The sequence below is a fragment of the Hibiscus syriacus genome, unplaced genomic scaffold (genome assembly GCF_006381635.1).
Source record: "Hibiscus syriacus cultivar Baekdansim isolate YM2019G1 unplaced genomic scaffold, ASM638163v2 tig00111402_pilon, whole genome shotgun sequence".
NCBI classification, from domain to species: Eukaryota; Viridiplantae; Streptophyta; class Magnoliopsida; order Malvales; family Malvaceae; genus Hibiscus; species Hibiscus syriacus.
In genome coordinates, this window is record NW_024063082.1 from 118272 (window position 1) to 190360 (window position 72089).

At 36.0% G+C, this 72089-nt stretch overlaps 5 protein-coding genes, 1 long non-coding RNA gene and 5 pseudogenes across 7 annotated transcripts in view; 6 read left to right on the forward strand and 5 right to left on the reverse strand.

The window, feature by feature from the left end:
* Positions 1-12880: 12880 nt before the first annotated feature.
* LOC120161602 lies at positions 12881-14456 on the forward strand (annotated as a pseudogene).
* Positions 14457-26533: 12077 nt separating this feature from the next.
* On the forward strand, positions 26534-32264 carry LOC120162142 (annotated as a pseudogene).
* A 942-nt stretch (positions 32265-33206) lies between these two features.
* On the reverse strand, positions 33207-34298 carry LOC120162148 (probable pectinesterase 29). The gene is made up of 4 exons (XM_039172324.1): positions 34069-34298; positions 33821-33932; positions 33557-33737; positions 33207-33436 (listed from the first exon to the last, which is right to left on the reverse strand). The coding sequence occupies exons 1-4, from the start codon at positions 34296-34298 to the stop codon at positions 33207-33209; spliced, it is 753 nt and encodes a 250-aa protein (XP_039028255.1).
* Positions 34299-51318: 17020 nt separating this feature from the next.
* Positions 51319-51885, forward strand: LOC120162149. The gene has a single exon (XM_039172325.1). The coding sequence runs from the start codon at positions 51358-51360 to the stop codon at positions 51883-51885; it is 528 nt and encodes a 175-aa protein (XP_039028256.1). The 5' UTR covers positions 51319-51357.
* A 1068-nt stretch (positions 51886-52953) lies between these two features.
* LOC120162150 (protein AGENET DOMAIN (AGD)-CONTAINING P1-like) lies at positions 52954-55130 on the reverse strand. Its single transcript, XM_039172326.1, is given in 5 exon segments — positions 52954-53260; positions 53760-54314; positions 54747-54910; positions 54913-55018; positions 55107-55130. Coding segments are annotated over 5 exon segments (864 nt in total). The 3' UTR covers positions 52954-53245.
* A 55-nt stretch (positions 55131-55185) lies between these two features.
* LOC120162439 lies at positions 55186-66240 on the forward strand. Its single transcript, XR_005519549.1, has 3 exons — positions 55186-55322; positions 65961-65964; positions 66225-66240. It is a non-coding gene; the product is annotated as an uncharacterized LOC120162439 (long non-coding RNA).
* LOC120162437 lies at positions 57726-58873 on the forward strand (annotated as a pseudogene).
* Positions 59033-72089, reverse strand: part of LOC120162434 (AP-3 complex subunit mu-like) — a 14575-nt gene continuing 1518 nt past the window's right edge. The window contains 9 exon segments of the mRNA XM_039172588.1: positions 59033-59528; positions 59662-59869; positions 59953-60162; positions 60299-60546; positions 60844-60933; positions 61008-61082; positions 61084-61119; positions 61325-61424; positions 61562-61649. Coding sequence (XP_039028519.1) covers positions 59283-59528; positions 59662-59869; positions 59953-60162; positions 60299-60546; positions 60844-60933; positions 61008-61082; positions 61084-61119; positions 61325-61424; positions 61562-61596 — 1248 coding nt within the window. The 5' untranslated portion in view covers positions 61597-61649 and the 3' untranslated portion in view covers positions 59033-59282.
* Positions 64801-65963, forward strand: LOC120162436 (annotated as a pseudogene).
* Positions 66132-69461, reverse strand: LOC120162438 (ADP-ribosylation factor 2-B-like). Of its 2 annotated transcripts, XM_039172591.1 has the most exons (7): positions 69362-69461; positions 68677-68837; positions 68504-68574; positions 66940-67059; positions 66625-66743; positions 66443-66524; positions 66132-66340 (listed from the first exon to the last, which is right to left on the reverse strand). In XM_039172591.1, the coding sequence occupies exons 2-7, from the start codon at positions 68822-68824 to the stop codon at positions 66335-66337; spliced, it is 546 nt and encodes a 181-aa protein (XP_039028522.1). In that variant the 5' UTR covers positions 68825-68837; positions 69362-69461; the 3' UTR covers positions 66132-66334. The 2 variants fall into 2 exon arrangements, with proteins under 2 accessions (XP_039028522.1, XP_039028521.1); XM_039172590.1 differs by lacking the exon at positions 66132-66340 and having other exon boundaries at positions 66434-66524.
* The window catches only part of LOC120162435, a 2698-nt pseudogene continuing 1099 nt past the window's right edge, over positions 70491-72089 (reverse strand).

A 72089-nucleotide genomic window follows, 5' to 3' on the forward strand; every position in this document is an offset into this window, starting at 1 on the left:
AAGGAATAAAGTTAGCCTAGCCACTACAATTGCTTCGAAGCTTTCACATGCACAAAGAAAATTGTTTGAAGAAACCTGCTTCGGGCCATGGCTGAGAGTACAACATCCGGGTGGAGATGCTAGTTTGACCCATTTGTGGCTTCAGACCATGACTAGCGATCTACCCGACAGTATACAACGTGGTGAGGAAGAGATATGGTTTCATTTTCCACCGGCGTATACTTGTTTTGGGCGGAAGGAGTTTTGCTTAATCACTGGTCTACGATTCGGACACGATGATGTAGGCCGGTACACTCGTCATATCACCCGCCCATCATGGTTATCCAGGGTTTTTCCTGATGAGTCAATAGAGAAGCCGAACTTACACGTCGACGACATGAAGAAATTGTTTAATAAGAAAGATGGTTTTACTCGGATGAATGACGTCGATGTTGTCCGAGTATGCCTTCTACTACTTTTGTATGCCGGCTTTCTAGGCAGAGAGGCCAGACAACCTATTCCTCAGGAGCTAATATTATTGGTAGAGGACCTAAATGCATGGAATCTGTTTCCGTGGGGTTCGTATATATGGAAAGCTACTTGGACTAAGTTGTCGTCTGCCTTTGATGACCGCAAAAGTTTGCGGGGCGATGAGTCGAAATACACATTGTCAGGCTTTGTTTGGGCCTTTAAGGTAAGAATTTCTATATAATGTTTTCAAAATTATAATTAATTATTTAACAATTACTAATGTTTGTTATTATATTGTTTGTAGATTTGGATATTCGAGGCTTTCCCCAGCATGCGGACATATGCATTAAAATCCTCAGATGATATTCCTAGGGCTATTTCCTGGAAGAGGAAACGTATGTTGGATTGGGAAGACTTAATACCATATGTGACAATAAATAATGTAAGTTAACACAAATACTATCATATATAAACAAGTTATTAATAGTAGACGTTTAACTTTGTTTAGTTTTTATTATATTTTTAGGAGGCCAACACTCCATTAATGAGACTGACACCCACGGAGGCTGAGCTTGCCACTGATTGGTGGCAAGCTAGTCAGCATTTTTTTGATGGCACGAATGATGAGCAGCCTCCACTTCCTCCACTTCGAGAGCCATCACCTCACCCAGAGCCATCACCTGATCGACCCGACTATACACCTCTACAACGAGAGCCATCACCTATCCCGTCACATCATCGAGTCTCTTCTCCACCATCACCTCATGATAGGCGACCGACAAAGATGCCACGACTTCTATCTCCCTGTTCTCCACCTCCACGGGATGAGTCAAGGGAGTTACGTGATGAGGTCAATGCCTTGCGTGAGGAGATCGGTACTCTACGCGATAACGATGGTGCATGGCGTGTGGAGGTATATACTTTACGTGGTGAGGTTACCGCTCTACGTGAGATGGTAGTATCGTTGCAGAATGAGGTTCATACTCTACGCAACGAGGTAAGTTTAAGATTTTCCATATTTAACTTGATGATAAATTTACTCGTAATTTCACTTAAATTAACCATTTCACTTAGATTGCTTAGTAAATTTATTCGGTTGCTGCCAAAACTGCTAAACTTTTTACTTTAACACTGTGAAGTTAGTATTTGTCTTTGTTTTGTCTTTTGGTTGAAAGTTTGAAATATATTTATCTTTGTTTTTACTGTTTAAATATCATGTCTGTTTATTTACTGATATTTGTATTTTTATTTAGCAGACCGATAAGGTGGATGCTTTACGTCGGGTTTTTCTTGCACGACAGAGTTCACACATCAGACGGCGTGCACGTGCTATTAAGTCTCCGTATACCCCAATAGTGCGAAGACACCGCAAGAAGAAGCCCGACTCGCCTATCATTCCTCAATAGTCCACTCCTATCGTTGAAGAGGCCCCTATCATTCCTCGAGAGTCCACTCCCACCGTTCAAGAGGCCACTGTCATCGTTGAAGAGGTCCCTCCCACCATTCAAGAGCCCGATTCACATGGCGTCATATATAGGATTCTTGAGAAACCCTCTGACATGCCGGACATGATGGATTCAAGTTGGCTCTCGTATGAGTTACCGGCCAGTACCATACCGGTATCTGAAGAGGAGAGGAAACAACTACCGGACACAATTCTGGATAACACCCTTTGGGCTAAGACCGCAGTTGATTTTTATCTACATGAGCGAAGCCAGGGGTGTTTCACTGACATATGCAAGCTCAATGATGATATCTATTTATTGCTTGATCGGTCTTGGTGGGGCGTATTATTAGGGGTCGAAGACAATGGCTATTTCGATGGAGGGGTAAGTCTTATATTTTTCTTATATTTTCATTTGATTAATTTGTTTAAAAATTAATGTAATTCACTAATATATGTATTTTTTTGTAAAACAGCATATCGATGCGTGGGTTTCACGTCTACTAATAATTAGGAAACTTAAGGAAAATAAAAGAAATACACGGTATACAATAATGACGACGACTTTTAACGCAGTTCACTTGAAGAATCAACGAGATGAATCATTTGCGTTGGGCAATGGACAAGCTAAACTTTATCCTGCATGGTGGGAGGTCGATAAGGTTAGTGTTTATTTTAGATTGAGTTTAAAGGTATTCATAAATAAGTGCGCAAATGAATGAATTATTACTTATGATTGCAGGTATTTATCCCTGTTTTGAAACGTAACCATTGGCTTCTCGTCGAGCTTCAGATCCCATCCCTTAAGGCAATAGTATATGACAGCATGATAAATTACATATCATTGGCTGATTTAAGAGATATTATTAAGGGATGGAGCTCTTATTTGGCTAAATACTTGGATGCGATAAATTATTGGACTCGTTCTGGAAACAAGAAGCCAAAGAAGCTCAATATTACAGTTAGCAGAGACGAGACCGCACCACAACAAACGAAAGGACCCAGAGGGGATTGTGGTCCTCTCGTATGCTTGGCGTTGGACCGTTTGATCACAGGAAGTATAAAGTATCTACCTCCCACCGATATAGATAGAGCTGCAGTAGGCTTGTGGTTTCGACATTATATGGCTAGATCGATATATACGAGACGCTGCCTACCTGCATCCGCGTTATAAAAATGTCCATAAACAATTGGTATGTTTATAGGCTTGTGGTTTGAAATGTTTGGTTAAGTACCTAGAATTCAATAATTTGCTGTTTGTAGGTTTTAGATGTGTAGAAAGTGTTGTTTGAGCAAATGTTTGATTTATGCAGGTTAATCTCAGAAGTGAGCTGCGTGAAAATGATGTATGGCTGCAAAAGTTGATTCAATAGTATAAGTGTTATTTTCTCTAATAATGATTGCTTATTTTTTTTGTTTAATTGATTTGTAAAAGGTGATTTGTAAAAGTTGATTTGTTTAATTGATGTTAACATAATTCTTATTTGTGCTTGTTTAATTGATTGAAATGTAATGGTTGATTTTGTTGATTTAAATCTGCATTATGTTTGAAGGCAAAAAGTACTATCGCAATGCGAAATGAAAATCGCAACGAGAGAATCGCAACGCGAAAATGAAAATCGCAACGCGAAATTAAATTCGCGTTGCGATTTTCATTTCGCATTGCGATTCACTCGTTGCGATTTTCATTTCGCATTGCGAAATTAGCATTGCGATTTTCATTTCGCATTGCGATTCTCTCGTTGCGATTTTCATTTCGCATTGCGATAGTAATTTCCGCGTTGCGATGGACATTAAGATGATTGCCTATTAAGTGATAACAAGGAACAGATCATAGCAATTTTCAAACTCAAGTTACTAATACATGCCTAACTGAAAATGTTAAAAGTTCACACATAAAATCTACATAATACAACGTTTGCATTTAAAAATCACCTAAGTTAACAGTCCCAAAAGGTGAAGCCAGTTGTGATTGGGATTTTAAAGATGATTGTGATTTTGATTGCCTTTTTCTTGACACCATATGAGCTTTGGATTTTGATGATGATCCATATTTTGGTAGAGGAAAAGACGATTGTGATGGCACTGGTGATCTACATGTCAACCATGTATCACCACTTTCCTTGCATCGACTACATGTCGATCTCTTCTTCTCTTCACCCTTAGACGGTATACGATCGTGACTTTTTGGTCGGCCAGGTAGCCTTCTGTCCATGGCTGGTGGCAAAACTGTTTGTAAGTCATCTGGTATGTCCCACTCAGAAGGATGTGAAATAGGGTAGACAATCTCGGCATAAGTCTGTCGATATACTTCTGTAGTGTAGCAATCCATAGCGTATGTGCTTGAATCATCTTGGTTTAGATGAAGAGCAACTTTTATAACATGGCCACATGGATAACCAGATGTTTGCCATTTCATACAACTACACGTCCTTGCATTTAGATCGACAAGCCCATTTAAGTTATTATCCAGTACTTCAAACAAAGTGTTTGAAAATGGTTCAACTCTCCATGACGTTGACTTCAAAACACGTTTCGTTATCTTTTTTTCAGTCCATGGTGTAACACGATGTTCCAATGTTCCTGTAAATTTAAATAAATAATACTTAGTAAAATATATGATAAGTTACGAATTCAAAGAAATAATACCTGCATGGTTTCTTTTCTTGTAGTACCACTGTTGAATAGAGGCTCGAAAAAACTCTATTAACATAGTAATGGGTAATTTCCGGGAATGACGACTTAGAGCGTTAATTGATTCTGCACTATTAGATGTCATGAAACCATATCTTGCTCCAAATTGATGTACTCTTGACCATCTTTCAAACCCGACATCTTCTAGTGTTTGAGCACACTGAGGCAAAACACGTCTTAAACAGTTTATATGCTTATTGAAATCCACTTCCCGATAAGCCTTTACAGCCTTCCAGTATGTCCATTTGTGCTTTTTTATACCAGCAGACCTTGATTTTAGATTTCTATACAAATGAACACCACAAAGTCCATGAAAAGCATCTGGGAAACACCTTCTAACAGCGTTGTCAATTGAGTTTGCCCTATCGGATATGATTGTCAGATTGCTAATAGGACCTATGCAATCCCTAAGATGCCCCATAAACCATGTCCATGAATCAGAGGTTTCAGATTTGCCAACCCCGTAAGCTATTGGAAATATCCCATTGTTAGCATCCATGGCTACTGCTAATAAGTTTACTCCAAGGTATCGACCTTTCAAATATGCTCCGTCAACTATAATAACTGGGCGCATGCAAGTAATAAACGAACGAATCTACAAAATAATATACACAAGAAATATAATCATTTAAATGTGAAATGCATGTAACTAACAGAAATGAGTCAACATAATTATATTGATTTACTAATCGCAGCACCAATGGCGATAAACAGCAACTCAAAACGTCTTTAATGACAGTTTTAGTTGAAGATTCATGGGTAAAGGCATATATTGTAAAACACCATGAACATTCTCCCATGACCCTTCAAAACACAAATCTATCCAAACATGATCAACATTAGATGATTTCATGGTTGTAACTAAACAAACGAGATGCGAAACTAAGACCTGTTGCCGGATGGGGAAGGATGTCGTTGGATATTTGAACGAATGTCGCCGGAGAGAGTGATAGATGGAGATGGAATGAGTTGCGATTTAGGGATTTAGGTTATGAGTTGTTGCTGCTGCGTATATATATACACTCAAAATTTGGCTTGTGAAACTAAAACCTGTTGCGAACTTTGAAACTCGCATTGCGAGTCAGAATCGCGTTGCGAAAGGTAATCATTTGACCATCGCAATGCGAAATGCAAATCGCAACGATAGAATCGCAATGCGAAATGAAAAAGGCAACGAGGATTAACATGCATAAACTTTTAACAATTATTATTGAATTCTAGGTACTTAACCAAACATTTTCAAACCAAAAGGAGTATATATGTTAACAAAACTTGCATTATGTGTATTTTACGTGTGCACTTTTAACATTTTCAGTTAGGCATGTATTAGTAACTTGAGTTTGAACATTGCTATGATCTGTTCAGTTGTCATCACTTATTAGACATTCATTTGACTATCGCAACGCGAAAATGGCTATCGCAACGCGAAAATGGTTATCGCAACGAGAAAATCGCAATGCGAAATGAAAATCGCATTGCGATTTTCTCGTTGCGATTTTCATTTCGCATTGCGATTTTCTCGTTGCGATTTTCATTTCGCATTGCGATTTTCATTTCGCATTGCGATTTTTATTTCGCATTGCGATTTCCATTTCGCGTTGCGATAGTCTGTTTTGCCTTCAACATAAAGCAGATTGAAAATCAACAAATCAACTATTACATTTAAACACAAATTATGTACACATCAATTAAACAAATCAAGATTTACAAATCATCTTTTACAAATCAATTAAACAATCAAAAAATAATTATTCTTATTTCTTCATCAATTATTGAATCAATGAATCAACAACTTTGTGACCCCGTACATCCATTTCACGCAGCTCACTTAAGGATTAACCTGCAGAAACCAAACATTTGCTCAAACAAGACTTCCTACACATCTAAAACCTACAAACAACAAATTATTGAATTCTAGGTACTTAACCAAACATTTTCAAACCAAAAGGAGTATATATGTTAACAAAACTTGCATTTGACTTACCAATTAACAATGGACACTTTCATAACGCGGATGCAGGTAGGCAGCGTCTCGAATATATTGCTCTAGCCATATAATGCCGAAACCACAAGCCTACTGCAGCTTTATCTCTATCGGTGGGAGGTAAAAAACTCTGTGCTTCCCGTCGTCAAACGCGCCAAGCAAAGGCATACGAGAGGACCACAATCCCCTCTGGCTCCCGGCGATTGCTGTGGCGCGATCTCGTCTCTGACAACTGTGACATTGAACTTCTTTGGCTTCTTGTGTCCAGAATGACTCCAATACTTAATCCCATCCAAGAATTTAGCCAAATGAGAGCTTCATCCCTTGAAAATATCTCTCAAATCAGACAGTGATATGTAATTGATCATGCTGTCATACAATATTATCTTCAGGGATGGGAGCTGAAGTTGGACGAGAAGCCAGTGACGACGTTCCAAAACAGGGATAAACACCTGCGATCATAAGTAATAATTCATTTATTTGCGCACTTATTTATTAACACCTTTAAAAAAATTTAAAAAATAAACACTAACCTTATCGACCTCCCACCATGCAGGATAAAGTTTAGCTTGTCCATTGCCCAACAAAACTGATTCATCTCGTTGATTCTTCAAGTGAACTGCGTGAAAAGCCGTCGGCATTATTGTATATAGCGAAATTTTTTTATTTTTCCTAAGCTTCCTTATTATTAGTAGACGTGACACCCACGCATCGATATGCTGTTTTACAAAAAAATACATATATTAGTGAATTACATTAATTTTTAAACAAATTAATCAAAATCATATATAAGACAAATATAGTCTTACCTCCCCATCCAAATAGCCACTGTCTTCAACCCCTAATAGCACACCCCACCAAGACCGATCAAGCAACAAAAACATTTCATCGTTGAGTTTGCTGATGTCAGTGTAACACCCTTGGCTCCGCTCATGTAGATAAAAATCAACTGCGGTCTTAGCCCAAAGGGTATTATCCACAATTGTTTCCGGTAGTTGTCTCCTCTCCACTTCAGATACCGGAAGGGTACTAGCCGGTAACTCATACGAGAGCCAACTCTCATCCATCATGTCCGGAACCGGTGGGGGTTTCTCAATACTTCGATATATTACCCCATGTGAATCGGGCTCTGGAATGGTGGGAGGGACCTCTTCAACGATGACAGTGGCCTCTTGAACGGTGGGGGGGAATCTTGAGTGAGAATAGGGGCCTCTTGAACGATTGGAGGGGACTCTTGAGGGATGACCGATGAGTCGGGCTTCTTCTTGCGGAGTCTTCGCACCATTGGGGTGAACGGAGACGTAATAGCACGTCCACGCCGTCTGATGCGTGAACTCCGTCGTGCAAGGAAAACCCGACGTAAAGCATCCACCTTATCGGGCCGCTAAAAAAAATTAATACATAAATCAGTAAATAAACATACATGATATTAAACAAAGATAAATATGTTTCAAACTTGCATTGTATTCACCCAAATCATTATTCTATCATAGTTCACAAAATGCTCAGATAACATTCCAGAAGTAAGCACTTATATAAACATTTAAAAGGACAACATATATAAACATTCCAGAAGAAGAATAGTTTACTTTCGCAACACGAATCTTAAAATTGCAACGCGAAATGACTATCGCAACGCGGAAATGGCTATCGCAATGCGAAATGAAAATCGCAACGACAAAATCGCAACGCGAAATGAAATCGCAACGACAAAATCGCAACGCGAAACACAAATCGCAACGCGAAACACAAATCGCATTGCGATTTTCATTTCGCGTTGCGATTTTGTCGTTGCGATTTCATTTCGCGTTGCGATTTTGTCGTTGCGATTTTCATTTCGCATTGTGATAGCCATTTCCGCGTTGCGATAGTCATTTCGTGTTGCGAAAGTAAACTATTCTTCTTCTGCAAATTGAAACTTGAATGGATTGCATTACTTCAACCAAAAGACAAAAACAAAACCAAAAACAAATACTAACAAAAACAGATTGGCAGCAACCGAATGAATTACGAGTATGAAAAATCTTAAACTTACCTCGTTGCGTAGAGTATGAACCTCATTCTGCAACGATGCTACCATCTCACGTAGAGCGGCTACCTCACCGCGTAATGTAGACACCTCAACACGCCATGCACCATCGTCTTTGCGTAAAGTACCGACCTCCTTACGCAAGGCAGTGACCTCATCACGTAACTCCCCTAACTCATCCCGTTGAGGTGGAGGTGGAGAACAGGGAGATAAACGTCGTGGCATCTTTGCCGGTCGCCTATCTTGCGGTGATGGTGGAGAAGAGGCTCGATGATGTGACAGAATAGGTGATGGCTGTCGTTGTGGAGGTGTATAGCCGGGTCGATCAGATGATGGCTCTGGGTTGGGTGATAGCTCTGGGCGAGGTGATGGCTCCCGAAGTGGAGGCTGCTCATCAACCGTTCCATCAAAAAAACGCTTACTAGCTTGCCACCAATCAGTGGCAAGCTCAGCTTCCGTGGGTGTCAGCCTCTGTAGAGGAGTGTTGGCCTCCTAACAATATAAAAGCTCAAACAAAGTTAAATGTGTACTAGTAATAACTTGTTTATAAACATATGGTAGTATTTATGTTAACTTACATTATTTATTGTCGTATACCGTAGTAAATCTTCCCATTGCAAGGTTCGTTTCCTCTTCTAGGAAATAGCCCTGGGAATATTATTTGAAGTTTTTATTGCATATGTCTTCATGGCGGGAAAGGCCTCAAATATCCAAATCTACAAACAATATAATAACAAACATTAGTAATTGTTAAATAATTACTTATAATTTTGGAAACATTATATAAAAATTCTTACCTTAAAGGCCCAAATAAAGCCTGTCAAAGTGTATTTGGAACAATCGCCATGCAAACTTTTTCGATCATCCAAGGCAGACGATAACTTATTCCATGTAGCTTTCCATAAATACGAGCCCCACGGAAACAGGTTCCACGCATTTAGGTCTTCTACCAATTTGATTAGATCATTTGGAATAGGTTGTCTGGCCTCTCTGCCTAAAAAGCCGGCATGCAAAAGAATTAGAAGGCATACTCGGACAACTTCGACGTCATCCATCCGAGTAAAACCATCTTTATTATTCAAAAATCTTGTCAGGTCTTCTACGTATAGACTCGGCCTCTCCAGCTCAGGAAAAACCCGGGATAGCCATGATGGGCGGGTAATGTGTCTAGTGTACCGACCTACATCATCGTGTCCGAAGCGTAGACCGGTGATTAAGCAAAACTCCTCCCGCCCAAAACACGTATACGCCGGTGGAAAATCAACCATATCTCTTCATCACGACGTTGTATAGTCTCTGGTAGATCTCTAGTCATGGTTTGAAGAAACAGGTGTGTCAACATCGCATCTCCACCGGGATGTTGTACTTTCAGCCATGGCCCGAAGCATGTATCCTCAAACATTTTTCTTTGTGCAGGTGAAAGCTTCGACGCAATTGTTTTAGCCAGGCTGACTTTATTTCTCAAGGTCAATTGAGCCGAATAAAAGTTCTACAAAAACAATAAACATACTAAATTAGATATACCAAAAACTACACTGTGAAGATATACCAAAAACAATAATAAACATAAATAGTAGTAGTTTATTCTTCAAACTTAAATATGCAACACTGTGAAGTAATCGCAACACGAAAATGACTATCGCAACGAGAGAATCGCAACGCGAAACTAAAATCGCGTTGCGATTTGCATTTCGTGTTGCGATTCTTGGTTGATTTAATAAGCAATCTAAGTGAAATGGTTAATCTATTATTGAAATTACCAGTAAACTTATCATCAATTTCAATATGAAAAACCTAATAATAATGCAAAAATTTCAAAAAGAAAATAATTAAAAAAACTAACCCTCGTTGGTTGATTTGGTTGATTTTCCATTTCTGATTGTGAGGGTGGCTCTGAGAGATTTAGATAGACGGATTTCGCCGGAGATGGGGACGGATTTCGTCGGAGATGGGTGAGAGAGTGAGAGATGGAGATGGGACTGAGTTGTGATTTTAGGTTTTAGGTTATGAGTTGCGATTACGGGATATACTGTGGACAGTTCAGTGTTCCAATATATTAATATTCATGTTTGGAATTTAAAAATAAAATACTTGGCCAGGATACTAATGGCGCTTTGAAAATCGCATTGCGATTATGTAAATCGCGTTGTGAAAGTCAGTATCGCGTTACGAAAGTAAGTATCTCGTTGCGATTTTGTATTATCGCATTGCGATAGTAAGTATCGCATTGCGATTTTCCCAATTCGCGTTGCGATTTACTTATTCGCATTGCGATTTTCCCAATTCGCGTTGCGATTTACTTATTCGCATTGCGAATTGGGAAAATCGCAACGATACTGTAGACCATCGCAACGCGATTTTCAACTATCGCATTGCGAAAATACAACGCGAATTTGCGATAATGGAGATCGCGTTGCGAATTAGCGATCGCATTGCGATTTTGTTGGTCATTTTGGCAAATCCGAAAAAAGTTGGTTAAAATCGTATATTATATGGGATTTTTGGTCACTGAGGTTATTTTCTCTTTTTTTAATACTATCCTATATATTAATAAACTTGTCTAATTGTCCACTAACACTTTATTAGTCTAGATTTTCTTAAAATTTATTTAAAATACATAAATATATATCACTTTTGGTGTTCGGGGATTTTCTCAATTTTAAAGAATTTTCGAGTACTTGTTAACAAATTCAAAAAATATGAGAAACATTAATTCGAAAATGCAAACAACATACATCAAAGTTAACCTCAATAAAGGTGCGTTTGGTTCACGGAATATAAGATTACCAGTGTGAATAAAAGATTACTAGGGAATAGGATTACTGGGAATGTTGTATTTTGTGTTTGGTTGGTTTAGTAGGAATGTAAGATTACCGTGTTTGGTTAAAGGAATAAAAGATTATTGGAATGTATATTTGACCAAATTGTCTTTATTATATATTTGTATAATATTATAAATTGTAAAATATTTATATATTTTCTTTAAAAAATTAAATTCATAATATTTATATAATTTTTTTTACAAAATTAAAAATATAAAAAATGTTTAATGAAAGGGTAAATTTTTTTTAACCCCTGAACTTTATATAAAATTTTAATTATAGATATTTTTTTGTAAATCTAAAATAATTTAAAGATAAATTTGTAATTTAATCTTCGTAGAATTTTTATTATTCAATGACAGAAGAATGATATTTTTGAAAAAAAAATAAAAATTTAAGGGCATTTTAGTCCAAAACGTCGGTAATGTTACAATACCTAAGGGAAGGGAGGTAATGACATTCCCAATAATATACCCCAAAAAATCTACTATTGGTAATAAAACATTACCGGGAATGATATTCCCGGCCAACCAAACATGGGAATATGGGATTCTCATCCCATGAGAATCCCACAATCCTTGAACCAAACACCCCCTAAATGATCATCAAAAGAATTTGAAGATTTAAAACGATAAATCTTTAGATGTATTTTAATCAATTTAAATAAATTTTGTAAAAAATAATCTTATTAGAAAAATGAAATATAAGCATTTGATATCAATGTTTTTGTGAATGAGGATTGGTTATTGAAAACGGGTTGATCGGCAATGATAACATTGATGATTTTCCATAGAAAGTATTGAATAAACAACAATGTCATCTTCATGTCGAAAATAATTTAATAATTCATTGTTAAAAAAATAACCAATATTAAAAGTTTATTGTTAAAATTGAAGGTTCAAAAGTTTGACTAATTTAAAATTACTTTTCAAAATCTATTTTTAAAAGTACTTTTCAATTACAATTTTCAAAAGAAATACTAAATTGACAGATAATAGGATAATTTACCAAAAATGGTAAACTACACAGTTAATCAGTATATTATTACATTTCTTCTTATTTTATCACCATACTATCTTTTCTACATAATTAATCATTAACATTATGTTTTTTCTATTTTAATCACTTATTATTAAATATTTAATAAATAACGTGACATGTTATAGTATATTAACATTTTTAGTTTCTAAAATATATGTATTTTATCAATTTTATCAGAATTTAATAAATTATCAATATATTAAAATAAAATAAATTTGTTCATCATTTTAATTTTAAATAATTTATCTGTCTTGGACAAACAATTAATGACCAAAATAGAAGAAAAAAACATAATATTAGTGATTAAGTATGCAGAAAAAATAACACGGTGACCAAAATAAGAGATAGGTAATAGTATGTACCTACTTGTGTCCGGGGGAAAAACTATTGACTCACTTTTCATCGCACGTTTTGCGACATTCTATGCCCTTCTCCCTTCCTTAAGCTCTACTCAAAAGAATAATCTGTTTGAACTGTGATCCCATCTCATCGTCTCCTCTGTTTTAATCCGAAATTAAGACTAAACCTTTTTAGGGTTAGCTCAATATTTCAATCTCCTCCTCCAACAGTTTCCAATGGATTTCCAGGTGAAAAGAGTTCAGCTTTTGGGCTTCATCGCAGGAGTCATCCTCAGTTTTACCGGTAAGAAAAACCCCAAAAACGTCCTCGTTTTGCACTCATGCTTCATTTACCTTTTTCCTTTCTGCTTTAATTCCTTCCCATATTCGTGAAATTATTTCTATATGCGGTGTACTAGAAATTAGTACTTTAACGGTTTAATTGATTACATCTGTGTGTTATATTTAAAGTTTGACCTTTATTGCATGAACAAATCTTGACTTTGTGGGATTTAAGTTATTTTGTTCTTTCTTATGGACTGATTTGTCGTTTTTTCTTCTTAGGGTTTTATGTTTCTTGTAGGTTATAATAAGATTATGCCATTATCTGTATTTCCATGCTTTTAAATGCATTTTTTTGCTCACGGTGTGACAGAAACTCGTGACTTTAAATTTGTTTTATTTTTTGTTGTAGCTGAAAAATGTAGGCAGCTGGTTGGAGAGGAGGCATCATCTCGAAGTGGGCAATTTACTTTGTTAAATTGCTTCGATATGGGCTCTGGTTCCGTAGCCTGTGCGGTGAAAGAGGGTGTGAAGCTTTATTTCTACAACATTAGATCTGCTCATGTTGAAAGAGCAAGGAATCTTGCGATCGAGAAGGCGATAGAGGATGCGGTGTCGCAAGGCATGACTGCTAAACAAGCAGCGAAACAAGCTCAAGTAGAAGGGAAAAAAGCGGCAAAGTTGGCAACACGGCAAGCAAAGCGCATTATAGGTCCCATTATTGCCTCTGGATGGGACTTTTTGAAGCTATATACTATGGCGGTACTATTGCTGAAGGATTTCTAAGGGGTACGGGCACACTGTTCTGTGCCTATGGTGGCGGTTTTCTCGGCGAGCAAAGTCTCGGGAGGGTGGGTTATCTTGTGGGAAGTCATCTGGGGAGTTGGGTTGGTGGTAGGATCGGATTGATGGTATATGATGTGGTTAACGGAGTGCATTACTTGCTTCAGTTTGTTCAAACCGAAGAAAGTCCAGTCTATGAAAAATCTGAAGTTTCAGAGGATTCCTATGTTTATGGAAATTCAGATGCATATGGATCTACACTGGATGAGAGCTCTGAATCACAAGAAAATGAAGATAATGAGTCTTCTGTTTATGAAAAAACAGAAGTTTCGGAGGGTTCCTATGTTAAAGAAAATCCAGATGAATACGAATCTCCACCGGACGAGAGCTCTGAATCGCAAGAAAGTTCTAGTTTCTGGTGAACCAATTGTAAGCTCATGTTGTTACTTGATTTTTAATTCAGATGAACATGTATAGGTTCAAAAGAAACTGAAATTGAGTTGCTGAATTCCCACGTATAGATACTCGAAATCATTTGGTATCTTGTTGCTTTTTCTTTTTCAGTGTTGGATAGACAGTTGTTTGATCCCCCTTGTGGCCCCGAGAAAAATGAAGAAATCCATCGCTAGAGATCCGTTGCGTACTGGTTAATAGATAGATAGCTAACATCTGGCTGAGTTTGGATCAGATTAGTTCGAGTCATTACGAATTATTTAGGTTCAATTTGGATTAGTATATACTGTACCACAGAGCAAATTTAAATATCATATCAGGAGTTGGTGAAGATCTTCATTGTTTACTGAATTATTGAATTTTATGGGCTAAAGCTTTGTACATTAATTTTTGGGTAAAGTATATAAATGGTCACTAAACTTTTTAGATGCTTGCATTTAGGTCCATCAACTTTTAAAATTTGTAATACAATCACCAAACATGTAGTTCGTTTGCAATATGGTCCCGACGTAATGGTTGTTTCACTGTCGTTAGGGTAAATTATATAAATGGTCACGAACTTTTCAGGCGCTTGCATTTAGATCCCCCAACTTTTAAAACTTGCAACAAAGCCATTAATTATATTTTAAACCCCAATATCTAAAATATTTCAATTACATTCTAAACCTCAAATTCATAATTCATTATCAAAATATGGCATAACAAACTGAACTTGAAGTAACAACCCTAAACCCTCAAAACATAACCATTTCGAAAAAATTTAACCAACTATAAGTGAACAATAAATGATTATGTTGGATCTAAATACTCAATTCAATTTATAAAATAGTTGAGTAAAAAAAATTCGATTTGAGTTTATAAAATTTAAATCAAGTCGAATTGAATTGAATTTTCGAGTTTCTGTTTAAATTTAATTATAAATATTTATAATATTATAATATTTTTTGATTCTAATTTAAATAGTTTTAACCACATATAATACATATATTTTTTCATATGTGATATACATATATCATACAGAGTCAAGAGACTTGACTCAAACTTAAAAATTAATCCACTAATTACTAAAAATTTTGAGATATTTGAGTTGTATTTTACAACTCGATTTTAACTTGAAATTTTTTAAGTTGAGTTTATGCAATTACATGTAACACCCCAATTTAGGAGCTAAATTTTAAGAATTATAAAGTGGTGGATTTAATTGGTATTTTGGGAGGAAATTGAGGATTAAATTGTAAAATTTTAAAGTTGGTAGACCGTTTTATAAAGTGCAAGAAACTCAGTGGCTAAACTATTAATTTAGCCAATTTTATATATGAGAGAATTATAAACTCTTCCCCGTCAGTTTCCAGAGACATTTTCCAGTTTCTCTCCCCCGTTCACCCTACTTCGATCTCCGATCTACTCGTCGTCCGACCTTTGATCGACAAACTGAAACCACCATCGTGTTCGTTGTCGACCGAGGAACAAAACCGCTCAAACCTTTCATCGTGAATAGTCGTCATTCGTCGTTAATTTTAGTCGAAAGTATCGTCAGAAATAACTCAATTTCAGTTGTTTTTTCGTCGATTCACGACGATCCAACCATCCGTTTACGACACCTCCCGCACCATCGTGTTCCTTTCATCGTTCCGAGTCCACCGGTGTTCTCCGTTTCTCCGTCGTCACTGGCGCGTGGAGGGGTGAGACCGTCAAAGTTTCCGACGTTTAGGAATCGAGCTCTCTGTCGTTCAAATTTGTGAACTGAGCTTGGTAAGTGTCTCAAAATGCCTTAAAATAATTTTTAGGAATTTTTCCGAAAATTTTCCGACACCGTAGCAATGTTCACGCGCCCCACACGCCACCCCCGAGAGTGGGCATCGTCTGGTTGTAATTAATTTCTGTTTGGGTGTTATTTGTGTAAAATTCGGGTGTTAGTGTTGGTAAATATTTGCAGAAGGTGGCTAATTTTGTAATTAATTTCTGTTAGGGTGATATTTGTGTAAAATGGTCGAATATTGACTGTTGATCGTTGACCGGCGTTGACCACAGTTGACAAGAACTTTGACCAGCTTTGACCGGGCATTAAACGATCTTTGACTTTGACCAAGTATACTTATTCTAATGTTTTTCGACGTTCCAAATCCGATTCCGTAATCCGTTTTTCGAAATTCGGACCCGAAGGCCTCGAAATTGCCAGTCAAACCCGTTGATTTTGATTTTGATCGAAAATTCCAAATTTTCGAAAAGTCATATTTTAGGTTTTTCGACGTCCTGAATCCAATAAGTTGTTTCGACAAATTTTCGGAAGTCTGTTTCGACAAATTTGAACCCAATAAGTTGGTTTTCACTGATTAATCACCCGATTCGATCCGTTTATCGCAATTAAGCTCCGTTTTTTATGTAACTTTTTGTTGATATGGATCCGAGGAAATATTGGAAGTTGAATTAAATATCAAAGACGTTCGAATGGAATTTATATGGTCGATCAGTATGGCATGAAAATCGAGGTAATACTTTACTATCTCTTTATGCTTTATGGAACATGTTGATATTGGTAAATGCATGAATAAGATAATGTTGATCACTTTTGTGGAGTTGATTAATTTATACATTCGATATAAATATGGTAGAAATTCGATAACTGAATTCGGATCGAATGATTAATATAAGAGATTGAGGGAATGTTACAATTAAATTCCAAGTTGTGTGATTTGTGATAAAGAAATCAGCCATGAATTTGTAACTTATATTTTATATCATCAAAGATTAAATGTTAAGGTAATTGGATGGGAAATTATGAGAATACTCTGGTAGGGTAAAATTACAAAAATACCCTTATGTTGTAGGATGACAACAATTGTCCCTGGAAGTTGGTTAATAACTCTGAAAAGATATATTGATCCGATATAATTACAAATGTGCATAAGAAATGATAGTTTTGTTTAGAAAATTTGGATAATCGGTTTTTAACCCAATATGGTTTATGCAAGATAATAGAAGTCTGTTAATAAATCATTTCAAGATCCGAGAGCAATTAAGCATAGAATCTCTGAACTATATTTATTTTCGTTAAGAGTTAATACCAAAAGTATATGGGTGCGAAATTATGAAAATGCCATTGAGAGTTGAAAATAGTTCAAGTTAACTCTGAATGAGAGAGTAACCTGAGAATTGTTTTTAAATCGATAAATTACTGATTTGATTGTTGGTATCCTACCGTTGTATGGAAAATTTCTGAAAATTCGTTAGTAACATTTGAAAAGACATTTAACCTGGAAATTACCGAATTGAGTAAATACCTGAAGAGTGAGTTATCGAATGTGCTCTTTGGTCAGAATTGTTTGAAAGGATTGAAGTAAGTGATAAGATTAAATTAAATAATAAGATTGGACGTAAGGAAATGATGGAAATACATTGGATCTGTAAAATGACCAAAATACCCCTGGAATGAAAATAACTCAAGAATGTCACCAATCTCATGAATGAATGGATATACTCAAGCTTTGAAATGAATAGAAAAATGTTAAGCACCAAAATGACCTTATGACCTAGAATAAGTAAATATCTTGGATTAATTAAGAAATCCAAATAAACATGGATGTTTTGCTACCTGTAAAAGTTATGGAACGCAGCTTAAGTGATCAACCAACGCTAGTGCTATATCATTACTTGAATGATATAAGTACCACTTGAATGTTTGTTCGTCTTCTCAAATTTGGATCGATGATAATTCTGGAAGTATTTGGCTCAGCTCAACTCTAGAGCGCATATAGTACTAATAAGTGGGTATTCGTGAGATATATCAACCACGAATACCAGAATAATTTTATTATATGACTAAATTGAACTGAAATAAAGTACAACATGTATTTGAAATTCAGAAACATCTGAATTATTATGAAAAACTCTAAAGTAACTAAGATAGACTTGCTTACTAAACGAATTAAGTAACCTCAATGACTTAGGATTAAATGGGTGATTGGATGAGTTTGTAAACACTGTTGAACTTACATGATGAATTGTGCTCATGGGTTATGAACCTTGAATCAAGTACGTCCATATTTTCTGATATCGTTGAAAAGTGGAAATGAAATAAAGACCGTTGGAAGATTTATTCAACGATGATTATGGGGATGATCTATAGATCTGCATTATAGTATTAAAGAGTGAATACACTGGAAGGATAATGAATTGACTTGTGTAACTCGAGTTGTTTGATAATACGATCGATAGTCATAGATTGTAAATGACTTGAATCTTCGATTCTATATTTTCATCTAAAATCACTTCGGTCATGTTTGAAAATGCAAGTAACGCAGAAGGAAAATATTCTGAATACCTTATTTGGTTCAATTGGGTTGAAATCCTATGAATTCAAAGTATATTACTGAATACCCCTGATTGTTTGGGTAATGGAATCACTCGCAGTAAATCTGAATTTTGAATTATTATGTATAAAGGTTCCTGAACGTTTTCCTGATACACATGGAAACTTAGTGGAATTCTAAAGTATCAATTTGAAATGTCTGATTAGATCGGTTAGAAATCGATTCTCTTCAATAAGATCTTATTCCTGGAATCCGATCAAATTGCACAAGTTTATGTTATCCATACTGATAACTACAAAATGCATCTGAAAAATAGTTGGATTCTCTAGTGTGTTCCTTATATTTTGAAAAATTGTTTTATTGTTTTAATATGTGGTATACTGAAATCTATGGTTACTGTTTTATGGATGCACCGACTTAACGGTGATGGCTTATGGATTTGTATCATTGTATAAATTGTATATTGGAGATACATATTTATAAAGTACAACTCTGATGTGTTCTTAGGTAGGCCTCGTGGCCCCAAACTTTCTTTGATAGGCTCTCAGGCCCTAAGATATTCCCTTAGGTTAACTCTTTGTACTATGGTTTTAAAAATACGAGTTTAAAAAGCTCTACTATAGTATGGTTTATGGGATTTACTGAACTATCATTTGATTAGTGTACCTATTATGATTTTATCGTACTAATAAAACACACTAGACATCTTATTCGACCTCATGAAAGCGTGACTGTATGAAAGGTTTCTTATGAACTGAGATTCATGGCTTCTACTCGATGAACTACTAATGGAACCCTAGATTATTCCGCAATTAGTATACGTTTGATTCAATAAGGAAATTATGGCTTCTCTTTTATCTGCATGTCTTGTAGCATCATTTGGTAGTTCTGTATTACTCAGCTTTTCGAAGCTCACTCTATTACTCACCATTGCAGGTTAAAAGATTGTAACAGTACAACTATTAACATCAGTAAGGGAGTTCTTCTGGCGTTGCTTGCAGAGTATGGTACATGTGATTAGGGGGCACGTAATTGTATTTTGTTTTATATATGAGTCTAAAAATCTGTTTTATTTCGAATACTGATAAATTTTATTTTTTACTCGTGAATGATTTTATGAGTTTACATGTTTTAAGAAAAGTTTTAAATTTTCCGCTATTTTTTTCGGTTGGTCGCTCCGGTGGTCCTAATGTGACACTCCAGATCAGATCGGGCTATCCACATCGGTCTGAGGGGGTTACATTTAGTGGTATCAGAGCTTTGGTTTAAGTCAATTTTCAAGATAGACCGACCGTTCGAATGTCAAAATATGTTTGATCAGTACATGCCGCTATACTGTAATTGTACCTCTCTGAGCCATAACTCCAGGGCTGAGTCCATATCTGTAGCGAGTAAACCGAAGTTTCTATCCATTAAGGTTATACTTGTACAAAAAGGAATACTAGTAACATCTGTTAAACTCTGTTAAGTACCTCACGAGCCATGTAAGAGTTAATTATCCAAGAAATGCTGACCCGACTCCAGAAATGAAATTAGAATAGGCCGCTGCTCTATGAGCCTATTCAAGACCAAGACTGAATTGATTACTCAAGGAAATTTTCGTTCATATTCTTTTATTGAAATGAGGGAGAGTTTTCATAAGAATATATATTCAACTGGTTAAGAATTTGTAGAGGATCCGTACTTTTGGTAAAAACAATGTAAAGCTATGGAAGAACTGATGTAAGTTCCATTTCTGCATTAATGTGACATGAATGAATTTCGAGTACGAAATTATTTTAAAGAGGGAAGAATTGTAACACCCCAATTTAGGGGCTAAATTTTAAGAATTATAAAGTGGTGAATTTAATTGGTATTTTGGGAGGAAATTAAGGATTAAATTGTAAAATTTCAATGTTGGCAGACCGTTTTATAAAGTGCAGGAAACTCAGTGGCTAAACTATTAATTTAGCCAATTTTATATAGGAGAGAATTATAAACTCTTCCCCGTCAGTTTCCAGAGACATTTTCCAGTTTCTCTCCCTCGTTCACCCTACTTCGATCACCGATCTACTCGCCGTCTGACCTCCGATCGACAAATCAAAACCACCATCGTGTTCGTTGTCGACCGAGTAACAAAACCCTCAAACCTTTCGTCATAAATAGTCACCGTTCGTTTTTAATTTCAGTCGGAAGTATCGTCAGAAATAACTCGTTTTCAGTTAGTTTTTCGTCGATTCACGACAATTCGGTCATCAGTTTACGACACCTCCCACACCATCGTGCTCCTTTCATCGTTCCGAGTCCACCGGTGTTCTCCGTTTCTCTGTCGTCATCGACGCGTGGAGGGGTGAGACCGTCAAAGTTTCCGACGTTTAGGAATCGAGCTCTCCGTCGTTTAAATTTGTGAACCGAGCTTGGTAAGTGTCTTAAAATGCCTTAAAATAATTTTTAGGAATTTTTTCGAGAATTTTCCGATACCGTAGCATTGTTCACGCGCCACCCCCGAGAGTGGGCATCATCTGGTTATAATTAATTTCTGTTTGGGTGTTATTTGTGTAAAATTTGGGTGTTAGTTTCATAAATATTTATAGAAGACGGCTAATTTTCTAATTAATTTATGTTAGGGTGATGTTTGTGTAAAATTGTCGAATGTTGACCGGCGTTGACCATAACTTTGACCGAGCATTAAACGACCTTTGACTTTGACCGAGTATACCTATCATGACATTTTTTGACGTTCCAAATCCGATTCCGCAGTTCGTTTTTTGAAATTCGGACCCGAAGGCCTCTAAATCGCCAGTCAAACCCGTTGAATTTGATTTTGATCGAAAATTCCAAATTTTTGAAAAGTCATATTTTAGGTTTTTCGACATCCTGAATCCGAAGTTCGTTTTGCCAAATTCGAACTCGGTAAGTTGGTTTTCACTGATTAATCACCCGATTCGATCCGTTTATCGCAATTAAGCTCCGTTTTTTTATGTAATTTTTGTTGATATGGATCCGAGGAAATATTGGAAGTTGAATTAAAGATCAAAGGTATTTGAATGGAATTTATATGGTCAATCAGTATGACACGGAAATCGAGGTAATACTTTACTACCTCTTTATGCTTTATGGAACATGTTGATATTGATAAATGCACGAATAAGATAATGTTGATCACTTTTATAGAGTTGATTAATTTATACACTCGATATAAATGTGGTAGAAATTCGATAACTGAATTCGGATCGAATGATTAATTTAAGAGATTGAGGGATTGTTAGAATTAAATTACAAGTTGTGTGATTTGTGATAAAGAAATCAGCCATGGATTTGTAACAAAGAAATCAACCATGGATTTGTAACAAAGAAATCAGCCATGGATTTGTAACTTATATTTTATATCATCAAAGATTAAATGTTAAGGTACTTGGATAGGAAATTATGAGAATACTTTGGTATGGTAAGATTAAGAAAATACCCTTATGTTATAGGATGACAACAATTGTCCCCGGAAGTTGGTTAATAACTCTGAAAAGACATATTGATCTGATATAATTACAAATGTGCATAAGAAATGATAGTTTTGTTTAGAAAATTTGGATAATCGGTTTTTAACCCAATAGGGTTTATGCAAGATACTAGAAGTCTGTTAATAAATCATTTCAAGATCCGAGAATGTTCGGGTAAGCAATTAAGCATAGAATCTCTAAACTATATTTATTTTCGTTAAGAGTTAATACCAAAAGTATCTGGGTGCGAAATTACGAAAATGCCATTGAGAGTTAAAAATAGTTCAAGTTGACTCTGAATGAGAGAGTAACATGAGAATTTGTTTTTAAATCGATAAATTACTGATTTGATTGTTGGGATCCTACCTTTGTATGGAAAATTTCTGAAAATTCGTTAGTAACATTTGAAAAGACATTTAACCTGAAAATTACCGAATTGAGTAAATACCTGAAGAATGAGTTATCGATGATGCTCTTTGGTCAGAATTGTTTGAAAGGACTGAAGTAAGTGATAAGATTAAATTAAATAATAAGATCTTACGTAAGGAAATGATGGAAATACATTAGATCTATAAAATAACCAAAATACCCCTGGAATGGAAATGACTCTAGAATGTCACCAAGCTCAGGAATGAATGAATATACTCAAGCTTTGAAATGAATAGAAAAATGTTGAACACCAAAATGTCCAAAATTCCCTTATGACCTAGAATAAGTAAATGTCTTGGATTAATTAAGAAATCCAAATAAACATAGATGTTTTGCTACCAATAAAAGTTATGGAACACAACTTAAGTGATCAACCAACGCTAGTGCTATATCATTACCTGAATGATATAAGTACCACTTGAATGTTTGTTCATCTTCTCACATTTGAATCGATGATAATTCTGGAAGTATTTGGCTCAGCTCAACTCTAGAGCGCATACAGTACTAATAAATGGGTATTCGTGAGACAGATCAACCACGAATACAAGAATGACTTTATTATATGACTAAATTGAATTGAAAGGAAGTACAACATGTATTTGAAATTCAGAAACGTCTGATTTATTCTGGAAAACTCTAAAGTAACTGGGATATACTTGCTTACTAAATGAACTAAGTAACCTCAATGACTGAGGATTAAATGGGTGATTTGATGAGTTTGGAAACACTGTTGAACTTATATGATGAATTGTGCTTATGGGTTATGAACCATGAATCAAGTACGTCCATATTTTCTGATATCGTTGAAAAGTGAAAATGAAATAAAGACCGTTGGAAGATCTATTCAACGATGATTATGGGGATGATCTATGGATCTGCATTATAGTATTAAAGAGTGAATACACTGGAAGGATAATGAATTGACTTGTGTAACTCGAGTTGTTTGATAATACGATCGATAATCATATATTGTAAATGACTTAAATCTTCGATTCTATATTTTCATCTAAAATCACTTCGGTCATGTTTGAAAACGCAAGTAACGCAGAAGGAAAAGATTCTGAATACCTCATTTGGTTCAATTGGGTTGAAATCCTATGAATTCAAAGTATATTCCTGAATACCCCTGATTGTTTGGGTAATGGAATCACTCGCAGTAAATCTGAATTTTGAATTATTATATATAAAGGTTCCTGAACGTTTTCCTGATGCACATGGAAACTTAGTGGAATTCTAAAGTATCAATTTGAAATGTCTGATTAGATCGGTTAGAAATCGATTCTCTTCAATAAGATCTTATTCCTGGAATCCGATCAAATTGCACAAGTTTATGTTATCCATACTGATAACTACAAAATGCATCTGAAAAATAGTTGGATTCTCTAGTGTGTTCCTTATATTTTGAAAAATTGTTTTATTGTTTTAACATGTGGTACACTGAAATCTATGGCTACTATTTTATGGATGCACCGACTTAATGGTGATGGCTTATGGATTTGTATCATTGTATAAATTGTATCTTGGAGATACATATTTGTAAAGTACAGCTCTGATCAAGCTGGAAAATTTTTATGGACCTAATGTGACTCTTAGGTAGGCTCTGCGGCCCTGAGATCATTCTCGGGTAGGCTCTGCGGCCCTAAGATGTATTCTTAGGTAGGCCCCGTGGCCCCGAACTTTCTTGGATAGGCTCTCAGGCCCTAAGATGTTCCCTTAGGTTAACTCTTTGTACGATGGTTTTAAAAATACGAGTTTAAAAAGCTCTACTATAGTATGGTTTATGGGATTTACTGAACTATCATTTGATTAGTGTACCTATTATGATTTTATCGTACTGATAGAACACACTAGACATCATATTCGACCTCATGAAAACGTGAATGTATGAAAGGTTTCTTATGAACTGAGATTCATGGCTTCTATTCGATGAACTACTAATGGAACCCTAGATTATTCCGCAATTGGTATACATTTGATTCAATAAGAAAAATATTGGCTTCTCTTTTATCTGCATGTCCTGTAGCATCATTTGGTAGTTCTGTATTACTGAGCTTTTCGAAGCTCACTCTATTACTCACCATTGCAGGTTAAAAGATTGTACAAGTACAACTATCAACATCAGTAAGGGAGTTTTTCCGGCGTTGCTTGCAGAGTGTGGTACATGTGATTAGGGGGCGCGTAATTGTATTTTGTTTTATATATGAGTATGAAAATCTGTTTTATTTCGAATACTGATAAATTGTTTTTTGTACTCATGAATGATTTTATGAGTTTACATGTTTTAAGAAAAGTTTTAAAATTTTCGCTATTTTTTTCGGTGGGTCGCTCCGGTGGCCCTAATGTGACACTCCAGATCGGATCGGGCTATCCACATCGGTCTGAGGTGGTTACATTACAACTCAAAGTCAATTTATATCAATTTTTTTGAATCAATTCAAGTTGAAAAATAATTTTTTCGAATCGAATTGAATATTATTCACTTATAGTTGGTTAAATCTAACTTTTAAATCCTAAACCCAATATAATCACTTATTGTTATGACCCTAAAATAAACTAAATGTTGATTATTTAGGGTTAGTTGGTGGGGAAATTTAGTATTTAGGGTTATATTTTGAGGGTTTAGGGTTGATGCTTCAAATTCAGTTTGTTATGGTATATTTTGATAATGGATTATGAATTTGGGGTTAGGCATGTAATTAAAGTATTTTTGGAATTTGAGGTTTAGAATGTAATTAAAACATTTTAGAATTTGGGGTTTAGAATGTAATTGATGAATGTGTTGCAAGTTTTAAAAGTCAGGGGGACCTAAATGCAATGTCCTAAAAAATTTAGTGACCATTTATATAATTTACCCTAACGGCAGTGAAAGGACTGCTACATTGGGGACTATATTGCAAATAAACTAAATATTTGGTGATTGTATTGCAAGTTTTAAAAGTTGGAGACCTAATGCAAGCATCTAAAAAGTTTAGTGACCATTTATATACTTTACCCTTAATTTTGTAAATAAATTTGTTTATTATAATTTATATGTGAATGATATACTTGTTGATGTACAATGGAAGAGATGGTGGATGTGATGAATTTTGATGGTTCATTTTTTATGATTTGAATGTAAAATCGAATATTACGAGTAAGGTGGATGTCTGAGAGTGGAGATGTGTGGTCTATTGGATAGGAGTGTATTCAATTCAATTCGCTTTATCAATAAAAGATAACGTAATATAAATGAGACTTTATCATTTTCGTAATTAATATTCCGATCTCAAATTATGGTGGCAATATATTATAAATGAACAAAGTTGAATGACTTGTTTCTAGAAGTTGGAAAAAGCAAATCCGCACCCATGAAAACAGTATCCATCGCAATTCGGACGTCGAGTAGTAGCGGTTGCTTGCTTGGCCTACTGTCGATTCAATCATCACATTCATCGTTCAATATCAAAAGCAACCTTCAACAGAGTAAAAATTTCCAAGGATGAGCAGTGCAATGATAAGGTGCACACACTTCAAGACAGACCCATCATCTCTAAATACTCACCATTCAATACAAAAGAAAAAGGCCATTGCCACTATATTATTAATTGAAACTGAGGAAGCACTAGCTGATCTCAACTTTCATGTCATGGTGTTAGAATGTCAACGTACCGATTCAACTTCTTCAAGTGGCCATCCAATTTTTGTAAGCTATATGTTACTTGAATTCCATGACTTACTTAACATTTATCCGAATTTATAATTCGAATTTAATTTAATTTAAAATTTTTGCAATATTATATAATCGATAAAATTAACCTAAAATTTCAAGTTATAAAACCCATAACAATTAACAGAAACATAACCCTCAGCATTGTGGCCCCCCACAGTTGCCCATAAATAAAGACTCCATTGGGGGAGCTGAGATTGTCAAGGTCTACCTAGCTCACTGAAGAGTTACAATCCTTTTTCGCCGTATACATGTTTCCTTGGAAAATTTGAGTGTTTTCCATAACCTCAACATGGTTTGCGAGAAAGATCCATTGGTACAAAAAGTGTGCGGGTTGTATGACCGAATCTCGAGCCTCGACTGTGTGGTGAAGCCGAGGGACACTTGGAGACCTATTTCTCCACCATCTTAGCATCCTACAAAAACCCTCTTTACCATCTCAACATTTTCCCTTTCTATTCCAACTATTTCAAGCCCAACCAACTCGAATTCGACATCCTTATCAAACACTGCTCGGATCATGTCCCTAGCAACGTCGCCTTTTTGGGTTCTGGTTCCCTTCCCCTCACTTCAATTGTGTTGGTTTTGTTGGTTTTTGGCAAAGTCTCACATTGGTTATGTATAAAGGAGGAGGGGAAATTCTTTTGTTATAAATAAAGTCATCCTCCTCCTTAGTTAATCATCCCACAAATATAAGCTTTCTTCTATATTAAAGGCTATTTGTATTCTTTCTCTCTTTGTAATATTTCCTCTATTAGTGAAATATTTTGGTGTTCTCTTTTATGTCTATTTAATAGCTATTGTCGGGTATAGTTGTTGTTAATTATTATCCTATTAAAATTACTTGTCTTAGTAGTTTTGTCTAAGGAAAGTGGGTTTTAAGAGGGATCATTGTGACCCCTCCTCTTTTCTAGGAATATACCTTAGGGTGATTTTTAGTACAATCGTTTTCACACTAGTCACCTAGATAATAGTTTCGAAGGTGAATCTGTTATTGGTGGAAATTAACCCGAATTCCACAACAATTGGTATCAGAGCTCTTGGTTTATTTTTAGTATGCTCTATGGTTGCAGCTTAGGCTGATCTTCCACATTAGAAAAAATTTCCTTGGGATAATTGACATTCCGCATTGGCAGCTATTAAATAGAATTTGTAGCAGAAATGACAGACACTTCTTCATCTTCAATTTTGGCAAGAAATGTTATGACAAATGTTAGATTTGCAGTGGAGATTTTTTATGGCACCGGTCATTTCGGCATGTGGCAAAGTGAGGTTCTAGATGCTCTATTTCAGCAGGGTCTAGACATTGCTATTGAAGGAGAGAAACCAGATGATATTGAGGAGAAAGAATGGAAGATGATCAATAGAATGACATGTGATACTATTCGATCGTGTCTTTCTAGAGAGTAGAAGTATGCATTTTCTAAGGAAACTTCTGCAAGTAAATTGTGGAAGGCACTGGAGGAGAAATTTTTGAAGAAAAGCGGTCAGAACAAACTCTACATGAAAAAGAGATTGTTCCGCTTCAACTATGCACCAGGTACCACTATGAATGATCACATTACTAGCATTAATCAGCTGATGATTGATCTGATGAATATGGACGTGACTTTTGAAGACGAAGATCTGGCTCTGATGTTGATGGGATCACTTCCTGATGAGTTTGAGTATCTTGAAACTACTCTACTTCATGGGAAGGTTGATGTGTCTCTCAGTGAAGTAATTGTTGCCTTGTATAGTCATGAATTGAGAAAGAAAGACAAACAAGAAAACACAAGTGTCGAAGAAGAAACTCTTGTTGTTAGAGGCCGTTCGAAGAGTCAGAATAAAGGAAGCAGAGGGAGATCGAAGTCAAAGTCCAGATTGAGCAAAGATGAATGTGCCTTTTGTCGAGAAAAAATGGCACTAGAAGAAAGAATATCCCAAGCTAAAGAATAAAGGCAAACCTGAAAGGGGGAAGGTTGTCTCGGAATCAAATATGGTCGAGTATGATGATGCAGATTCAGATTTCGCATTCGCTGCTACGCCATCAACCAGCTGTTCCAGTTCATGGCTGTTAGATTCAGCTTGTAGCCACCATATGACCCCCAATAGAGAATGGTTCTTTGATTTTAAAGAACTAAAAAGTGGAATTGTCTACACAGCAAATAATTCCCCTCTTGACACACTTGGGATTGGTTCAATTCGCTTGAGGAATCAGGATGGATCAATCAGAACCTTAACAGGTGTCCATTATGTACCAAATTTGATGAGAAATCTCATCTCTATGGGAACCTTAGAGTCAAAAGGTTTAGAAGTGAGGGCAAAAGATGAGATTATGATGATTATCTCTGGTGCACTGGTGATAATGAAGGGAATCCGAGAAAGAAACAATGTGTATTACTTTATGGGTAGTACAATTGTTGGGACAGCAGCAGTGGCAACTTCTACTGATGAACATGAGTCATAAGCAACCAGGTTATGGCATATGCGCTTGGGGCATGTTAGTGAAAAATCCTTGAAATTACTCATAGATCAAGGATTATTGAAGGGTGCTCGGACTTGCAAATTAGGTTTTTGTGAGCATTGCATTAAAGGGAAGAAGACGAGGGTGAAATTTGGAACAACAATCCATAATACTAAAGGTATTTTGGATTATGTTCATTCAGATGTATGGGGGCCTTCCAAGACAACTTCATTGGGAGGAACACACTATTATGTCACCTTTGTTGATGATTTTTCCCGGAGAGTTTGGGTGTATCCAATGAAGACAAAGGATGAGGTACTAGGATTTTTCCTTAAATGGAAAAAGATGATAGAGACTCAAACAGGCAGAAAAATCAAACGTCTCTGTACAGACAATGGTGGAGAGTAAAAAAATGATCAATTTCTGAAAGTCTGTGAAGAGGAAGGTATTGTCAGGCACTTCACTGTCAGAGGTACACCACAACAGAATGGGGGCGGCAGAGCATATGAACCAGACATTAGTGGAGAAGGTTCGGTGTATGTTGTCTAATGCTGGGTTAGGCAAAGAATTTTGGGCTGAGGCTTTGGTCTATGCTTGTCACCTTATCAACCGCTTACCATCGACTGCTATTGGTGGTAAAACACCATTAGAGTAATGGTTTGGAGTACCTGCTACAGATTATGATTCCTTACATGTGTTTGGTTCCACTGCATACTACCATGTTAAGGAGTCAAAGCTGGATCCAAGAGCAAAGAATGCGATCTTTATGGGGATCACCTCTGGTGTGAAAGGCTATCGTCTTTGGTGTCCAGAAACAAAGAAAATAATCTTCAGCAGGGATGTTATCTTTGATGAATCTACCATGTTGAGAAAGGTGACTTCAGAAAAATTAGACCAGACAGATGGAACTCCCAAACAGGTGGAGTTTGAAGGAAGCAAGATTGTCCCAACCAGTAAAGAAACTGATGTTGACTCTCCTATGGTAGAAGAAGAGTCAGATGAAGAAGAGGTTCAGACCCAAGAACCTCCACAGCAACATGAATCAATTGCACTCAGAAAGGGAAAGAGGACCATTAGACAACCTGCTCGTTATGCTGATATGGTCTCTTTTGCATCACCAATTACAATTGATGACGTTCCTGCCACTTTTAATGAAGCAGTTCAAAGTTCAGAACATAAAAAGTGGAGGATCGCCATGAATGAAGAAATGCAATCCCTTCAAAAGAATCAGACGTGGAAACTAGCTAGTCTTCCGAAGGGAAAGAAGGCAATTGGGTGCAAGTGGGTATATGCAAAGAAAGATGGATTTCCTGACAAGAATAACATCCGCTACAAAGCAAGATTGGTGGCTAAAGGCTACGCGCAAACGGAGGGAGTTGATTATAATGAAGTATTTTCTCCAGTTGTAAAACATTCCTCCATCATAATTTTGTTGGCTTTGGTAGCACAGTTGGATTTGGAACTAGTTCAGATGGGTGTAAAAACTGCATTTTTACATGGAGACTTGGATGAGGAAATCTACATGACTCAGCCAGATGGATTCAAAGTTGTTGAAAAAGAAGAGATTGTGTGCAAATTAGAAAAATCGTTGTACGGATTGAAGCAATCTCCAAGGCAGTGGTACAAGCGATTTGACTAGTTTATGATAGGGCAGAAGTACACAAGAAGCAAATATGATCATTGTGTGTATTTACGCGAGCTAGAAGACGGATCTTATATATATCTTCTTCTTTATGTTGATGATATGTTGATAGCTTCCAGGAGTCAGACAGAAATTGCAAAACTAAAGACTCAATTGAACAGGGAGTTTGAGATGAAGGATCTTGGTGAAGCGAAGAAGATTCTAGGCATGGAGATATCAAGGGATAAGAAATTGGGGATGCTTTGTTTGTCTCAGAAAGAATATCTGAGGAAGGTACTAAAACGTTTTGGCATAAATGAGATGTCAAAACTAGTTAGTACACCTCTTACTCCTCATTTCAAGATCGGTGCATCAATATCACCTAAGGATGATGCAGAACGGGAATACAAGTCAAAGGTTCCGTATGCAAGTGTTGTTGGTAGCTTGATGTATGCAATGGTGTGTACGAGACCCGATATTTCACAGGCAGTTGGGGTTGTGAGCAGGTATATACATGATCCTGGAAAGGAGCATTGGCAAGCTGTGAAATGGATTATGCGGTATATTCTGAACACCGTAGATGTTGGTTTGGTCTTTCAGCAGGACAAACAAGACGGTCAGTGTGTAGTTGGGTATTGTGATTCAGACTATGCAGGTGATTTGGACAAGCGTCGATCAACTAATGGTTATGTGTTTACATCGGCAAAGGCACCAGTCAGTTGGAAGTCCACCTTACAGTCAACAGTGGCTTTGTCTACTACAGAGGCAAAGTATATGGCAGTTACAGAGGCTGTGAAGGAGGCAATTTGGCTTCAAGGGTTGCTTGGTGAATTGGAAATGGAACAAAAGCACATCAAAGTGCACTGTGACAGTCAGAGTGCTATTCATTTAGCAAAGAACCAGGTTTACCATGCAAGGACGAAGCACATCGATGTTCGATATCACTTTGTACGAGAGATTCTAGAAGAAGGTGGAGTCATAATCCAGAAGATTCGGATCACTAAGAATCCTGCTGATATGTTGACAAAAGTGGTAACTGCGGTCAAGTTTAAACATTGTTTAGACTTGGTCAATATTGTTACAAATTAAAAGATTGTTTTTTTAGAGATGTGTGTGGAATTTGCCAAGGTGGAGATTTGTTGGTTTTTGGCAAAGTCCCACATTGGTTGTGTATAAGGAGGAGGGGAAATTCTTTTGTTATAAATAAAGCCATCCTCCTCCTTAGCTAATCATCCCACAAATATAAGTCTTCTTCTATATTAAAGTCTATTTGTATTCTTTCTCTCTTTGTAATATTTCCTCTATTAGTGAAATATTTTGGTGTTCTCTTTTATGTCTATTTAATAGCTATTGTCGGGTATAGTTGTTGTTAATTATTTTCCTATTAAAATTACTTGTCTTGGTAGTTCTGTCTAAGGAAAGTGGGTTTTAAGAGGGACCATTGTGACCCCTCCTCTTTCCTGGGAATATACCTTGAGGTGATTTTTAGTACAATCGTTTTCACACTAGTCACATAGATAATAGTTTCGAAGGTGAATATGTTATTGGTGGAAATTAACCCGAATTCTACAACAGGCTTCTCTCCATCTTACTACCACCACTTTCCACAACTATGATATCGACCCTTCGTCCAATACTAAGGTTGTTCTGTTAGTTTCGTCCAACCCCAATTTGTCTCGACGGATGTCATTTCACACCGCAGACATAATGGGTGTCACGGATGCATTAAGGGACTACGATGTCGTTTTCTTGGCGGCTCTTGTCAGGATGGATATGGAAGCGAAAGCTCAAGTCGTTGATTATTTGGCTAAGTACATGGCCCCGGGGGCTCTTTTGACGCTGAGGAGTGCGCATGGTGCTAGGGCTTTCCTTTATCCGGTTGTCGACCCTTGTGATCTAAGGGGATTCGAGGTCCTCTCCGTATTCCATCCTTATTTTCATTTGATATCGCTGTGATTCTGCTTATGCAGATAGAAGATCTCATATGAATTTTATGTCTTTTGATATTAAGTAGTATTAATAAATTAGAATTTCCAGTTCAGCCTGAACAGGTGCGAGAAATGTTATCAGGGTGAGAGATGCATCTATAAGCACGCAAGCAAGTAACTTTGTTTCGCCTTTATTATGTGGTCTTTCTATATCATTGATTTCTTCAGCCGAAAGGATTTACAATCTTGTGATTGAAAAGAATGTAATATGGTATATATCATTAATAAATTAGAATTTCCCGTTCAGCTTGAACAAGTACAACAAAATAGTCATTAAATTTATTAAATTGTTATAAGGTGGTCACTAAAATATTATAATAATTGTATAAGTTTGAAAAAAATAATGATTATTTTATAAAATTTTGATAAATTTTAATGATCATTGTATAATATATAGTCCTATCCAATCTAATGACCATTTTATAAATTTCAAAAGTTCAGCGACGAAAACAATTGAGTATAGTTCGGTGACTCTGGTGTATTCTATCTACCCATATTATTATTACCGAATGCTGAAATATTAATTTGTGGCAAATTGTTTTGATATTAAAATGAAAAATTACACAGCACGTCTTACAATGGTGTCTAAAAAACATGTTTTTAGAAGTTAGCATAAGGGAAGAAAAAGAAAAACACATGTTTAAGGGCCGATCTCAGCCCTTTTGTTTTTGGATCCATCCATCTTGGTTTATGGAAGTGTTGATATTTAACAGATGGCTCAAATCCTCGGCCGATAAGTTATTCTCCCATGGAACACGCTTCGACTTGTCTGCCCAGGTCCTTCACAATCTACCTCTGCAAAAATTATAGTATTTCTGCACAAATTTCATCAAACAACAATGCTTAATTAATTGATTCATTAATTCTAATAATGATGAAACTTTTTTTTTAATTTCCAAGGCCTAAAATCTTACTCTTTTCCAACATAACTCCATGCCGACCAACCCGTAGGAATAATGATGTCGGACATCTTCGTGCGTTGAAATAAGACTCTGGCATATGGTCTATACGCTCTTCCGAGATAAACAGGACCAGTTCCAACGATCGAACCGTCTTTGAACATGAAACCGCTGTGGTTGGCTGCGCTATCTCGAGCTTGAGCGGTGATATAACCAGCCAGGCTTCCGCGTGCTGTAACTGCTGTTACATTTATCATGAAGTTCAAGTGTAAACAAACATAAGTGAATTACAGAAATAAGAAAGGATCGTCATCATTCATGCCGTGAACGCCTACTCACTTGGTAATTGATCTTCCATTGCCCCAGATGAAATCCACACCGCCTTCGATATAGCATTGTTCGAAGTAGTGCCGACCTTGGGAATCCTTCAATGTATCCTGCACACTGATGAATCGGCATTGATAAAACGATGCTTTATTGGCATTGATCAGAGCCGCCAGTGCCCATGTGATCGGTTTTCCGGGTTGAAGATTGCAAGTACTCTGAAAAAAAAGGGTCACATACTGGCATGTTTCGATATCAATAGCTCGAATTAGAACATGCAAAAGGATAAAGCAATTCGGACCTTGAATGCTATATCCGTGGCAACAAAATCATCTGCATACGAAGAAAAAGTAGAACGTTTAACGGAATCACCCCCATCTGCAAACTGGATAATAGTCGATCCACCTACTCTCCTTGAAGAGGAACCTTGGGTTTATCTCTAGAGATATTCACCTTTTCACTAAGCAAATGAAAACGCATAAGATTAGTGCTATAATTGCCTATAAACCATTTGAATCGTGTGCATGAAAGAGTTTCAGCTGTAATTACATGTAGGTGCCGGGTTTAACATGAACAAGTGTCCAAACTTCATTGTTTGTAGGAATAGAATCAATGGCGTTTTGAATATTGGTGAAATTTCCATGGCCTGATTGATCGACTACGATAGTGTTGCTAATTTCATCTTTGATTTGTCTAACTCGATCATCTGCCTTGGCTGACAAGAAAAGGGCTAAAACCAGCAAACAACTGTAGAGAAAGGAACTAAAAGGCTGCTGCATTTTGAATTCAGATTAATCTTATGGATTGCAGAAGAATGTGTAGCTGAAAATTTAGGTTTCTTTCTTCCTTTACGTTTTGGGCAATTGAAATACCATTTTTGTGACGGATTATTAAGGAGAGGATCAAGGGATAGAGTGAGCCAGATTTTGCTTACTTTAAAAGCTGTGATGATTAACAAAGCATGAGTTTCCTTAATGGGGAAAACCATATTAAAACACATGATTTGCAGATAATTCCACCAGTTACCAGTTGAAGAAAATTATGGAAAGTTTTTACTGTGTTTCCATACATACTTCTTTTTACAGGTATATTAGCTTATAATGATGATCTCTCAGTTAATATGTAGGGTTCATGGGAGAGCATGGAACTGTGATTCTCTTCCAGGGTTCCAAACTGATGAATATCGGTTTATAATATATTGTTTCCATACATAAAATCTAAAACAGTTACCGCATGTTTCGATTTGCATACGCAATTTGATTTCAGAATTTTATTTTATAAAATTTGAATCAGAACTCGACTTTTTTTATGTAATTTGTCCCCATTTTGTTTTTTTCTTCCTTCAAATTACTCGAAATGTGACATTAAAATTGAAACTTGTTAAATGACACCAAAGTCACATAGATCGTCTTACATTTGACTCTAAGTTACATCATCGTTGACTTGTGAATTTTGTTTTAAAATATAAGATTGTTTATTATGTGTAATCTAAGTATTATTTTAAAAGCCCTAAATATAATTTAATCCAATAATATATATCAAATGACTAATATCTAAATATCAATATTCATATATTTTTTATAAATAATAGTTAAAACGTTTATGATCTTAGTTTTATAAATTTGTTATATTTTAATTAAGAAAACACAATTTAGGTATTTATAAATATCAAAACAAGCGTGACAATTATAGAGAAACATCGTGTTAAAAAAAATGAGTCTTTGTTATCACTTAATTGAGAAGTAAAAAACAATTATAATTTCAAAGAGTAGAATACTATTACAGACACACAAACAAAAATAAGTCGTAATAAATTTATATGTGAATAGATTTTTAAGTGTCCATCAGAACTAAGAACAATGATATTGATCAATGATATTATCGAGACATTATAATTTATCTCCACTATGCCATATATACCAAACAGATATTAACAACGTTCATTAGCATCCCTTATTATCCTAGAAAGAATGTCATTTTCCCATTTAATGAGTAACTCGTGTGACTAGGGGTGAGTAAAACTCGACTCGGAAAATCGTTTTTTCGACTCAAAAAAAAATAATCTTGAATTGACTTCAAGTTATAATTTCATAAACTCGACTCAAAAAAAGTTTCAAGTTTAAATCGAGTTGTAAAGTACAACTCGAACAACTCAAAATTTTTAGTAATTAGTGGTTTGATTTTCAAGTTTGAGTCGAGTTCATCGACTTTGTATGATATATATATGTTACGTATGAAAAAAGTATCATAATATTATAAATATTTATAATTAAATTTAAAGATTATTCATGGACTAATAAGGAAATGGAATGGTTTGGCAGGAGAATATATTCGACTTTAAATTTGAAATCTTTTCTTTATGTTGTGTTTATGTTGTATGGGCTTTAGGTAATGTTGCTGGTGATTCACCATTATACAGAGATATAGTATCATCGACAAAAATGGTAAATTTTATTTAAAGCTCCTCTTTAGATTTAATAATTCAATCTAATTCTTTTAACATAAAATTTTGAATTTAACCCTTGAATTATCCATGTTACAAGAAAGTTTTTGTTATGGAGTATTGACTCAATCAAATAAGTTTTAGATGAAAATAGATTGTTGAAATTAAATTTTTATTTTTTTTTTCAGTGAATATCTTCTTATTTTTTGTTGTTAATATCAATCATCTATTTCTACTAATCTAATGATCTTAAATCTATGTAAAACTAAAAAGTAGAGTGTCATTGATAAGAGGGTTTAATTGATAATTACTCCAAAATGGTGTTTGATTTTACACAAGACACGTACATGAATTAAAGTAGTTGGAGTAAAAAGGGCAGAAACATTGTTTGCATGAGCTTTTTAGTTTTATTAATAATATATATTTATCATTAACAATCCTTGTTAAATTATTAGCTTTGTGGATTACGGAAACAGGTTCTCACTGCATCAATGCCTATGCCTCTGAAATTGGATCTTGCCTCTAAAGGCAGATCCTTGGCAATTTTTTCTAGGTGGATCAATATGATTTTATCTTAAATTCAATTATATTTTAATACTAATTTTTTTTTTACATAATCTATTTCGATTATTTTAAATCTGATATTTCTTAAAATTATTTTAAAAAATCAAATTAAATCTAAATTAATTTTAGATTATTCGACCATCACTGTACACAACCCGGTATGGTACTCCAATAAATGTGATGCCAACTACCTATAAATACTTGGCAGATTCCCATTGGCAAATACCCACCACCACCGCTCATCCTTTTTTCTGCTCCCATAAATTTGTACCAATTACATCATAAATACGAACAAATGGTTGCTCGGTGGAGTCTTAGCGGATGTTTGTTTAATTCAAATGAATAAGTGTTAAATGATTCAAATATTGAATGATTCAGAGGTTCTGGACGAATTAGCTCTGAATGTGTCATGTTGTTTGTTTACTGGCTTTGAATCATTCAGAATGTATTTCTATGCTGAATCATTCAACACTGTTTTATTAAATCAGTCAATACTGAATCATTCAGATGTACGAAACAAACACGCTAAATACTGAACCATTTAACATTCCACACGAAATAATTCCATTAAAAGGTAAACAAACAACCCCTGCTCCCTACTATTGTTGGTTCACCTATATATCGAAACTATTATGGCTAAATCCAAACCCCAGATGCAGCCTTTGATTAGGGGTGAGTAAAATTAGTATCTACTTTAAATTTTTATTTTACTTGATTAGATATTAATAAATTTGATTCAATTTGTAATTTTATAAATTGAACTCCAATCGAAAAATTTTAAATTTAAGTCGAATTATAAAATAGAGCTAAAATAATTTAAATTTTTTAATAATTAATAGATTGATTTATAAACTCTAGTCAAGTTCCTCAATTATATATATCATAATAAAAAAAACATGTATATATGTATATCGCATATAATTATAAAAAAATATTTAAATTAAAATAAACTACTATCATAACAATATAAATATTTACAATTTAGACTGAAAAAAATTCAAATGAAAATTAAGTTATAATAAGACTTACTCGATAATACTCGGCCTAACCTTTAGGGTGTGTTTGGTTGGGGGAATGGAATCCACATTCCCCCGTTTAGTTGGCCGGAAATGTCATTTCCGGTAATCTTACATTACTAATAGTGGATTTTTTGGGGTATATTACCAGGAATGTCATTACCTCCATTTCCTTAGATATTATTGGATTACCACGTTTTAGATTAAAATACCCTTAAATTTTTTTCTTTTAAAAAATATTCTTATTTTGTTATTGAATAATAAAAATTGAGAAAATCGCCTCAGTGACCAAAAATGCCTTATAATATACGATTTTAACCAACTTTTTCCGGATTTGCCAAAATGACCAACAAAATCGCAATGCGATCGCTAATTCGCAATGCGATCTCCATTATCTCAAATTCGCGTTGCATTTCGCGTTGCGTTAGTTGGAAATCGCGTTGCGATGGTTTACAGTGTCGTTGCGATTTTCCCAATTCGCAATGCGAATAAGTAAATTGCAACGCGAATTGGGAAAATCGCAATACGATACTGACTATCGCAATGCGATACTTACTATCGCAATGCGATAATACAAAAGCGCAACGAGATACTGACTTTCACAACGCGATTCTGACTTTCGCAACGCGATTTACATAGCGCCATTCGTATTAACGCGTATTTTTTTTTCAAATTCCAAACACGAATTTTTTCTTAATAAATCGGAAACTGAACCATCCACAGTAATCGCAACTCATAACCTCAAACCCAAAATCACAACACTCAGTCCCATCTCCATATCTCACTCTCTACGGCGAAATCCGTCCCCATCTCCGAAGATTTCCGTCCCCATCGCCGGCGAAATCCCTCACAACCATTCATAGTCAAAAATCCCTCACAATCATTCAGAAATGGAAAATCAACCTCCGAGGGTTAGTTTTTTTTATTTTTATTTTGAAATTTTTGCATTATTTTAGGTTTTTCATATTGAGATTGATGATAAGTTTACTGGTAATTTCAATAATAGATTATCCATTTCACTTAGATTTCTTATTAAATTCATTCGATTACTGCCAATATTGCTAAACTGTTTAGCCTGTGAAGTTAGTATTTGTCTTTGTTTTGTCTTTTGGTTGAAGTAATGCAGAAGAATAATAGTTTCGAGAATGAAAATCGCAACGCGGAAATAACTATCGCAACGAGAGAATCGCGATAGTCATTTCGCGTTGCGATTCTCTCGTTGTGATAGTCATTTCCGCGTTGCGATTCTCATTATCTCGTTGCGATTTTCATTTCAACCAAAAGACAAAACAGTGTTGCAAATTTTAGTTTCAAGAATAAACTACTATTTATGTTTATTGTTTTTGGTATAGCTTGACAGTGTAGTTTTTGGTATCTCTAACTTGGTATGTTTATTGTTTTTGTAGAAATTTTTTTCAGCTTCATTGATATTAAGGAATAAAGTTAGCTTAGCCACTACAATTGCTTCGAAGCTTTCACCTGTACAAAGAAAATTGTTTGAAGAAACCTGCTTCGGGCCATGGCTGAGAGTACAGCATCCGGGTGGAGATGCTAATTTGACCCATTTGTGGCTTCAGACCATGACTAGCGATCTACTCGACAGTATACAACGTGGTGAGGAAGAGATATGGTTTCATTTTCCACCGGCGTATACTTGTTTTGGGTGGAAGGAGTTCTGCTTAATCACTGGTCTACGATTCGGACATGATGATGTAGGCCGGTACACTCGTCATATCACCCGCCCATCATGGTTATCCAGGGTTTTTCCTGATGAGTCAATAGAGAAGCCGAACTTACACGTTGACGACATGAAGAAATTGTTTAATAAGAAAGATGGTTTTACTCAGATGAATGACGTCGATGTTGTCCGAGTATGCCTTCTACTACTTTTGTATGCCGGCTTTTTAGGCAGAGAGGCCAGACGACCTATTCCTCAGGAGCTAATATTATTGGTAGAGGACCTAAATGCATGGAATCTGTTTCCGTGGGGTTTGTATATATGGAAAGCTACCTGGACTAAGTTGTCATCTGCCTTTGATGACCGCAAAAGTTTACGGGGCGATGGGTCGAAATACACTTTGTCAGGCTTTGTTTGGGCCTTTAAGGTAAGAATTTCTATATAATGTTTTCAAAATTATAATTAATTATTTAACAATTACTAATGTTTGTTATTATATTGTTTGTAGATTTGGATATTCGAGGCCTTTCCCGCCATGAAGATATATGTAATAAAAACTTCAAATGATATTCCCAGGGCTATTTCCTGGAAGAGGAAACGTCTGTTGGATTGGGAAGACTTAATACCATATGCGACAATAAATAATGTAAGTTAACACAAATACTATCATATATAAACAAGTTATTAATAGTAGACGTTTAACTTTGTTTGAGTTTTTATATTTTTAGGAGGCCAACATTCCATTAATTAGACTGACACCCACGGAGGCTGAGCTTGCCACTGATTGGTGGCAAGCTAGTCAGCGTTTTCTTGATGGCACGAATGATGAACAGCCTCCACTTCCTCCACTTCGAGAGCCATCACCTCACCCAGAGCCATCACCTGATCGACCCGACTATACACCTCTACAACGAGAGCCATCACCTATCCCGTCACATCATCGAGCCTCTTCTCCACCATCACCTCATGATAGGCGACCGACAAAGATGCCACGATTTCTATCTCCCTGTTCTCCACCTCCACGGGATGAGTCAAGGGAGTTACGTGATGAGGTCAATGCCTTGCGTGAGGAGATCGGTACTCTACTCCGATGGTGCATGGCGTGTGGAGGTGTCTACTTTACGTGGTGAGGTTGCCGCTCTACGTGAGATGGTAGTATCGTTGCAGAATGAGGTTCATACTCTACGCAACGAGGTAAGTTTAAGATTTTCCATATTTAACTTGATGATAAATTTACTCGTAATTTCACTTAAATTAACCATTTCACTTAGATTGCTTAGTAAATTTATTCGGTTGCTGCCAATACTGCTAAACTGTTTATTAACACTGTGAAGTGTATTCTTTAACACTGTGAAGTTAGTATTTGTCTTTGTTTTGTCTTTTGGTTGAAAGTTTGAAATATATTTGTCTTTGTTTTCACTATTTAAATATCATGTCTGTTTATTTACTGATATTTGTATTTAATTATTTAGTGGACCGATAAGGTGGATGCTTTACGTCGAGTTTTTCTTGCACGACAGAATTCACGCATCAGACGGCGTGCACGTGCTATTAAGTCTCCGTATACCCCAATAGTGCGAAGACACCGCAAGAAGAAGCCCAACTCACCTATCATCCCTCAAGAGTCCACTCCTATCGTTGAAGAGGCCCCTATCATTCCTCGAGAGTCCCCTCCCACCGTTCAAGAGGCCACTGTCATCGTTGAAGAGGTCCCTCCCACCATTCAAGAGCCCGATTCACATGGCGTCATATGTAGGATTCTTGAGAAACCCTATGACGTACCGGACATGATGGATTCAAGTTGGCTCTCGTATGAGTTACCGGCCAGTACCATACCAGTATCTGAAGTGGAGAGGAAACAACTACCGGGCACAATTCTGGATAACACCCTTTGGGCTAAGACCGCAGTTGATTTTTATCTACATGAGCGAAGCCAGGGGTGTTTCACTGACATATGCAAGCTCAATGATGATATCTATTTGTTGCTTGATCGGTCTTAGTGGGGCGTATTATTAGGGGTCGAAGACAATGGCTATTTCGATGGAGGGGTAAGTCTTATATTTTTCTTATATTTTAATTTGATTATTTTTTTGTAAATTTATGTATGTTACTAATATATGTATTTTTTTGTAAAACAGCATATCGATGCGTGGGTGTCACGTCTTCTAATAATTAGGAAACTTAAGGAAAATAAAAGAAATACACGATATACAATTATGTCGACGTCTTTTAACGCAGTTCACTTGAAGAATCAATGAGATGAATCATTTGCGTTGGGCAATGGACAAGCTAAACTTTATCCTGCATGGTGGGAGGTCGATAAGGTTAGTGTTTATTTTAGATTGAGTTTAAAGGTATTCATAAATAAGTGCGCAAATTAATGAATTATTACTTATGATTGCAGGTGTTTATCCCTGTTTTGGAACGTAACCATTGGCTTCTCGTCGAGCTTCATATCCCATCCCTTAAGGCAATAGTATATGAAAGCATGATAAATTACATATCATTGGCCGATTTAAGAGATATTATTAAGGGATGAAGCTCTTATTTGGCTAAATTCTTGGATGCGATAAATTATTGGACTCGTTCTGGAAACAAGAAGCCAAAGAAGCTCAATATTACAGTTAGCAGAGACGAGACCGCACCACAACAAACGAAAGGACCCAGAGGGGATTGTGGTCCTCTCGTATGCTTGGCGTTGGACCGTTTGATCACAGGAAGTATAAAGTATCTACCTCCCACTGATATAGATAGAGCTGCAGTAGGCTTGTGGTTTCGACATTATATGGCTAGATCGATATATACGAGACGCTGCCTACCTGCATCCGCGTTATAAAAATGTCCATAAACAATTGGTATGTTTATAGGCTTGTGGTTTGAAAATGTTTGGTTAAGTACCTAGAATTCAATAATTTGTTGTTTGTAGGTTTTAGATGTGTAGAAAGTGTTGTTTGAGCAAATGTTTGGTTTATGCAGGTTAATCTCATAAGTGAGCTGCGTGAAAATGATGTATGGCTGCAAAAGTTGATTCAATAGTAGAAGTGTTATTTTCTCTAATAATTATTTCTTATTTTTTTATTGTTTAATTGATTTGTAAAAGGTGATTTGTAAAAGTTGATTTGTTTAATTGATGTTAACATAATTCTTATTTGTGCTTGTTTAATTGATTGAAATGTAATGGTTGATTTTGTTGATTTCAATCTGCATTATGTTGAAGGCAAAAAGTACTATCGCAATGCGAAATGAAAATCGCAACGCGAAATTAAATTCGCGTTGCGATTTTCATTTCGCATTGCGATTCCCTCGTTGCGATTTTCATTTCGCATTGCGAAATTAGCGTTGCGATTTTCATTTCGTATTGCGATTCTCTCGTTGCGATTTTCATTTCGCATTGCGATAGTAATTTCCGCGTTGCGATAGACATTAAGATGATTGCCTATTAAGTGATAACAACTGAACAGCAACTTTTAGATCGACAAGCCATAGCGTATGTGCTTGAATCATCTTGGTTTAGATGAAGAGCAACTTTTATAACATGGCCACACGGATAACCAGATGTTTGCCATTTCATACAACTACACGTCCTTGCATTTAGATCGACAAGCCCATTTAAGTTATTATCCAGTACTTCAAACAAAGTGTTTGAACATGGTTCAACTCTCCATGACGTTGACTTCACAACACGTTTCGTTATCTTTTTTTCAGTCCATGGTGTAACACGATGTTCCAATGTTCCTGTAAATTTAAATAAATAATACTTAGTAAAATATATGATAAGTTACGAATTCAAAGAAATAATACCTGCATGGTTTATTTTCTTGTAGTACCACTGTTGAATAGAGGCTCGAAAAAACTCCATTAACATAGTAATGGGTAATTTCCGGGAATGACGACTTAGAGCGTTGATTGATTCTGCACTATTAGACGTCATGAAACCATATCTTGCTCCAAGTTGATGTACTCTTGACCATCTTTCAAACCCGACATCTTCTAGTGTTTGAGCACACTGAGGCAAAACACGTCTTAAACAGTTTATATGCTTATTGAAATCCACTTCCCGATAAGCTTTTACAGCCTTCCAGTATGCCCATTTGTGCTTTTTTATACCAACAGACCTTGATTTTAGATTTCTATACAAATGAACACCACAAAGTCCATGAAAAGCATCTGGGAAACACCTTCTAACAGCGTTGTCAATTGAGTTTGCCCTATCGGATATGATTGTCAGATTGCTAATAGGATCTATGCAATCCCTAAGATGCCCCATAAACCATGTCCATGAATCAGAGGTTTCAGATTTGCCAACCCCGTAAGCTATTGGCAATATCCCATTGTTAGCATCCATGGCTACTGCTAATAAGTTTACTCCAAGGTATCGACCTTTCAAATGTGCTCCGTCAACTATAATAACTGGGCGCATGCAAGTAATAAACGAACGAATCTACAAAATAATATACACAAGAAATATAATCATTTAAATGTGAAATGCATGTAACTAACAGAAATGAGTCAACAGAATTATATATTGATTTACTAACCGCAGCACCAATGGCGATAAACAGCAACTCAAAGCGTCCATCTCTATCTGTTTTGATATGAGTTACCGACCCAGGATTTTTCAGCTTTAAATTGTGACAATAAGCCGGCAGTTGGGCAAACGATGCTTCTGGCGACCCCCTCAACAATTCCAAGGCATAACATTTGGCTCTCCAAGCTTGAGAATATGATATATACTAATCTTGAACCGAGCATTCATGTCAGTCATAATTTCATGTCTTCGATATACCCTGCCATTCAAAAACATTAACTCAGCCAGAAAACCACTCAACACCTTTTTGTTTGTCTGTCTATGGTTAGGAAAAACTTGGGTTCTTGAACATGTATGTTTGTCAATAAAAGTCCTAACTTGAAACATTTCGCAATCTTTTATCCTCTTTGCAATCATACGCCACGTACAGTTTTTGTCAATCATACACCTTGTTTCGAAACGATCTTTGCTTGATTTGTTAACTTTTAGTTGATAGCCATCTTCCACACATTTCGTATACAAAGCTATTTTCAAGTCTTCCTTTGTATCAAAACAATCATCTTTCTTGATACGAATAACTTTTGTGTAACAATCAATTGATTTCTTTACCAACTCTTCTTCCGGTATCTGAAGTAATTCTGGCATATTCCAGTTATACTCCCGTGGCATTTTCTTTTCTCCGGGGACTTTTTCTTCTTCTTTTTCTTATTCTTTTTCTTCTTCAGGATTATATGAATTACAGAATGAATGTTCAACATGTTCATTCACAGCCTCCACTTCCTCCTCATTATCATCAACAACATCTTCCTCGGCAACGGTTGTTTCATCATCAAAATTCGGGTATTGACCAATATCAAAATCATTACACGCAGGGTCTGTTTCTTCTTCTGAAACATCATCAAAATCCGAGTATTGACCAATATCAAAGTCCAGGTATTGACCAATATCAAATTTTGAATACTGACTAGTACTCACAATTTTTTCTCTTGGCTCATCATCGTCTAATTGGTCAATACGAAAACCGGAATTTGGTGCTGAAAGTTGATTGGGATTTGGATTAGAGAAAGGTTGTGGGTTTTGAGAAAAACTTAGTTGATTACTACCCGCGCTACTGACCCAACAATACTACTTCTAGGTTCAACAACATACAATGTAACATCATCACTTGAAACACTAATGTAAGCAATGAATCGTTCAACATCTTCATTGTCGGTTAACAAATAAACTTTACCATTCCTCTGATAAGATAGCCTAAATCCACTTAGGGGCTCTAAATTCAATTTCTTTGAAACACGTAACATTAGAGTTTCATAAGTTAACTTTTTTAATGACAGTTTTAGTTGAAGATTCATGGGTAAAGGCATATATTGTAAAACACCATGAACATTCTCCCATGACCCTCCAAAACACAAATCTATCCAAACATGATCAACATTAGATGATTTCATTGTTGTAAATTAATTTACTAAACAAAGGAGCTACGAAACTAAGACTTGTTGCCGGATAGGGAATGATGTAGGAACGACTATAGGAACATATGTCACCGGAGAGAGTGATAGATAGAGATGGAATGAGTTGCGATTTAGGGATTTAGGTTATGAGTTGTTGCTTCTGCGTAGATATATATACACAAAAAATTTGTGTTGCGAAACTAAAACCTATTGCGAACTTTGAAAATCGCATTGTGATTATGTATTATCTCGTTGCGAAAGTAAGTATCGCGTTGCGATTTTCCTAATTCGCAATGCGAATAAGTAAATCGCAATGCGAATTTTGAAAATCGCAATGCGATACTGACTATCGCAACGAGATAATACAAAATCGCAACGAGATTCTGACTTTCGCAACGAGATTCTGAAAATCGCAATCATCTTCAAAATCCCAATCCCAACCAACTTCACCTTTTGGGACTGTTAACTTAGGTGATTTTTAAATGCAAACGTTGTATTATGTGTATTTTATGTGTGCACTTTTAACATTTTCAGTTAGGCATGTATTAGTAACTTGAGTTTGAACATTGCTATGATCTGTTCAGTTGTTATCACTTATTAGACATTCATTTGACTATCGCAACGGGGAAATCCCAACGCGAAAATGGCTATCGCAATGCGAAAATGGCTATCGCAATTCGAAATGAAAAATCGCAACGCGAAAATGGCTATCGCAACTAGAAAATCGCAATGCGAAATGAAAATCGCATTGCGATTTTCTCGTTGCGATTTTCATTTCGCATTGCGATTTTCATTTCGCATTACGATTTTCTCGTTGCCATAGTCAGTTTCGTGTTGCGATAGTCTGTTTTGCCTTCAACATAATGCAGATTGAAAATCAACAAATCAACTATTACATTTCAATCAATTAAACAAGCACAAATAAGAATTATGTACACATCAATTAAACAAATCAACATTTACAAATCATCTTTTACAAATCAATTAAACAATAAAATAATAATAATAATTCTTATTTCTTCATAAATAATTGAATCAATGAATCAACAACTTTGTGACCCCGTACATCTATTTCACGTAGCTCACTTAAGGATTAACCTGCAGAAACCAAACATTTGCTCAAACAAGACTTCCTACACATCTAAAACCTACAAACAGCAAATTATTGAATTCTAGGTACTTAACCAAACATTTTCAAACTAAAAGGAGTATATATGTTAACAAAACTTGCATTTGACTTACCAATTAACAATGGACACTTTCATAAGGCGGATGCAGGTAGGCAGCGTCTCGAATATATTGCTCTAGCCATATAATGCCGAAACCACAAGCCTACTGCAGCTCTATCTCTATCGGTGGGAGGTAGAAACTCTGTGCTTCCCGTCGTCAAACGCGCCAAGCACAAGCATACGAGAGGACCACAATCCCCTCTGGCTCCCGGCGATTATTGTGGCGCGGTCTCGTCTCTGACAACTGTGACATTGAACTTCTTTGGCTTCTTGTGTCCAGAATGAGTCCAATAATTAATCCCATCCAAGAATTTAGCCAAATGAGAGCTCCATCCCTTGATCATATCTCTCAAATCAGACAGTGATATGTAATTTATCATGCTGACATACACTATTATCTTCAGGGATGGGAGCTGAAGTTGGACGAGAAGCCAATGACGACGTTCCAAAACAGGGATAAACACCTGCAATCATAAGTAATAATTCATTTATTTGCGCACATATTTATGAACACCTTTAAAAAATTTAAAAAATAAACACTAACCTTATCGACCTCCCACCATGCAGGATAAAGTTTAGCTTGTCCATTGCCCAACGAAAATGATTCATCTCGTTGATTCTTCAAGTGAACTGCGTGAAAAGCCGCCGGCATTATTGTATATCGCGAATTTTTTTATTTTTCCTAAGCTTCCTTATTATTAGTAGACGTGACACCCACGCATCGATATGCTGTTTTACAAAAAAATACATATATTAGTGAATTACATTAATTTTTAAAAAAATTAATCAAAATCATATATAATACCAATATAAGACTTACCTCTCCATCGAAATAGCCACTGTCTTCAACCCCTAATAGCACACCCCACCAAGACCGATCAAGCAACAAAAACATTTCATCGTTGAGTTTGCTTATGTCAGTGTAACACCCTTGGCTCCGCTCATGTAGATAAAAATCAACTGCGGTCTTAGCCCAAAGGGTATTATCCACAATTATTTCCGGTAGTTGTCTCCTCTCCACTTCAGATACCGGAAGGGTACTAACCGGTAACTCATACGAGAGCCAACTCTCATCCATCATGTCCGGAACCGGTGGGGGTTTCTCAATACTTCGATATATTACCCCATGTGAATCGGACTCTGGAATGGTGGGAGGGACCTCTTCAACGATGACAGTGGCCTCTTGAACGGGGGGGGAACTCTTGAGGGAGGATAGGGGCCTCTTGAACGATTGGAGGGGACTCTTGAGGGATGACATGTGAGTCGGGCTTCTTCTTGCGGAGTCTTCGCACCATTGGGGTGAACGGAGACGTAATAGCACGTCCATGCCGTCTGATGCGTGAACTCCGTCGTGCAAGGAAAACCCGACGTAAAGCATCCACCTTATCGGGCCGCTAAAAAAAATTAATACATAAATCAGTAAATAAACAGACATGATATTAAACAAAGACAAATATGTTTCAAACTAGCATTGTATTCACCCAAGTCATTATTCTATCATAGTTCACAAAATGCTCAGATAACATTCCAGAAGTAAGCACTTATATAAACATTTAAAAGGACAACATATATAAACATTCCAGAAGAAGAATAGTTTACTTTCGCAACACGAAACTTAAAATCGCAACGCGAAAATGACTATCGCAACGCGGAAATGGCTATCGCAATGCGAAATGAAAATCGCAACGACAAAATCGCAATGCGAAATGAAAATCGCAACGACAAAATCGCAATGCGAAATGAAATCGCAACGCGAAACACAAATCGCATTGCGATTTTCATTTCGCATTGCGATAGCCATTTCCGCGTTGCGATAGTCATTTTCGTGTTGCGAAAGTAAACTATTCTTCTTCTGCAAATTGAAACTTGAATGGATTGCATTACTTCAACCAAAAGACAAAAACAAAACCAAAAACAAATACTAACAAAAACAATTTAGCAGTATTGGCAGCAACCGAAAGAATTACGAGTATGAAAAATCTTAAACTTACCTCGTTGCATAGAGTATGAACCTCATTCTGCAACGATGCTACCATCTCACGTAGAGCGGCTACCTCACCACGTAATGTAGACACCTCAACACGCCATGCACCATCGTCTTTGCGTAAAGTATCGACCTCCTCACGCAAGGCATTGACCTCATCACGTAACTCCCCTAACTCATCCCGTTGAGGTGGAGGTGGAGAACAGGGAGATAAACGTCGTGGCATCTTTGCCGGTCGCCTATCTTGCGGTGATGGTGAAGAAGAAGCTCGTTGATGTGACAGAATATATGATGGCTGTCGTTGTGGAGGTGTATAGTCGGGTCGATCAGATGATGGCTCTGGGTGAGGTGATAGCTCTGGGCGAGGTGATGGCTCCCGAAGTGGAGGCTGCTCATCAACCGTTCTATCAAAAAAATGCTTACTAGCTTGCCACCAATCAGTGGCAAGCTCAGCTTCCGTGGGTGTCAGCCTCTGTAGAGGAGTGTTGGCCTCCTAACAATATAAAAGCTCAAACAAAGTTAAACGTGTACTAGTAATAACTTGTTTATAAACATATGGTAGTATTTATGTTAACTTACATTATTTATTGTCGTATACCGTAGTAAATCTTCCCATTGCAAGGTCCGTTTCCTCTTCCAGGAAATAGCCCTGTGAATATCATTTGAAGTTTTTATTGCATATGTCTTCATGGCGGGAAAGGCCTCAAATATCCAAATCTACAAACAATATAATAACAAACATTAGTAATTGTTAAATAATTACTTATAATTTTGGAAACATTATATAAAAATTCTTACCTTAAAGGCCCAAATAAAGCATGTCAAAGTGTATTTGGAACAATCGCCATGCAAACTTTTTCGATCATCCAAGGCAGACGATAACTTATTCCATGTAGCTTTCCATAAATACGAGCCCCACGGAAACAGGTTCCACGCATTTAGGTCTTCTACCAATTTGATTAGATCATTTGGAATAGGTTGTCTGGCCTCTCTGCCTAAAAAGCCGGCATGCAAAAGAATTAGAAGGCATACTCGGACAACGTCGACGTCATCCATCCGAGTAAAACCATCTTTCTTATTCAATCTTGTCAGGTCTTCTACGTGTAGATTCGGCCTCTCCAGCTCAAGAAAAACCCGGGATAGCCATGATGGGCGGGTAATGTGTCTAGTGTACCGACCCTACATCATCGTGTCTGAAGCGTAGACCGGTGATTAAGCAAAACTCCTCCCCCAAAAACGTATACGCCGGTGGAAAATCAAACCATATCTCTTCATCACGACGTTGTATAGTCTCTGGTAGATCGCTAGTCATGGTTTGAAGAAACAGGTGTGTCAACATCGCATCTCCACCGGGATGTTGTACTTTCAGCCATGGCCCAAAGCATGTATCCTCAAACATTTTTCTTTGTGCATGTGAAAGCTTCGACGCAATTGTTTTGGCCAGGCTGACTTTATTTCTTAAGGTCAATTGAGCCGAATAAAAGTTCTACAAAAACAATAAACATACTAAGTTAGATATACCAAAAACTACACTGTGAAGATATACCAAAAGCAATAATAAACATAAAGAGTAGTAGTTTATTCTTCAAACTTAAATTTGCAACACTGTGAATTTTGTATTTGTCTTTGTTTTTTGGTTGAAGTAATGCAATTCATTCAATTTTCAATTTGCAGAAGAAGAATAGTTTCTGAAAATGAAAATCGCAACACAAAAATGACTATCACAACACGAATTTGACTATCGCAACGCGAAACTAAAATCACGTTGCGATTTGCATTTCGCGTTACGATTCTCGATTGATTTAATAAGCAATCTAAGTGAAAATTGTTAATCTATTATTGAAATTACCAGTAAACTTATCATCAATTTCAATATGAACAACCTAATAATAATGCAAAAATTTCAAAAAGAAAATAATTAAAAAAATTAACCCTCGTTGGTTGATTTGGTTGATTTTTCATTTCTGATTGTGAGGGTGGCTCTGAGAGATGGAGATAGACGGATTTCGCCGGAGATGGAGACGAATTTCGTCGGAGATGGGTGAGAGAGTGAGAGATGGAGATGGAGCTGAGTTGTGATTTTAGGTTTTAGGTTATGAGTTGCGATTACGGGATATACTGTGGACGGTTCAGTGTTCCAATATATTAATATTCGTGTTTGGAATTTAAAAATAAAATACTTGGCCAGGATACTAATGGCGCTTTGAAAATCGCATTGCGATTATGTATTATCGCATTGCGAAAGTCAGAATCGCGTTGCGAAAGTCAGTATCTCGTTGCGATTTTGTATTATCGCATTGCGATAGTAAGTATCGCATTGCGATAGTCAGTATCGCATTGCGATTTTCCTAATTCGCGTTGCGATTTACCCAATTCGCGTTGCGATTTACTTATTCGCATTGCGAATTGGGAAAATCGCAACGACACTGTAGACCATCGCAACGCGAAATGCAACGCGAATTTGCGATAATGGAGATCGCGTTGCGAATTAGCGATCGCATTGCGATTTTGTTGGTCATTTTGGCAAATCCGAAAAAAGTTGGTTAAAATCGTATATTATATGGGAATTTTGGTCACTGAGGCGATTTTCTCATAAAAAATCTATAAAAGTTAAATTACAAATTTATCCTTAAACTATTTTAGATTACAAAAAAAATCTATAATTAAAATTTTATATGAAATTCAGGAGTTAAAATAAAATTTTACCCTTTCATTAAACTTTTTTATATTTTCAATTTTATAAAAAAATCATATATAATTTATGAATTTAATTTTTTAAAGAAAATATATAAATATTTTTTATTTTGTTAAAAAAATAAATATATAATAAAAACAATTTGATCAAATATACATTCCATTAATATTTTATTCCTTTAACCAAACATTACTATTACAACAACGTCATCAATAATCATCTTCCTGGACGACTAAAGTTGATAGAAAAGATGTCTCTTGTGACTGAAGAGATAAAAGCCAGTGCATCAGAGATTTACCATGGCAACGAGATGTGCCAAGAGAAATCCAAGTTTCTGCTCCAGGAAATAGGGCTGCCGAGGGGTCTTCTGCCGTTGAAAGACATCGAAGAATGTGGGTACGTGAAGGACACTGGCTTCGTGTGGCTAAAACAGAAGAAGAGCATCACCTACAAGTTCGAAAAGATTGGGAAGCTCGTCAGCTACGACACCGAAGTCACCGCCGTGGTGGAGAAGAACAAGATCAAGAAGCTGACGGGGGTGAAGACGAAGGAGCTGTTGGTGTGGATCACCCTGAGCGATATCTACGTGGATGATCCGCCCACTGGGAAGATCACTTTCCAGACCCCGGCGGGGCTTTACAGGAGTTTCCCTGTATCGGCTTTCGAGATCGAAGGTGAAGTTATCAAGGAGGAAAAACAAGTGAATGGTGATGCTGTGGGAGTGAGAGGTATAGAGACAGAGGGCCTTTCATCAATGGATATCATTAGCAATAAATAAAAATGCTAAAACTGTTGTTACTTATGTTTTACGATTCTATTTTATGGAACTACCAAATGATTTTTAAGTGCACAAACTATACTCTGTTTCTCAGTGGGACCATGAAGGGGAACTTTCTTCTTTCTTTACTGTTTATTGAGTAGTTTATGAGGCAAAAGAGAAGTTATTTGAGTAACAAAAATTACGTCCTCGGGACTAAATTCCAGCCACGATAAACGTCTAACGTTAGTATAACTAAGATCAGGGTTTGTTTAACATTGTCCTCGTAGGTTTTAGTTCCATTTTCAAGTCCATCAAACCAAAATAACATTTGGATAATTATATTTATCATAAAACAATAACAAGTTAGTAATATAAGCCATTTGTCAATGAATATTAACTAATTATATGATTTTAACAAGCTTAGTTTACAACCTCACAAAATAACCTATATTTCGAAGATGAGATTGGTCGACAGCCGATACAAACTACACCTCATGCTTAAAAAAAAGCATAGAAGAATGTAACCTCTAAATGTACAAGGAAAAATGAATTTCATAAGAAAAATTTTAGCAACTCCCCTACTTAGTGTCTCAGAAGTCGAGACAAAACAATAAGATATTAAGAGCAAATACAATGCTCTCATTTATAAAATTCAACACCATATAAGATGTTGAGAGTGATTCTAAACATGAAAACAATATAACAAAATTATGGGAGAACGAAGACAAAATTTTTAAATATGAATAATTAAATTATTTTGAATTAAAAAATTAACAATATATATAAATTTTAAGATTAAAATTGTTATTGCGTTACAATTTATCTAATATTTAGTCACTCAATGATACATGGACATATTTGTAAAAAAATACTTAATTGAATGATTAAATAGTAACTTATCGAGAAAATGATCGATTTGACTTGATGTATTTTAGCTTTTTAAATCAATTTATTAACATTAATATTATTGTTGCAACCTGCAACGACGTACAACTTTTAACCGTACTGCAACCTTTAAGTTGAGATAGACAAGTCTATTTCAATACCTACATTTATTAATCTGAGTTTCACAACAACCGCACCCCTATCACAGAAGTAGTTTCATCGATTCCAACAAACACACAAATTGTAGGGGAAAGTAATGCACAATTAATCCTTCACATAAAAGGCTAGGCAAGTAGAATCCTTTAGTTAGTTAAACTTGCGTGTTAAGGTACCTTCAGTCTGAAAGAATATGCATATGAATGCCTAAAACTGGTTACACAAGCAATCACCAGCACAACTGCAACAGCTGAAAAACCGAAAAGATTTGGCTGTACTTTGATTCCGACATAAAACGCCCCCAGCTGAAGTACCGTTGACACCTCTCCTTCAGTAACTATGACTTTAATGCCTGGGTAGAAACTAATCACAATCAACACAAAACCAGTAAAAACTACCACTTTCAGAATTGGTGCATTGATCACGGATGGTTTCTGTTAGGGAGTCGAATCAAAACTTGGAAGAAATAATTGGGTGTTGAACTTGGATAAGCCGCAATATGAGAGTTACCAACTACTAATGACATAGAAAAGATGGGAAAAGGTTGCCATCATTTGACTAGCGAAGCATGTAATCGTTTGTTGTTGACTCGTGTCTAATCGTGCATAAATCACTTTCGACGTCTCATACATCTATTGAAGAATTTGTTAATTGCAGAAGTTTAACAAAACACCGGGATGCATAGATTCAGGAATAAAGGCCTAACTCCATGCAAACACAGCAAGCATATACACAATTTCGCATGTCTAGAGAAAGGTAGCCGTGTTTTTAGTTTGTGAAGCAAAACTCATGCAACACCATTCAAGAACAAATACCTATAAAGACGTTGAAGGGGGATAAGGGTGTCATACCTTGGAAGCAGTATCCCATTTCCCATTAATCCAGTCCTGATTCATCCTTAACTCGGAGTGTTTAAACTTCATTTCCTCCTGGGTAGCTTTGAAATAGACTTCATACTTTGTCTCAGGAAGAGATTTAATAACCTTGGAAATCACACCCACCCACCAGACCTCATTGTAGAAAGCATCGACTTCATCAAGTTTTTGGAATGCATTGGCCATAACAATTTCCGGTGGACAAGGCCTAATGTTCAGGGCAACAAACTCCTCTTTTAGGAATTCACTGTCATCGTCAGTTCTCAAGCTATCATACTGAAATAGGTACTTGTTCTTCCCTACTGCTTTAACAATAGTTCCAGTAAACCAAGCACCTTCAAAACCATCTTCATCACTCGTCACCTCAACACGTTCTCCCTCGCTATACTCTGTTATCTTACCAGACTCCAATTTCCCTCCACTCCCGGCTAAATCAGACTTTAACTTCCTTTTGCTTGCTGTATTATCATGCTCTAGCTTCTCTCGAACGTTGTTTAATTCTATCTTTCGTTCAGTCCCTGCTTCTGTGGACTAGAATTTTTTTCATTTATTTTGTAGTTAATTAAAGGTCCATCAATCATTACTTGAAAAGTATAAACAAACTAGAACAACTAAGGGAACAAATCACAAACAATTTCGAGAAACAAATTCATATAATGACTTCCAAGTTCATACATTGAATCAGTAAAACATGCCTCCATCAGGAGAATCGAATTATTTGTATCTAATCCTAATGGCATATTTATTAAAGTTCATATTCAGCACGTGATAGTTTGATACTCGTATACTTAGATCCACAATAATATATAGAACTCATAAAACCATTCTGAACTAGTTGCAATAAACAAATCATAAAACCATATTGTTAGCATTCTTTATATCTATGTACTTCGAATTTCAACAATCAAACAGATGCAAGAAAACCCAAGTACTAAGAAACAATAAATACCCAAAGGAATTTACCTTGTTCGCTAACTTAACTTGCTCATCTTCCTCCAGTGGTGGCGTCCAAGACCCTTTAATCCACCCTCTATGAAGCCTCAACTGGTCCTCTCCAAACTCCAGCTGCTCCTTGGACCTCTTGAAGTAAACGTGAAACCTCCCATTCTCCAACTCCTTGGTAATAACCCTTCCCACCAGCCATCATTATGAAAAGCATCAACCCCTTCACTAAACTTAAACTTCCTGGACTTTTCTCGAGGGGCCGGAGGGCGTATATCCACAGCGTCGATGGTCTACCTCAAGGGTTTAGTACCAGCATCATCTTCGAAAAGATGGGTGTATTCGACTACGAATTTGTTGGGTTTTTTAGGAGGAGCATGCTTGACAATTACGCCGGTGTACCATGAACCTCGGAACCCAGGGTGGTTGGAAATGATCTCAATTTGGGAACCGGTTGGAGGTGCGGTGGGTCGTCCGTGACCGGGGCTGCGGTGGACTTTCGTTTCGACATTTCCCTTTTGGGGGTCGAGGGAAGACAGGGTTTGGAGGAGTGGTCTTTTGGCGGAGAATATCAAAATGTGATTCTTCTCATCTGATGTAAACCCATATCTAATAGTACCTTCGTCTTTTCGGCTGTTACAGTACAACCCAAACCCTATAATTAATGTGCTCAGATTCAATTCGATATAAAAAAATAGCTGAAAATTGATCCAAAAAATTAATAACCGATATTGATTTAGTATACTTGGTTTTTTTTATAAAATCGGTCGGTTTAGTTCGATTTCGATTTAAAAATTCGGAATCAATCCAAATCGAACAGAACCAATAATATCTTACAAAACCGTTTGAAGTTCACTGCACCAAACGAGAGAAGAAGAGGAAAGCAGCTAGATTAACTCGTGTAGGTTGAAATTTAAATATAATAATTAAGTTTATTATTTTAATATTCACGTGTAATTCTATCAATCGTCCATTTAATTTGCACGATGGAATCTTTTTCTACTATGAACTTGACAGTTATTAAGCTTTGACAATCCGCTTCTCGAATCCATATAATATTCCAGCTTCTACCCAAGTGTGTTTCCTAGTTTACGTTGCCAGCAGCTAAGTTGAGTTTAGGATCTGTGTCATTAGGTAAATAACAGGAATAAGTCATGAATCACAAGATTTGGGACAATAATCATAAATTCGGAAAAAGATGGTTTGTGTGTTTTCAAACAGTCATCGAGACTGTTGAGACGGGAGATATGAGATTAAAAAATGAAACCCTTTTCTTGGTTCGCAATCACTCACTCACTGGCCAAAAATTGAATTCTTTCGTTTTTAATTTACTCAGTCTCTTCTCATCCTCTTCGACCACAAGTCCTCACTTACAACCCAAACGGCTCTACCTCCACATCATAAACATTTGTTAAAATATATATTCTTTTTGTTTTTGTTATACATATGTTGTTTTTTATGGAAAAAAATTCAAGAATTATTTTGAAAAATTATAATCCAAATACTACACAAATCTAAACCGAATCAAGTCACATTTAATTATATCGGATCGGATCAGATTTTTTTTAGAAACATCCAAACCGCAAATATTTATACTTTCGGATCGGATGAATTCTTAGTCAAAAATCGATCCAAACCGACCGCGAACACCCCTAATTACTCCTCTTTCAGGGTAATTAAAAAGAGAGTAAATTAAGAGTTTAATACCTAAATTATCAGTTTTTATCTGTATTAGTATTTAAACTTTTAATTATTTCAAAATCATATATAACATTTAGTTTTTATTTTATTTTAGTATCATTCTTTAAAAATTTAACGTGTTTAGTACCTAAACTATTAGTTTTGGTCTGTTTTAGAACCTAAACTTTTATTTTTTTCAAAACTTAAGTATGGTTTAGGTACTAAACGTGTTTTGGTACCTAAATTTTCAATTTTTTCCAACACTTAAGTTGGTACAAAAATTAAATTTTAGGTATGATTTTGAAGAAAAAAAGAAATTTCAGGTAATAAAACGGATCAAAACTAATAGTTTAGGTATTAAATGCGTAGTTTACCCTTAAAAAGAAGGCTTATTTAAGAAAAAAGGTAAACTACACTGACCATCCCTTTTATTTTTTTACCTTAAATTTTAGATAAAATACTAATTTCACTCATAAATTTTAAATAAAATATCAATGTGATCCATGAATCCAGTTAAAGTCCTCTCCATCGGCCACCACTTACTATCATCGGTCGCTGCGATTACCAACAACGTTGATTGTTTGACCCAAACATTTCAAATTTACTTTTTTTATAATCTCATGAACGTGAATCTAATATCCAGTTCGCTAAAAAAAATCCCTAATTCCACAAACTTAATATAGAATCCCTCTCTATTTTTTACTTTAATTTAGCTTAATTTGGATCTATAATTTTATAATATTATCAATAGGTTAAAATTGATGGCATCATGGTCAATGAAGTGATGATATGGAAATTTTTATTATTATTTTAGCACATAATCAAGGTTATATAAAAATCTAATAAATTGTATTCAACCAACCAATAGTAAATTTACATTTTTAGTAAGAATAACTTTTTAAAAACATTCACACCATCAATTTAACTCTAACAATTAACAGTGTTATCGATCTGAATTATTAACATTATAAAAGTAGATGGATCACGTTATGTCAAATTAGAGAGATTAAATTATAAAATTTAACATAATAGAGAGACTAAAACCAGAAATAGGCATTTCTGAAGTTCATGCAATGTAATTAAATGATATATTAAATTATAAAAAGTTGTTCTTTCTTCTACATCTTATTATTTAGCTGTTTTCGATCGTTGGATTAGCCACAACGAAATTAAGACAACCAACTTGTTCACTGAACCAATCAGAAACTGCCACGTCTGTATCACAGATTCATAGATCACACATTTGATCCAATCCAAACTCTATCCTTTTGCTATCGGCCTCTCTCCTCCTGTCTTGGGCCTTCTGCAACTGTCACTCATGCGAGATATCGGAAAATGGCAATCAGACTTGACTCGCTCTTGCCCCCGAGTCGACCCACCCTCCGAACTCGCTTTTCCACTCCATTCCCTTCCTCTGCTTCTTCGTCTTTGCACTCGCAGAAACCAATCGGTGACACCGTTTTACTCCCCACAACCATTTTCTTGATGAATTTACAGTAGCGGTAATTATGATTCCATGCATTTGTTCATGTCAGAATACATGAAAAAGGGCGAAAAAGAAGCATCTTTGAGCTGGTTTTGCAAATGGGTTGTTATTGAATGCTTATATTTTTTTAATCAGATTACAGCTTTTTCAATCACAAGGAGGAGTGCAATGGCGTTGATTTTATCAACATGTATCTTCTCGGAAGTTGAATTTCATTTGCTGAACCATCAGCTGTAGGGTTCAGAGAGTACATAGATACATTTGATGGGTATTCATTGAAGTACCCTCAGAACTGGATTCAAGTTCGAGGTGCTGGAGCTGATATATTCTTCAGGGACCCTTATGTTCTTGATGAAAATCTCTCAGTGGAGTTATCTTCTCCTTCATCTTCCAGGTATAAGACTGTTGAAGATTTGGGTCCTCCAGAAGAAGCTGGAAACAAAGTACTTAAGCAGTACTTGACTGAGTTCATGTCAACTAGGCTTGGTGTAAGGCGTGAATCAAATGTACTTTCCATTTCCTCAAGAGTTGCAGATGATGGGAAACTATATTATCAAGTTGAGGCTAGTCAGTGTGTCTGCTCGGTCATTTTCCTTCGAGTCACATAGGTCATTCCATCTTTTGTAACGAATAACTGATGTTTGGTATTGTGTTTTTGCTTAGGTGAACATTAGGTCATACGCAAACGCCAATGAACTTTATGTGATGCCACAAGACAGAGTACCTAGATTAGAATGGGACCGGCGGTACCTTTCGGTTCTCGGAGTTGAAAACAACCGGTTATACGAGTTGAGATTACAAACACCGAAAGCGTATTTGTAGAAGAAGAAGATGATCTGCGGCAAGTTATGGATTCTTTTAGGGTCAACAAGGTGGCTGGCTGATCAGTTTTTAACTTGAGACTACCCACCCGTTCTTTAGTTTTCTTGAGATCAGGTTTTTTATTCTTTCTTGTTGAAAAGATGTATACTTGTTTCAACTTTGGGGAGTATTTGCTCCAATTTTATTGAACTGTATTGTAGATGACAGCCAAAGGATACTCCATATACATGAAAGAACTAAGAAAACATTGTCTACTTGTGTTAGAACATACTCACATTCAACACTTGCATCCAAAAATCCGAGTAATCAGGTAAAGATCGTGACAAGAAAGTTGGTTATGGCATTGATTTTACTCAGTGTAATCCATGATGATTAAGAGCAAACATTTCCTGAAATTGGAAATGGAAGGAAAGGAGCCATAGTTTGTCAAAAGGTACTCATATTTCAGAAGTACCAAATACAACAGTTTCTGGATCAGCAAACAATGTAAATTCTGGGAAAACGAAGCCGGCACAAAGAATACTGATAAACAAGTTCCTCACCAACTCATCTTGATACAAATATTTAAATTATGACCTCACTTCGAATTCTCCTGCTTGTGTTAGAGCTCGAAAACCTTTGTACAGACGACTTGGTGTGCTCTTTAGATCCAGTTTATCTATTTGCACGCCAGAGAGGGCAACACCCATAATCTTAAAACCCACTCGGAAAGTGGGAAAAACATTAAGACGCTCTAGTTCAGACTCGAACTCCAATGTGCCAGACAACGATGGAGTTTTATCCTTAGGAATCCGACCAATTGACCAAGAGCAGGTCTGCAGAGACGTGTCAAAATCAAATAATCGGATACATCTCTAGACGATATTAGTATCTATAAATTATACTGATCAATATCATACTCTAAATAAAGGTATATCGTTTATATTGTGATCGGAAAGTAGTAAATACCTTGTTTCCGAGGACGTTTACAGTACCAGTATTTGAAGTCAAATCAGCAGATAAAACGCAAGGAGGTAATTGAAACTGCAGAGTTATTGAGTCAATTGTCTTTCCATGATCATTTCTTAAACCAACCAACACATTAACACACCATTTCCCAGCATCCGATGATAGCTGTGGCTTTACATATATGGGAGTACTCTTCAACTTTTTAACTCTGCATGGAAATAAAGATGCTTTAAAGATAATATTTTGCAGCATCAGTTGAAACTTAGCAGAAAGTCAAATGTATCGGAGAACCTGTAACTCATAAGCTTAAACTCTCCGTCAGGAGGAACAAACGACAGAATTTGATGGGACTCCCATGGTCGAAAGCGAACACAGGGATGGAATCTGACATCATCTAGAATAGACGGATTTGCAAAAGAAAGTGTCAAATCTGGAAGACCTGACAGATGGGAGTTTACCCGAACCTCACCATAAATTTCACATTTGACCAACACTCCATCCCTAAACAGCACATGCAAAAGAAACAGGCTCAGTACATTGAATGGAAAACTATGCAATACGAAACAAACGAGACATTCCACTATTGCACATTATATTAACATAAGGAGTAAACTTCTAGCAAGATCAGAGAACTGACCTGTTTATAACCGTATCCATTTCTTCCACAAGGTCAACGTAAACTTCATTGTTTGCATATTTTGGATCTGCAGCTCTCCATGGTATGCAAGACCCTGTAGCACCAGGAAGGGTATCACTTACATTGGAACTATTACCAGTCACCACACTCAAAACTTTGCTAACAATATTTGGGGGAGCAATCATCTCTCTTAGAATGTTCGGTTCCGTCGTGAGAGGGAAGCCATTGTCTATCATCTCATCCAGAAGCTGCAACAACATGTGAGTTCAGCTCGATTTGAGCAGCACATATTAGCTCATGGAACACAACCCACATTTCACCTAGTGATAAACAGTCACATAGAAGAAAAGGACCAAAAAAATTTGACAGAAACTATTTTGCTGTACATCCCACCTACAATGACAATTTGCTTAGGCACATAGATGAATGCTACAATTAAGTTTCGCATAAACTCATCTTAGCAACGCATCCCTACAGAAGAACAAGTCACTTTGATCGCCTTCCCTAGAAATTCCATTGAGCATCTAACATATAGTAACAAATACCTCATAAACAATTACAAAGTTATCCTTTATCACATCTTCATTCAGCCCACCGAGATAATCCGAGAGGACATCCGATACTCTGCAAAGGAACTGGAATTCAAGCGGTTAAATCTCATCTCAAGAACTCAAGCATGCATAAGCATAACAACTGATAACATATTTACCTCAATGCCCATTAAAGGAGGCATTTCAACTTGGGTGCAAGCCAAAAATGTAATCCCCTCTCGAACTACTTGGAAAAAGATAATGAGTGGGTGAAACAATCACTGGTTGTGACTATATAAAACAAGCAACAACAAAGTACAAAAAGAATGTGAGAACATTATAAATGGAAAAAAGAAACAGAAATCAGAATTGGATGAAAAAACATATGAAGCTGAATTGGCTGTAAAATTGGGTATATAAAGAAGAGCAAGGAGATTGAAAAAAGAAGAAGAAAAAAATAGAGACAAGATTGATGAGAAATAGGAAATTGGGGAACCTTTAAGGAATCGCCTTGAGAGATAACATGATCCCAAAACCAATCACATATTGATCTATCAACGCGATGCCCGGTTAGCTGTTTCTCTAGCATCACCTCTCTGTCAATTACAAAGATCCGTATACTTATTCGATTTCACATTTAAAAAATAATAATTTAATCGTTATCGAGATGAAATTGAAGTTGAAAAGATTGAAGAAGAGGAAGAAACTTTGAATCGAAAAGATCCCAACTTACCCAGCGTCCGAGAGAAGAAATATACACTGCAACATGTTTGATTTCTTCTCAGCCCTCCTTCACCCTTTGATTCCAACAACAATTCAACAGTGGCAGTGTGTAGTATATCCCGAGCTGAATCTGGGTATTAACAGTGAAGTAAATTCTAATAAATTAAAACAAACATATCATTCATCTTATATACATATATACAGTTTAACTCTTAATATATATATATATATATATATATGTATGTACTACGCCGTTACACATACCGATCAAGCTTTGGAAGACTTTGTGTGTAGTGAGAAGGTATGATGTTTGAGTGAGTCAAGTTCACCGAGTTTTGTGTTTTCTGATAAAGGCCGACACATTTGTGTGGAATGGTATGGGCTAAGGGGGATAAATTAAGTGTGAAAACACCATGAATATAATAACATAAATGGTAGAGCCCAAAAGGCCTGTTTTGGGTGCAAAAATGAATGGTCTACTCACCTCTTAAACATCAGTTGACACAGTAACATCCAATCCAACAAGAAACCAACCGACCAAGATTTAGTAAATTACATGTTAACCACTCAGCTTTATTCTTATTTCTTTTTAGTCAGTAAACTTTAAAAAATTTCAATTCACTTAACTTTTAAATTATTTCTTCTTTATTATTCAGACTCTAAATAAAAAAAATAGTAGAATATTGTGATCTATTTCATGTCGTCGTCGATATAGTTTATCTTTGATGTCTTCTTCCATCATTTTAGATATTAATAAATTTATCTTATTGTCTTCTGCTTCTCTATCAATTCAATCTTTTTTTTCCAAAATATCTTTAAAACTCGAAACATTTAACTCTAAAACTTGGAGAAACATGACTTCAATACGCAATTCCCATCTTTTGATCATCGTAAAATCATGACACATTGTTCGTCTCTTACTTCTCCACATCCCGCTATTTGGATATGGAAGAAGGCACTCCAACAATAAAAACAAATCAAAGAAAATCTATAAGAAAAAAAAGGTTAAAATCTGGAAAGGAATATATCGTAAATATTTTTCTTAATTTTGAAAGATAATTCATAGAGCTTTTATAATTTTTAAAAAATAGTCAAGTGTTGTATCAAAACACTATTAAATAATTAACAGTGGGGTAATAAAAACATATTAATGATAAAATTAGATGATTAGATTTAAAATTTTAAAAAACGTAATGATCGATGTGATCGAAATTAAATGATAAAATTTATGATTCGCCCTTGACTGTGTGATTAGTTAATTCCTAGAATGGAGGTCTTCACATTTAGTCCACCAAATAAATAACTCCTGATATCGACCATTATCTACTTCATAATCAATGCCAATGTGGTCACTAGTTAATCAAAAATTCTTGGGAAGCCACCTTCACCCTTCTTGTTATATCCATCCTTATATTCTTAACTGTAGACATACCTATTAAAAGAATCTTATAGCATATTCCCATCCCAAAATTTGACGTAAAACAAAGCGATTGGAGTGAAGTGTAAAGTGAAAAACATTTGTCTTAAAAACATTTATTTATCCGAAAACATTTGGTCGGTTGGTCCAAAATCATTTCATTATCTCGCTGTAATTGTATGTTTGGTTTTTGGGGTAACTAACTTAACTAGAAAGATTTGCCAAAAATAATCCAAAGGCAAGGCAACGGCTCTGATTGTACCGTCGATTCAAACAGGTATTACCCGCTCCGCCACGTGGTGACTCAGCATTCCTTCAGTTTGGTGTCGACACATGGGCCACGGCTCTATAATCCCTGGCATGGTCGACACGCAATAGAACCTAGTGGATCCCACACGCCCACTAAAATTACAACCTTTTTGCAATATATAAAAGGATAAACTACACATTTAGTATCTAAATTATTATTTTTATTCTATTTCAATATCTAAACTTTATCTTTTTAAAAATTATATCTAATATTTAGTTTAAATTTCAATTTGATACCTATTGTTAAAAGTTTAACAGCATTGATGGCGTAGAATTTACATTGCAAGACGTGTGGAATATAAAAAATAAAAAAAATTCCATGTCATCAGTGCCGGTAAGTTTTTAACGGTGGGTATCAAATTAAAACCTACTAAATGTTATGTATGATTTTGAAAAAAATAAAGTTTAGTTACTAAAATGGAAAAGTGATAGTTTAGGTATTAAATATGTAGTTTACCCTAAAAAAACCAAACCGATGCATATGAGATTGCCACCTGGATTCCAAGATGGATAACGTGGCGAAGCTGCAGTGGACCCCATACTACGCAGTCCACCAAATCTTTCCCACGTTGAACGCTAACGACACGTGTGTTACGGAAGTCCACGTGTATTATTTGCATGGACCTTTCGTGTGGGGTTGCCGCCTTGCCGGCGCTTTACTTTTCATAAATTATGGTTCTTTAATGCCATCTGTTATATTAAATTTTATTTCCATAGGAAATATAAATATAAATATAAATATAAATTTTATATTAAAAAGTATATTTAAAAATATTAGATCATAAATATATTTAAAAAAATATTAATAAAATTCAAACAACTTCTTATTTTAACAATACATTTAGTTTTTTTTTAATAAAAGAGAACAAACAGCAGATCAAAACTAAGGCTCGTTTGGGCATCAGCATCCAGCATTTGCTCAATAGCATCTGGTGGCACTGATCACGATTTAGAAATTAAAAAATAAGAGTTTAAAATTTTAATAATGTATATATTAAATTTATATATATATTTTAAATAAGGAGGAAACACTCGTTTTTTTTTTCTGAGAGATTTAGTGCATGCTTCTCTAAGTAGCACATGAGGCATGAGTGCCGAACGAAAGTTTTCATCATCTCATTTGTGACCTTGTTGTACTCGCCAGGGACGTGCACATTAACTGCAGGCTCCAATCTCATTGAAAAATTCGATAATATGATAGTACATCATGAAAATAATAAAATCAAATTAAATATAAAAATAAAATTTAAAATTTAGTGTAATGGAGGAAGGAAACAAATTAAGCTTTAGTTTATGTAGGGCTAATATGGTCGGTGGATTATACCCTGATTCTCGGTGATGCTGACTGCTGTCGGGGCTTAAGGTAGTTAAGCTGTTAATTAATATAAAATTTTGATGTAACCCTTTCATGTAAAAAGATAAAAACGTAGAAAACAGAATTACAAATGAGATCAATCCAATTCCTATATAAACACCACTTTGATCCCCAAGAACTTCACTCAACTCATTACACTTTTCCTTCAAAGTATATAACTCACTCATTTTCCTTCCAACCAAATACTCTTTCATCAGTTTCAAACATGGCGCCAAATATCACCAGCGGTAAAGCTGCCACCATGACCCCCAAGGTCCCAGCTCTGGTCAGGGCGTACGTTACGTTCTTGGCAGGGAACGGCGACTACGTCAAGGGCGTGGTCGGGTTAGCCAAGGGCCTGAGGAAAGTTAAGAGCAAGTACCCACTCGTGGTGGCGGTCCTGCCGGACGTGCCCGAAGATCACAGGAAGATTCTACTGGCTCAGGGATGCTTAGTCAAGGAGATCGAACCCGTTTATCCTCCCGAGAACCAGACCCAGTTCGCCATGGCCTACTATATCATCAACTATTCCAAGCTACGTATCTGGAAGGTAATTATGTTCTTTTGCACGCCGAAGTGTTAAACGTAGCTTTGCGTCCTTTCTTGTTAATCTGAAGATAATATGCCTTAAATTGCAGTTTGTGGAGTATTCTAAGATGATATACTTGGACGGAGACATTCAAGTGTTCGACAACATCGATCACTTGTTCTACATGGAAGACGGTTACTTTTACGCCGTGATGGACTGTTTCTGTGAGAAAACATGGAGTCATACTCTTCAGTACAAGATTGGGTATTGCCAGCAGTGTCCTAACAAAGTTACCCCTCCTACGCCTTTTGCTGAACAGGTAAGAATTCATCGTTTTATAAATTAATTTCTTATTTGATATCATAATCAGTCCTGGATTCTAATGTATGTTTTGTTGTTACAGGATTATCTGAACATGTTCTTTAGGGACATTTAGAGGCCCATCCCTCCAATTTACAACCTGGTGATGGCCATGCTATGGCGCCACCCTGAGAACATTGATCCAGAAAAAAGCCAAGGTGGTTCACTACTGTGCTGCTGGGTCCAACCCATGGAGGTATACTGGAAAGGAAGAGAACGTGGAGAGGGATGACATCAAGAAACTGGTGGCAAAATGGTGGGATATTTACAATGATCGGTCGCTTGACTATTCAAATGTTGGTGAATCTGATGACAATAAGGACATATCAGTAGACCTATCGTTTTGGGCTGCCTTGACAGAGGCCGACTTTGTTCACTATATTAATGCCCCATCTGCAGCATAATAGAGTTTGTGGCCTTCAGTGGTCATACATATATAGATGAGTATATCAAAGTTGAAGCATACGTAAATGTGTTATATGTTTAATGGAGAAAGTAGCATACCAAGGTTGAAGCATATGTAAATGTGTATTATGTTCTAATGGAGAAAGAAGAAAAGAAAAGAGTTTTATGTAATAGTGTTCTACTGTTGCTTTTTCTGTTAAAACTCGGATGCAAAGCGTTAAAATCTCTCGACAATAAACATATTATTTGAGAAATCAATCTACAAGGCAGGCCAAATGATGACATAGTTTCCAGTTCAGTGAATATATATATATATAACACAATCTAATACATTTTCATGTAGAACTTTAAAGGAAACAGAAAATAACTCCGATCGCTGCCTGAGATATTACTGAGGTTCAACCGACCCTCATACCTACGGAATAAGATAGAAAGAAAGATAACAAGTAAGAAATAAGTTAAAACAACGCAAAACTCATAATAGATTAACATACGTGAATTGTGAGTCTCATCGTACCTTGTTAGCTATGTTGTTGGAGAGCCAGTCCAGTCCCTCGTACAGCCCTTCGCCAGAGGTAGCACATGTACTCTGGATATACCTGCCAAAGAAGCACAACAATGAATGAACAAATGATTACGTTTTTCAAGTACAAACAAATGCCCCCCTAATAAGTTGACAAACAGTTGATAATAAGCTACCAGTGGCGCTGTCGGAGGGAGTGAAGACCAAGCTTATCAGTAATCTCAGCAGCATTCATAGCATTTGGCAGATCTTGCTTGTTAGCAAATACAAGCAGCACAGCATCCCTCAGCTCATCCTACACGACAAAGTAACATAATGATTCGAAAAGTAAAATTCCATATACATAAAAAAAAAAAAACTGCTGCTAACGTAAGACCACAGCCGCACAATTCTATCAAAATCCAACCGAAGTTGGAAAATATCCCAGTGTAAAACAATGAGCTGCCATGTCCCAAATACAACTCAGCAACATGCATAAAGCAAATTAGTACCTCATTCAGCATACGATGAAGCTCATCCCTGGCCTCAACCACACGGTCACGATCATTGCTATCGACAACAAAGATTAGCCCCTGAGTATTTTGGAAGTAGTGCCTCCACAAAGGCCGAATCTGAAAGTGCCGGAAGATTATATGGATAATTAATATACATGCAGTCAAATACATAAACATATGTATGCCAAAAAGTTTATAGTGTTCCTCCAATATAGCTTAAGGAAGCATTAGAAAGACAAGGTAGCATTTTCAAATATAGCTTATGATTAGGTTATGTGCCAATGGGAGAACATCTAGTCAACACAAGACCGTCCATAAGCACTCAAACTTACAAATTGCAGCCATAATCTAATTGTAAACCTAAAAGGCTAAAACCATAGATCTTTATAAGAGGACAAGTCTTCAGCTAACAGTTGGTCTATGACATTGATTAGAAGGGGGAACTTCTTCATTAGTGGAGAAAAAGGAGTTCAAAGCACTACCCTGTATAAATCAAGATATAATAAGGTTGAATCATGTGATATAGGAATATCCGATCACAACTAGAGCAGAGCTGCTATGAAAACATACAAAATATGGATAAATAGGTATGTGATGTTTGCCACAAAATGAATAGCTTTCATCCATTTAGCAAATACGAAAACAGAAAACATAAGGTGGCAGTACATGTAGCTTATGAATATGTTATGTGCAGACGAATAACAATCTAATCATCACAAGACCGTCCATAAGCACAATCAATAGCAAGAAAAACACAAAACAGAGGTAGATATTTTTGCGACAACCATGCCGTGGATTGCCATTCCTTTTATAATACAAAGGAAAAAATCAAAAGACAAGATAGCATAAATAGATGTAGCTTATGGCTATCGTTAGATACTGATGATGGTACAAACTGAGATAAGACCATCCATAAGCACATCCAACAGTTCTAACATCAGTTTCAATTGCACAATAAAATAAGGAACTAAAATTTTAACGTAGTTGGTAAATGTAAACCATTAAATCAAAAGAGCGTTAGCATAACAATGACCACTGAACAAAACTGCCATGAAAACAGAAATAAAAGGTAAATAGGTATATAATGTTTGCCATAGAATGAATCGACATTCCTCATTCAGTGAAGTGGGGATAAAAAAACATAATATGGCCATACATGTAGCTTATGAATATGTTATGTGCTGATGGAGAACAGTCTAATCAGCACAGGACCGTCCATAAGCACATTAATAACATGGAAAATACAAGATGAAGAGGACAGTTTTCATGTGTCAGCCACAAACTCGGATAGCCTTCCTCATATAATCAACAAGGAAACCTTGAAAGACAAGGTGGCGCTGGTAGATGTAGCTTATGTTTATGTCCTATGCTGATGAAGAAATTGAATCAGCAGAAGATAGTCCATAAGCGCATCAAACAGTTTTAACAGCAACTTCAATTGCAGGTTAAATTAACATGACAAAATGTCATTCCAACAAGCAGGTCCAGGACAACAGTATAATGGTAAAAGTATAAATATTCATGGTTTTTTCGACAATTTTTTGTGTATATGTTGTATTACCTTGTCTTGACCACCAACATCCCAAACAGTGAAGCTAATGTTCTTATATTCTACTGTCTCCACATTAAACCCTGCACATGGATATGGTTGCCATAAGCATCAATATTAACAATCAATCAAGTTATCAAAAATACATAAAGAAAAAAACAAAAAAAAGAAAGAAAAGGGAATACCAATAGTGGGAATGGTAGTGACAATCTCTCCGAGCTTGAGTTTGTACAGAATTGTTGTCTTACCAGCAGCATCAAGACCCACCATAAGAATTCGCATCTCTTTCTTGGCGAAAAACCGACTGAACAACTTAGCAAAAGACAGACCCATATTTTTACCTTGGCTGACACCCAAAATACAAGAAATGGTCAATTGAAATTTGTTTGTCCGATTGATGCTATAGTAAAATAGGAACAAAAACCTTGTCACAAATAACACTAGATCCCCATTTTCCATCTTAGAAATGCATGGCATTGCACAAAATGGAAGAGATGAATAACATTAAAAACAATTTTCCAATCAATATAAACAAACAGATCTAAATCAGCTACAATATCATATCATATTGAATGAAGTGAGCAGATCAAAGAAGAAATAGAATAAGTATTTACTGTAGAGAGAGAGAGAAAATAGCTTCAAAATGGAAGCTAATACCCGTATAACATTACTCAAGATCAAAGTGCGAATATAAGCATAACAAAGAAAACCGAGATTCAGATGTAGATCTTGCATCAAATAGTGAAAGATCCCTCAAGACAAATCAAAACACGCGCCTTGTATGCATACATATAAATCTAAACAAAAACAAATGAAAACATAACACAGAAACATGATATTAGAGAAGAGAAAACAGAGATAGATTCATACGTTGGTGAGAAACCGAGAGGCTGCCTACTGCAGAGAGGAAGAAACAAACGAATAGATAAAAGAAATTTGAAAGGTAACAAAATATATGGGCCTTGGGGCTATTTATTATGGAGGCGGGTGTTAATTCAGGTTGGGGTCCCCCCCCCCCCCAAATACGCTGCGACGCCTTTAGGAATTTAGGATAGAACAAGACGCTGTCGTTTACGATATCCTTTCTTCACCTCAACAGATATTCACTTCACAAAAGAAATACTTAATTTTTGGGTCAAGTACATATATGGACCCCTGAGTATAGGATATTAATTTTTTGAATCCCCTAACTATTAAAAGTTACAAAATGGTTCTTTAAATGTAGAGGTTGCTTTATTGAGTTCCTCGATTATTAAAAATTACAAAATAATTACCTCACTATTCATTATGTTCCAAACTCGTATTTTTTCGTTAAAAAATTAACGTCAGTCTGAGCTTGACATTAACATGTTGACTAAGATATGATAGTCATTTGAGATTATGAGATCAAATTTTATCATATCACAGTCAATAAATTAACGTCCAACTCAAACCGTTGTTAATTTTTCAAGAGAAAAGGAAAGGTTTGGAACATATTGAATAGTGGAGTAATCATTTTATAACTTTTAATAGTTGAGGGATCCAACAAAGCTATATGTTATAGTCAGGGAACCATTTGTGTGCTTTACCCTTGATTTTTTTTCCTTATTTAAATAGATAATATCCTAAATGTCAATTAATTATATTAAAATAAATTTTTATCATTAAAATTTTAAATATTATAAAATAATTATTAAAATTTATCAAATCATTAAAAAATAATTGTGAAATCTATTAAATGTTATAAAAATCATTATTAAACTTATTGAAATTCATACAATTTATAATATTGTACAGACCATTAATAATAATAAGATAAATTTAATGATTTTTTATAATATTTGAAATTTTATTGATAAAAAATCATATTAACATAACATAATTAAATGATCTCTATACATTTTTATCTAATTTAAATTAATAAAATTTCAGTTGAAGGATATTAATGTATCTGAAATTCAATTAAATAAGGTAACTAATAAATTATTTGAGAATCTTAAATAGAACAAATCCAGATAGAAACAGCAAAACATACTAAAAAGTCTTTAACTGCATCCAACAAGTACCGAAAGCCGAAAGCCAAATAAACCACTAAAAACCTCTGCTAGGTCAGCAGTGTTACATTCATACATAGTTAACATTTCGATTCCGACCAGCCAACCGCCTCGTTAACCACCGAGCTGGTTGCCTTTGAGCGGCAGCTGCAACCGCAGCTCCACGTCGTTGTCTATGTCACCAGCACCAGCTTTCGTGACTTCAACTTTCTCTTCTTTTTAATTTCCTTTTATCTGTTTCATCTCTTTATCTTTTCCCCACAGGACAGCATACAGCCCTCCGACAATCAAAAGCGACCATACAACACTGTTTCACCATTACGAGTTAACTCAACATGATTCGGACAACAAAACAGTTGATCGACAAAAGTTTAACGAGAGTGTAAGAAAACGTAAGTTCCGAAGAAGGGCCCAACTGAGAATAGCCACAATGACCAGCAACAAAGGGCTGAACACTGATTCATAAAGAGGACCCCTTTTTTGTATGCACCATGACATAACGCAGAACGCTACTGCATTACATATAATTCCCTGGAAAGATAAACCAGAAAACATTATCATTTGTTCCTTCTCAATCGGCAGACAATATATATATATATTATTGATGGAACAAGCAGGATTATGTCGGTCGTTGTAGTTAACCCTTTTTGATTTGGGTAGAGAACTGCTATCGGTAGTCGACGGTATCCACCGTAGTATTTATGGTGGAAAGATGAAGAAAAATCTAAAATCTAAACCGACCGTCTGTATCTAGGGGTTATATATTGGCCCTTTATACGTGGTGGTGTTGAACTTTGAATTGTGATTATTATATATAGGCTGATATAGTAGATTTGGGTTTCTATCAGATTTATTGTATTTGCTAATTGTGGATCAATTAATTTAAATAACTCCAAAAGTATGCCGCGTTGATTTTTGGATGTATAACAATATATATTTATACGTGTGTTCGAGCGCTTACCCCGTAAAATGCTGCGATAAGACTAACGGGGGAGCTCAATGACCAAGCCGATGGTTTGTGATCGGAAAATACGCCGATGATCGTACACTCGATGGTGGCCATGAAGCACATTATAGTGGTGCATGTGTAGGGGGATGGGAAGTTCTTGCTTGTTTGTCCCTGCAAAATGTTAATCTATTGTTATTGTATACTGAGTACTGACAGATGAGTTTTTGATGAACCATACGGTTGTTTCCACTTTACCTGGAGTATAAATCATATGGCCCAAGCCATGGCGCTGGCCATGACGAGGAAGGGACCAAGGAAGAAGTTCGATCCCGAAGCGGCGGAACTGTCGTTTCCGGACATTTTCTCGGCATAGTGCCAGTGAATTTTCGATTCTACGATGCAGATGATATTTTCGTGGTAAAACGACAGCAACATGGCTCCACCAACACATATTAGAGTACCTAATACCTTGGCCACCATCGATGCCCTCTTTATTCCCTCGGCTTCTTGTCTAGTAAACAAAACATCAAATTCAACGATTTATCAGAGGAAAAGGAAAAAGAAAATTGCTTTTTTTCTGAAAAGCAGCAACTTCTTGGTTTGGATCCTAAAGGAC

Excerpts from the sequence above, each read along its gene's own strand:
- LOC120162148 (XM_039172324.1), bottom strand. The coding sequence starts at position 34,298 with ATGCAGCAGCCTTTTAGTTCCTTTCTCTACAGTTGTTTGCTGGTTTTA. Across the intron at positions 33,738-33,820 it reads CCACGGATATAGCATTCAAG|AGTACTTGCAATCTTCAACC; the intron begins GTCCGAATTGCT and ends CTTTTTTTTCAG. Across the intron at positions 33,437-33,556 it reads CGGTGTGGATTTCATCTGGG|CAGTTACAGCACGCGGAAGC; the intron begins GCAATGGAAGAT and ends TAAATGTAACAG.
- LOC120162438 (XM_039172590.1), bottom strand. The coding sequence starts at position 68,824 with ATGGGTCTGTCTTTTGCTAAGTTGTTCAGTCGGTTTTTCGCCAAGAAA. Across the intron at positions 68,575-68,676 it reads CACTACCATTCCCACTATTG|GGTTTAATGTGGAGACAGTA; the intron begins GTATTCCCTTTT and ends ATCCATGTGCAG. Across the intron at positions 66,525-66,624 it reads TCCCTCCGACAGCGCCACTG|GTATATCCAGAGTACATGTG; the intron begins GTAGCTTATTAT and ends CTTCTTTGGCAG.
- LOC120162149 (XM_039172325.1), top strand. The coding sequence starts at position 51,358 with ATGTCTCTTGTGACTGAAGAGATAAAAGCCAGTGCATCAGAGATTTAC.